The sequence below is a fragment of the Solanum lycopersicum genome, chromosome 7 (genome assembly GCF_036512215.1).
Source record: "Solanum lycopersicum chromosome 7, SLM_r2.1".
NCBI classification, from domain to species: Eukaryota; Viridiplantae; Streptophyta; class Magnoliopsida; order Solanales; family Solanaceae; genus Solanum; species Solanum lycopersicum.
The window spans coordinates 7,661,338-7,733,426 of NC_090806.1; the positions used below are offsets into that span (position 1 = coordinate 7,661,338).

Consider the following 72,089-nt stretch of genomic DNA (forward strand, 5'->3'; position numbering starts at 1 on the left):
AATAGTCATAGAAGGCCTGTTCACCAAATGTGATGTCATATCTGGAAACTCCATACTATCCAAACGAGGAGCTACAGCGGCAACTGGCTGAGTCCTGGGAGTCTGAGAATCTGGAGCAACTATCGGATCTGGAGTTTGACCTCCAACACGGGTCTGTGAGCCATCAGAAATGACAGGCAAAGCTCCTGCCTGGGCCATCCCCTCTAGGATTCCTAACATGCGAGTTAGGGTGTCTTGAAGCACTGGGGGGACAATAGTACTGGTTGGAGCCTGAGCTGGCCCATCCTCCTCGACACGATCTTGCACATCCCCATGAATAACCTCTGCATCAGGAGGTACGGCCCTATCACGACCCTGGGTAGCTACTGGTACTTGAACATCCACAGGTGCTGCAACACGGCCCCTACCCCGACCTCGAGCTCGTCCCCTACCTCTACCTCGGATAGGGTTCCCAGAAGCAGGCGCAGGATTAGGATCCTGACCACCACTTGTCGACGTACGATTCCTCGCCATCTGAGAGAGAATGAGATATCAAGATTAGAATTTCTACAAGGTCAAGTGTGCACGATAAGGAATAAAAGAATAGAATATTTCCTAAATGTCCTATAGCCTCTCGAAGATAGGTATGGACGTCTTCATACCGATCCGCAAGACTCTACTAGACATTGCTCTTGTACTCTTGAGACAGATGAACCTAGAGCTCTGATACCAAATTTGTCACGACTCAATTTTTTTCAAGTCGTGATGGCACCTATGTTCCCAACCAATAGGTAAGCCAACCCAACATACTAACCCAACTAAACCAATCAAATGAGTAAAAAGACCAACGCTTAGCAAGAATCTCCAACATGAGTTCCTTATAAGTACGAAATGCGGAAGATAAAATATACCACCCAAAGAATTGGTGTCTTAAGTACAAGAGCTTCTAAAATTCAAAGAAAGTCTGAAACTAAATGACAAATCTAACATAAGGGATATCCTGTTTGAATACTAATAACAGAATAAATAAAAGATAGAAGGAGGTGTGGGCCACGGAACAGCCAAGTAGCTCACCACAACTCCAAGAACTTCAAGCCGGACTCAATTTGCTCCACGAGATGTGCTCCTACTCGGAATCGAATCTGCACCACAAAGAGTGCAACAAGCATAGTATGAGTACGAAACCACGTGTACCCAGTATGTCTCATTGACCGACAACGAAGAAGTAGTGACGGGAGTTATATAAGAAAATAAATTCTTAGATTGTACAAGTATATATATATATATATATATATATATATATTACACTTACTACTTAAGTTTCATCAATAAAGGAAATCAACATTTAATATTTTCAAAACACCAAACGAAACCTATAGTCATCAAGAATGAATGATGGGATGAAATGCAATGCAATATGATGTCATGTAATGATATGTCTCAGAATATCCAGTACTCACTCAACCGTATATACATGATACTCCTCGGAAATACATCGAGAGTTCATGACCCATGGGGGACTCGCGAGATCCATATACCGACACGGACGATCTCCACGTGTCTGTGCGGACGATCTCAACGCACTATCATAATATCAAACAATTTTCGCACGGACGATCTCCACGTGCCCAAATTACAATCTTAACATCTCACCATCCCCAGCACGGATGATCTCCACGTGTCCAACTTATACTCAGTCTCATGTCTATGCATGTGCACAATATTATTTCAATAAAGGGGATGATGATGCATCTCAATCAATCAATATGAACATAATACATAACCACCTCAATTATCACAACTATACGGGTGAATTAAATAAAACACAATCACACAAGGAATCCAAATCAATAATATATCAGCTAATGCCCATATGCTTTGGCATTCTCAAATTCTAATTCACATTCTATAATAGAAATTTTCCTTTTTATAACACCGGTACTCGTACCAATAACCGTCACACCATTGATACGAGACCACCACTTTTTCCCCCTTACTCCATTGTCTATTTTCATTTTTAATCTTTAATTAGGAAAACGTCCTTCAACAAGTCTAAAAAGTCTTAACATACCTTAGATGCCGAACTTGTGCCACGAATCTTTTAAGATCTTTCCTTTCCTTTTCGCAAGGTTTCAGAACGTTCCCAATCTACCAATTTTGCAATATTCGTAAGTAAGCAATTTTTTGTAGACATTCAAATTATTATATGTCTATCATAGACGCTAAAACTCACTCATATTTTCAACCAAACTCCAAATCTTGATACATATTGGTATGCCAAATTTTTCAAAATTGCTAAATTTCAAGCCAAGAACTTAACTTTAATCCCTCCAACAAGGTTGAATCATATAATATACACCTAATAATTAATTACCCATCTCAATCTATTAAAAACTAGTATCTTAATTTGTAAATGAATATCGTAAGAACAAATGCCCACCCATTGGAATGTGACCATTATTTCTAACTATTCTACAACCTGCCATTCTTTTTCTTTTTCTTTTTCTTTTCTTTTAATTTACCACCATTGCCAATCATTGGCATATGATTGCCCAATGATTGGCATCCACTATAGTCCCTCATCAGCCAACTATTTTTTTTTCTCTCTTCGCTAATGCCCCCTCAATATGACCCCCAAACGTTTTCCAGATTTTCATAATTTACGACAAATACTGCCAATTTTCACAAGGATCAACGGTCCAAATCTCTAACAAAAAGTTCCATAATTCCCACTCATCTATGTCGGTACTGTACCTATGAAATCATTAATCCAACATTCCCCACCTAATAATATAATATCAATACTCATATACGAAGCAATTTCATGTGTACCCACATGAATGAAAAATTCATTAAGATTTTCTTACCTCTAGGAGTCGACTTTTGCTATGACACCGCCACCAAACTTTGCACGCTGATTTCTTGTTTCTTCTTCTTCTTATTTTCTAAACAAGAGTATTTTAACCGTGAAACTCCACTAACCTATTATCTACATTACTTATTTTAAATTCTTCACTAAAGTTTTTTTTTTCCAACTAAATACTCTTAGTCTTCGAATAGTTTAAAAATACCCCTTTTAAATTTTCAAAAGGAGTCAAACTAGTCCTAGTTCTAAAAACGACCTAGCGGGTCGTTAAAGTGAACCCAAGCTAACTCTATGTCTAGCATATATAAAGCATATTGAGGGTAATTGACTAAGGGCCCGTTTGGATGGGATTAATAAAAGTAGTTTTAAAAAAGTACTTTTGAAAGTGCTGAAACTTATTTTTAAAATAAGCAGTTATGTGTTTGGATAAAAGTGCTGAAGTTAAAAAAAGTTGTTGATGTGTTTGGCAAATAAGTGCTGATAAACAGCTTTTTAAATCAAAATGTCTGAAATACCCTTAAAAGCTGTTAACATAATAAAAGTTAATTAATTTATATTTTACATTTATAAATAATTATATTTTGCTATCATTCACATATTTCTTTCTCATCACAAATTATATATAAGAGGAATATAAACTTATTATAGATTTTAAAGATATATAATTTGAATAAATCAAAGAACGATTTAAGATTTTATTTTAGTTTCATCCATAGGTAATAATAATAGTCTATCATTCACATATTTCTTTATTATCACAAATTATTTATAAGAGGAATATAAATTTTTATTTAAGTTATATGTGCAACTTATTTTACATTTTAATAATATATAATTTGAATAGATCACTTGAAAGATTTAATTTTTATTTATTTTCATTCATTAGTAGTAGTAATTGTCTATCATCCATACGTGAAAAGGGAAAAATAGAAGAAAGAGATGTTAGGGTTATGTGGGTAATTTAGAGATTGTATAAAAATATTAAGGGCAAAAATTTAAAAATGTGGTCAACTTAAAACAGCTTATAAGCTAGGCAAAAAAAGCACCCCTACCCCAGCTTTTAACTTTTGGCTTAAAATAAGTTTTTTTTTAACTTAAAATAACTTATTTTGAGTATTGCCAAACAACTAAATAAGTCAAAAATCAGCTTTTAAGTCAGTTTGACCAGCTTTTAAACTGAGCCAAACAGGCTCTAAATAAAAGAAGAAAAATATTTTTTAAGCTAATTATAATGTAGAGTGTCAATAAAAGAAGAAAAAATCCAAAAAAATAAAAATAAAAAAGACATTATTTTAAGTCTTTTCGAGCGCTTCAGGGAAGTGCAATGCACATTTTTCGTCATATCAGCATTTTGTGTCTAATAGGTACATGTTTTGAACAATTTATGTGTTCAATAGGTACAAGTCTTAGTTGAAGTGTCTAAGTGAATTATGCGGACAACTTTGAGGGGCGGTCGATGACTTAAGCCTAAGTAGATTATATTTGTACCACACTCATCCACCATGTATTTAGTTATTATTTTTTAATTTTTTTTAAAAAAATCTTCTTATTTTCTTTGTCATTTATTTAAATTAAGTTAATACACAAAAAAAATTTCAGCAAACAAAAATTGGCTTGTAGAAAACACAAATAATATTTAAAAATAAGTAAAAGTTAAAAAGATCAGAAACTAGTAAAAGAAAAAAAAATATAGAATTTAAAGTGAGAAAAAAATTAAAATAAATATTTTATAAAGAAAGAACTGAATATATATGTGTGTGTGTGTGTTAATGTAAATAATTATGTGTATTTATTGATTATAGATAGACCAAATAAAAAAGGACAGGTGTCCAACTTTTTAGGTCTTTTCTTGCTTTCAAAAAAAATATGTATATGTTTATTTCAAAAAAATTTATTATGAATGAGATACAATTTACGCTAGTTGTATGAGGAGTACTTTATTGTTATTATATTTGAATTCGTGGGACCTACACTTTGTTTTTCTTCTTTGCGTCTTGTTTCTCTTTCTTGTTTTTCTCTTTCCTCTTTTTTCTCAATTTCATTTTTTCTTCTTCATAAATTTATTTTGAAACCAATTTAATAACTCTCTCATTTTGTACATACGAAAATAATTATTTACCTATTTGTTTTAACTATTTTTTTAAAAAAATATTTTATTATCAAAAATAAAAAGGTATGAGCATACAAAAATTCAAGTTAATTTTTCGAACAATCACTTATGTCATGTATATTTACCACTTAAATTATTTCTATTTTTTTCTCATTTTTTATTTATAGTACTTTAAAAAATTTCACCTTCATATTTCGTATCATTTTAATTTCTACTTTTAAAATTTATCTAAAACTTATTTTTTACTTTATTTGAAATTTATGTTTGATCATGAAAATTTGAAATATAACTTTTCAACTTGAAGGTATACTTCAAATTTAAAAAACAAATTAGTATAATATGTTTTTTAAACTCATTTTTCACTTTTGATATTATATTTAAGTACATTCAAACATGAATATTATTCACAATTTTATTTTCAAATTTTGCTCAATACATTTTTGTAGACGAGCGGAGTGAGACAATAAAATTGTTTAGGCGAAAGAAAGATTGAGCAAAAAGCTTTCATTGTATCGGATCTCGCAATATTAATAACAGGTGAAGGGACACGCATAAGTCATATGCAGCGTGTTTCATGCTTGTTCTCCCTAAGAAGCATGTCAAGTACAATAGGGCGGAAACCTTAATGTAAATAACTACATGTATCTATTGATTATACATAGACCAAATAAAAAAGGACAGGTGTCCAACTTTTTAGGGCTTTCCTTGCTTTCAAAAAATCATGTATATGTTTATTCCGAAAAATTTTATTATGAATGAGGTACAACTTACACTAGCTGTATGAGATAGTACTTTATTATTATTATATTTGAATTCGTGGGACCTATTCTTTTTTTTCTCCTATTTCTCTTTCTTGTTTTTCTCTTTTTTGTCATTTTCTTTTTTTTTTCTTCTTAAATTTATTTTGAAATCGATTTAATTACTCTCTCATTTTGTACATATAAAAATAATTATTTACCTATTTGTTTTAACCAATCTTTTTTAAAGAAAAAATTATTTTATCATTAAAAATAAAAAAGGCATGCGCATACAAAAGTTCAAGTTAATTCTTCAAATTCTAACTTATGTCATAAAAATTGTCCACTAAAATTATTTCTATTTCTTTTCTCTGATTTCATTTATAGTACTTTAAAAATTCCCACCTACATATTTCGTATCATTTTATCTTCTACTTTTAAAATTAATCTAAAACTTTTTTTTTTACTTTATTTGAAAATTGATGTTTGATCATGAAAATTTGAAATACAACTTTTTAACTTGAAGGTATATTTCAAATTTAAAAATCATGTTAGTATAATCTGTTTTTACACTCATTTTTCACTTTTGATATTATATTTAAGTACATTAAAACATGAATATTAAACTAAACATTAAAAAAAAGAATAATGAAACACTTGTTATTAAACTAAACATTATCAAATATTTGGCATTTGACCATAGTATTTAATATGTTTTTTTTACTATATTTGAAATATATGGAGCAAAATTTGAAAATAAAATTGTATTTTATTTTTTTAAAAGAATATTTAAATTATATTCATGTTTGAATGTACTTAAATGTAATATCAAAAGTCAAAATTGAGTTTAAAAATAGATTATACTAATTTATTTTTTAAATTTGAAATATATCTTCAAGTTGAAAAGTTACATTTTATATTTTCGTGATCAAACATCAATTTCAAATAAAGTAAAAAATAAGTTTTGGATAAATTTTAAAAGTTGAAATTAAAATGATAAGAAATGTGAAGGCGAATTTTTTTAAAGTACTATAAACAAAAATGAGAAAAAAGAAATAGGAACAATTTTAGTGGTCAATATATATGATATAAGAGACCGTTTAAAAAATTAACTTGAATTTTTGTATGTTCATGCCTTTTTATTTTTAATGATAAATTATTTTTTTAAAAAAAACGATTAAAACAAATAAGAAAATAATTATTTTTATATGTACAAAATGAGAGAGTAATTATGAGTTTCAAAATAAATTTAAGAAAAAAAAGAAAATGAGGAAAACGAGGAAAGAGAAAAACAAGAAAGAGAAATAGAAGACAAAGAAAAAAAAACAAAGTGTAGGTCCCAGGAATTTAAATATAATAATAATAAAATACTCCCTCATACAACTAGTGTGAGATGTGCCTCATTCATAATAAAAATTTTCGTTTATTCCATTTAAAAATAAGAAAAAAGGATTAAAAATACCCTTAAACTATTCGAAATAGCTTATATATACCCTTAAACTTTATTTCGGCTCAAAACTACCCTTCCCGTTATACTATTGGGTCAAAAGTACCCTTCTTATTAACGGAAGTTGTTAAATGCCACGTGGATGCCATATGGATGCCACATTGCATGCCAATAGAATTCCACTGCTACGTAGACTAAATAGAAAGGGTCAAAAATACCCTTAAACTATCCGAAATAGCTCATATTTACTCTTAAACTATATTTCAGCTCAAAATTATCAATCCCGTCAAACTATTGGATCAAAAGTACCCTTCTTATCAATAGTTGTTGTTAAATGCCTTGTGGATACCACATTGCATGTCAATAAGGTTCCACTGCCACATAGATAAATCCTTAAATTCTAATTAATTTCTTTCTCATTTCATTATTTCAGAAATATTATATTCACCCGTTCTTTCTCATTTCACGGCTAGGGTTTCATACTTTTCTTCGTGGCTGGGTTTTAAAGTGGATATTCATGCTTGTAGGTTAGTAAATATTTTTTCTTATTTTATTATGTTTACGATTTCAAAGCATGATAGTTAGGATTTCACAACTTTCCCCTAATTTCGCAACTAAGGCTTCGTAGCTTTCTTGGGGGCTAGTTTCAAAGTAGATATTTATGGTTGTAGGTTAGTAAATATTTTTCTTATTTTATTGCGTTTACAATTTTAAAGTATGATAGTTAGAATTTCACAACTTTTCCGTCATTTCGCGGCCAAGGTTTCATAACTTTATTCGGAGCTGACTTTCAAAGTGAAATTTTGTTGTTGTAAATACAATAAAATAAGAAAAAAGTTTATTAACCTGTAACCACGAATATCCACTTTGAAACCCAGCCACGAAGAAAAGTATGAAACCCTATCCGCGAAATGAGAGAGAAGGGGTGAAATCATTTCTGGACAATAATGAAATGAGGGGAAAATGAGTAATTAAGATTTGGGATTTAGTCAATGTGGCATATGCGAAATTTAACAACTTTCGCTAATAAGAAGGTCACTTTGACCCAATAGTCTGACGGAAAGGGAAGTTTTGAGCCAAAATATAGTTTATGGGTATATTTGAGCTATTGCAGATAGTTTAAGGGTACTTTTGACCCTTTTCCTTTTAGTCTATGTGGCAGTGGAAATCTATTAGGGTGTCATGTGGCATCCACATGGTATTTAACAATTTTCGTTAATTAGAAGGGCACTTTTGACCCAATAGTTTGACGAAAAGGGTAGTTTTGAGCCAAAATAGAGTTAAAGGGTATATATGAGCTATTTCAGATAGTTTAAGAGTGTTTTTGACACTTTTCCGTAAAAATAATTTCAAAAGGGTAATAAGATTCTAGTTAGATTTAGGTATATCACTGAAATTTCAAATCACAGCTTAGAAAAGTATTTACGTATTATAAAAAATAAATTAGATAATACATTATTCAAAAATTATTATCTGCTATATTATTTAATCTAAAACTTCTAGTAACATAATTATACTGTTCACTAGTCAACCAAAAATGATATAAATATCACTAGTCCTAGTATATGATTATAAGAGTCTGTTCGACATTGCTACTAAAACGGTTTATATTTAGATATATTTTTTTAAATAGCTTTTTCTAAGTGCTTTTTTTAAAAAAAGCATACGTGTTGGGTTAATTTTCACTTTAAAAGTATTTTTGATAAATAGATTGTGTTTGAGTAACTTTTTTTTTTTTGATTTTTAAAAGTACTCTTTGATAGTCAAATCATGAGCAATGACAAGTATCAATGCACTATTAATATTAAGATTAATTTAAGTATTTTATAAAATATTAATTAAATTTATTTTTACTAAATTAAAGTATACCTATTCAAATTTTCAATCAATATTGAAATTAGATGAATAAAAAATTGAATACTGATATAATATGACTACATGTTGTACATGATTACAATGCAAATTTCTAGTCCTCCCATGGAACCACAATCATATACTTGGTCCTCTCGGAACCCAAAACCGGCGTGTTACTGAGTCATCCATAGTTAATGTAGCAGTGTGGTAGAAAAACCTCCTCTTTCCATTAATTCAATTTGATTTCTTCAATCTTGATCTCTGTGTTTTCAAAATAGCCATTTTACTCCATTTCAAAATTGTGATAGTGAAGTTGTTTTCACAATATCTATATTCATATACATACCATATATACCAGGTATAATTAACAGAAAAAGCAAATTGAAGACATCAATAACTTAGATACATTAACATAAAGCAGATAAAAACTTAGATACACTAACATAAAAGTTTAAATACATAAAAATATTACATCAAATACATGAAATAAACAAATTAGATACATAGGATATTTAACGTCAAACACAATTCATAGCCGTCGCTGATAGCTCTTGTTATTTGTCAGGGCTTTCTCTTTGGCGTCCGATTTCCACAATTTGAACTTTGCAAATCCAATCTCGTGTTGTTAATGCTATTTGATCGATGTTCAATCTTAGTACCATGTTTGTTACAAATATTTAACTAAGCAGTAGTATCTGCAAGATAGCATCACTATTGAGTGAAAGTCCTTTCTTTTATGTGGTTGCATGAACATGAACAATTAAATTAGGAAGAACATGCAAGAACATATTGTCCTCCACATACTAAAAGTATATAATTTGTAATGAAAGTACAATAAGAATATATGTAATGAAATTCAGAACATGCAAGAACATAATTATCCCTAACTTAGTGAAACATTAGAAAATATAATTTTCTCAAATCTGTCTGCTAGTAATAAAATTAGAATTTTAAGTGAAAATAACAAGTTTAATTTTGTACCATATTGATTTTGTCCTTTGTTGACTACTAAAATCTACAAGAAAAATTGAAAATGGGAAGAGGGAAAACATAAAAAGGGGAAAAAATACCTTAGAAAGGGAGCAATAGTTTTTTTCTTCAAAGGAAAGGATGACAAATTTGTGCTTTATGAGTAATCATGAATAATAATGTGTGTGTGTATATATATAATACAAAGTAGACACGTTATACTATGTAAAAGTACAGGTGTCTTTCTTTAAAATTGATGGATTTGGCAGCCAATGAGATTGTGCCAAAAAAGAGAAAAAATTATTACATTTAATAGTAAAATTTAATGTTGTATGCCAGAAAAAGAAGTTATTACATCTGATAGTAGAATTTGAATAGCCTTTGGTCCAAGTTTATTTTTGAGCTCCATAATTTTATATTATTATTATAAGATATACAAATTTGGAAGTTCTGTCATTTGTGTTTGTGGATGAGAGTGAGATGGTGTTATTTTCTATATTTACTTTTGTTTTTTGTATTATTAAATGAATTGATTGAGGAGGAGCACAGAAGAAATTCTGACTTCAGAAATATGGAGTAGAAAATAAAAATGGCAGAAATCACTTATCTTTGTTCAAGTATATGTATTATGTATTTATCTTGAATGATTGCTATGAAGTTGCCTCTTAGGATTTTTTGAGAATTTGTTTGAGAATTAAGAGTTATTGTGACTATATTATAAAAATAAACTGAAAACCAGTATATTATTTTTGAGGTAACAAAATTGTCGTGTAGCAAGTTTTAACTATTGTCCAAGTTTAATTTTACAGTTGGTATGTGTATATACATAAAGATGTCATGTCTGTAAAAATCAATAAATTACTACTTGATATAATAGATATCTTCTTGCCTAGAAACAAAATTAGTAAGACTTCTTCTTTAAATTAGAAAGGACCAGACAATTTGCTAGTGAACCAGGTCAGATATACTTGGTGATTGACATGTTCCAATTTGTCCAATGTTCTACTGAAGTTGTGACTGCATTCTTCAACAGTATGAGGTCTAAGTGTTGAAGCAAAAGGCAACCAAGAGAAAAGTAAAAACAGTTTTATATTCATTTAAGTACATAGAATGCAAATTCCCTGGAAACTAACTCACTGAAAACTAACTCACAAGGTAACTTACTGTGAATTCTGTAATCTGAATAGAGCATTTGCATATACATGTGAGAAAGAGATGAGCTATTTGTGCAATTAAACAACATTGATCATATTTAAATCTTGCATCATGATAGAACCAAACATTCATTCATGTTTAAGTACTAATAATCTATAGTCTATGTGCAATAGTTGCCTTATAAGGATTTTTTTTATTATTATAATAAGCGCATAAGATCATACCATAAATCAAACATATAAATATATAAAATACATATCAATAAATGTGCTATAAAATTTACTCTCTGACATAGAGCAGTAACAATGAACACAATTCCTGATCGAATATATTCATTCTAGACCCAAATCCCAACCTTAATGAAGAAGTGAAGATCACAACATTTTAAGAAGTTAGATGTTGGAAGTTTGAATTGTGGCACATACACATTTGAAGAGGCCAACGACATCTCAATGAATGTAAAGTGACATGTTTCATTTGGTAAAACATAAATTATCAAATGATGAGCACTATTGCAGCTATGAAGGAACTTACAATTTCAAGACTAAGCTCATCGTTGTTGGGCGTAAATAATGTGAAGTTCTGAGTATGGGCAAACAGATAATGTAACATGTGTAAGTGATATTGAGAAAAGACAGGGTCCTGCAAAAATAAAGTAAAATCATTGACATATAGTAATGAGACTCAAGTTTTCAATAATCAATAGAACAGAGCTCAATGTCACAATTGTGTTATAGTGAGAACAAATGAATAGATTATAGAAATGAAGAAGTAGAGACGGAACACTATTTTTTTCAAACAAATTTTGATGTTACTATTGTCAACAAAGAGAAAAGGAGAAAATTAGAAAGCAAATTGATATCTTAATAAATTAACATAATCATGGTAACATGCAAACGCATATAGAATTGGATAATAAGGAATTAATACATTCAGATACTAAAATTATATTAAGCCAAATAATCCTTTAAAGGAATCTTGACAATTGTCAAAATGAGAGCATATAACATCAACTCGAATAAATTAGGGTTGGCTACAGAATCTCATTGTTCATGTTACTCCATTGAACATCTAATTCCTTCTAATTTTCATAAAGTGTAGGAGAAGGAGGGGGTGGGGGGAGATTGTTATTCATATATTAATTTTTTCATTGATTGATAGTAATATGGGAGGAGAATTCCTCTCTTCACCCAATTTTAAAATTTTAAATAAATATTTCAAACTCGTACACAAAAATATATAAAAGCAGTAAAGCACAAAGAGAAGGAACTTACTCATACTATAAAACTCACAAGACAAATTAATAATGGAAGAAGTTGCATCAACAATGGTGGATTTTCTGGTCTTGTGTTTTTGTGTTGAAGCATAGTACAGGAAGTAAAAAGGAGCTAAAACAACTCTTTAAATATTAGAATCAGGAACTTGATGAATATAATAAACCTTGAAGAGAAAATAGGTCATATTAACTAGATTGAGGAACATGTAAATTTACCTTAAATCATCATGAAGAATACTACAGTAAGGCATCCCAAATGAACAAAAAACTTGAGGAGACGTTCACAGAGAGATTTGATGTCTTAAGCTTCTCTCTTAGCCTATTTTTGGTACCTTTTCGACTTTCAAAAAATGCTTTTAAACGGTTTTATGTTTATGAACACTTTCTAAACTAAAAAATAACTTAAAGTCATGGTAATTTCATGGAAACACCAAAAAATTTGACAACTCAAATTCTTGCTTAACGACTAAATTAGTTGTCCATTGTATTTTTTTGTGTTTCTTTTTCCTGTAATATTGTGTTTAACAGATTTGGTTACATTTAAAAAGACATCTCTTATTCCTATTTAAACAAATAGTTTACATAATGAATAAATGATTAATTGTGAAATATGTTTCAGGTTTTTGCTCACGTGTTGATGTGCTAACAGATATAGTCACATTTAATAAGACATCTCTTATTCCTAGATATATATCCCTCAAATGATTATATTAGTAGCTAATTTTTTTCGAAAAGTTAGTACAATAACAAAAAGATCAACAATGAAAGCTTACTCTGAGTTTTCAGCCTTTGATATAATTGGTAATTTCATGGCAACACCAAAAAATTTGACAACTCAAATTCTTGCTGAACAAATCACCTGAGTGTTGTAAAATTTATCAATTTTATTAGAAAAGTACTAAATGAAAAAATATATCAAGAGGATAAACATCTACTCACCCTTAGTAGATAGTTCAACATCATTAACATCTGCGAAAACAATCAGCTGTTGACACTAATCAATTTTCATAACACATAAGTATTGCCTTCATAAGGGAATTTTGTCAAACACATGACCACATTTATTATCTGCAAAAATATCATATTGGCCAAAAAAATTAGTATTTAAGAAGTTGATAGTTGATACTACAAAATAATGAGAAAAAGACCATGCATGAGCAAAATAATTAATTAAGAGAACTATTGCATATCTATAAAATGAAGGGTTACATCTTTAACTCTGCTCTCCACTCTAATCTGTCTAGAGTGACAGCAACGCTGGCAAAGTTGGACTTAACATTTTTTTGTCCCTGAAAAAAGTCAAACTTCATCTGCAAGTTTAACTATTTCCTCTTCTTCACCTTTTAAATTTTAACCCCAAAATATGTAGAAATACCATAACTATGTGCTTCAAAACTATTGAGAAAAATGAAAGTTCAGGATGCACTATGTGCATCAAGGGTTCCAAATCATTAGAAAAAACAATTAAGAAAATAGACCAAGCTTAGCAAGGAGGATAAATTGTAATCCTAATCAAGCTTAAGCTTTATCCAATTTTGAATCATCTTATGGAAAACGTCAAATGAACGGGCTGCAGAAATATTTAACTTAAACAGTTTTAAATCTTAGTTATAAGTTATTTAAAGGAATCAACTATCAAAATCATAAACCTAAAACGTAAGATGAAATGAGGGGTATGGTGAAGTAAAACGTAAATTTAAAGTGTAAACTATAAAATGCGATCAGCAAATTGCTAAGGAAATAGATCCAGCGACTTACACATAAGTGAAGAAATAATGTATAATACTTCTTTTGCGTTTCTCAGCGTCATAAAAAGATGTTAAAACACTTGACAAAGTAAAAAAATAGAGCATTAAACATACTAAAATGAGGAAAAATCAGTGAAGAAGCAAGAGAAGAAGGAGAAGCTGACAACACAAATTTTTCAAGTTTATATAGTACACTAACAACATCATTAAACAAAAATAATCCAAAAGAGCGAAGAACAAAAGCCCAGAATAAACTCAGAAAAATATTTAGGTTAAATGTCGGAACATTGAAGAAGAAACATATAGCAACCATTGACTGAAATCTGGTGAAAAAAAACAGAACAAACCGCGGCTCAAAATACAACACAAAAAAAGAAGCAGCGAAAGTCCAAAATACAATAGATATTCAACATCAAAATGAGGTGTGAGAAGTTAAATAACAAACAAATAGAGAAGATAAGAAAGAAAAATTCATTGAACAGTGAAAAAAGTTGAGAGCATTAGTTGGTTTAACGTAATGACTGGAAATTTTGATTAACTCATCATCACTTATTTGCACTTGTATAATTTGAAATAAGAAAATTTGAAGCATTAAGAGGTAGGTCTTCTCTGTCGTTTCCTTCAGCTAGAACTATAAAAATAGTTACCCTTATAGGAAAAGTTGTTCCTGCATTGTTAGCATTTAGGTTAGTCAAAATCAACCATTTCAAATTTGACTAATTGGAACGGAACAATCTGAATTGAAAGATGAAATTTAAAACTTCAAATGTTGAATTGATATGATTGCAATGTAACTTCTAGTTAGCTTTAAAAACAAATGAAGTAAAGGAATTCAAAATTTCACAACATCTAGCATAAGGACGCTTACTTGTTACACTTATTACTTTTAAAAGTATCATGAAAATGCTTTTCGAATGATTTCATCATAAACTATATTATATGTAGAATGATCATCCGTGTCCTGTGTAGTTGGTGGACGTATTAATATTTTTACATTGTCTGAACATTTTGCTCAAGATAAAGCAACATAAAGTTGTCCATGTGAAAAAACTGGTTCACGCAAATATATTCCAACAAAATCTAATGTTTGACCTTGAGCTTTGTTATAGTCATAGCAAAGAAATTGTATTCTTTTGAAGGGAACTGAAAGTTTCTGATCTTGTGATGCTAGTAATGGTATCTTTGAAATAAAGACATGTTTATTTTTAAAATCACCACTACAAATAGTAGCACTAATAACATTTGACTTGAAATCATGGCATATCAATGTATACCATTGCATAAACCTTCAATAGGATTTAAGTTTCATAATAATATAACTGGACAATTTTTTTTTCAAAGTTAATCTATAAGGTGGTAAGTTAGCAAGATGTAAAGTATGCAAAAAATCTTCAAATTGGCATTGATCATTTGGTTTTATAGTTTCATCAATAGCTGTATATACTGTAGCATCATCGGAAAATCAATGTATAAGCATGTCATTTATTTCATTAACAAAATCATTTTTTGTTGTCAAAATAATACGAGAAGTCATAAAAGATGGATTAGAATAGAATGTACGCAAATTAGGATAAGTAACATTAAATAAAAGATTTAAAGATTCTATTTCATCTGTAAAGGGAAAGATAAAATTATTGGGCATTTCAATTTTGTTGCAGTTGTTAGTTTTTTCTTGTCCATTTCCAATTCTCATTAGATATGCACAAAATGCTGGATCTTTTTTCGCACGCATGTTTTCAGATATGCACAATTTTTCAAGATGATTCCAAATACGGGAGTATAATAAACTTTGATTTATGAAGTTTTTTTTTTCCACTACGAACAACAAGAAGTGTTATTCTAAAGTCTCCCCCCCCCCCCAAAACTACTACTTTTCCACCAAACAGTGCTTTTATATTCATAAGATTTTTTAGAAGTGTATCAAGAGCTTCAATCATGTTTTTTTTGTCACTGATACTTCATCCCAAACAATTAGTTTTGGATCTCGAATTAGAATCGCTAAAGAACTTTGTTTACTAATATTGCAAGTGAAATTGTCATCGATGTCAACAGGAATTTTGAAATGTGAATGAGTTGTTCGTCCTCCCGGAAGTATTGAAGCTGCCACACCAGAACTTGCAGTTGCCAAAGCTATGAATCCTGCTGCATGGCGTCTGCTTGCTTTTGCGATAAGTGAAATGACTCCAAGTGTTTTCCAGTTGCAATTGCATCTTGATGGACAACAGTTTGTTTCTTTCAAAAATAACCAAACTGTGGATCAAATAATAAACAATCCAATGATCAAAAAATGATGTTAACAGAATTCTTTCTTATGAACAAAATCAATGACGATGCTATAAATCTGAATTTACTGTATAAAGAGTTTCCCCAACACTTTGTATGGTCATCATCATACAAAATGTGATCGTGTCGAAAACAACGACTTACTATCGGGCGTATTGTCACATGTCATCCAACCGAAGGAGAAAGATATTATCTTAGGTTGCTTCTAATGAATGTAAGAGGACCAACATCATACGAAGATCTTCGTACAATGAATAAAAGATGCTACACTACATTTAGGGAAGCTGCAGAAAAAAGAGGTTTATTATGTTTTGATAACAATTATGACTTTAACTATAGATTAGGGTGAGTCTGGACCTAGGCTTGGCCTACAGTTTTATGGGTGTCTACAAATTCGCTTACTCACGAATAGTGCATATTTGATAGATTGGAAACGTTTGAAGCTTTGTGAAAGGAAAATGCAATATCTTGAGGATTGTTGTAACATGTTCAACTTTCGAGGTAATGTTAAGACTTTTTAGACTTGTTGAAGGACGTTTTCCTAATTGAAGATTAAAAAAATGAAAATAGACAAAGGGGTAAAGGCGAAAGATGGGTGTCTCGTATTAATGGTGTGACGGGCATTGATACGAGTACCGGTGTTATAAAAGGGAAAGTTACTACTATAGAATGTAGATTGTAATTTTAGAATTTCCAAAGCATATGAGCATTAGCTGATATATTATTAACTTGAAATCCTTGTGTGATTGTGTTTTCTTCATTACACCCGTATAGTTGTGATAATTGAGGTAGTTATGTATTATGTTGATACTTGAATGATTGAGGTGCATCATCATCCCCTAATTTGGTATTATATCGTGCACATGCATTGACATGAGATTGAGTATGAGTAAATATCTAACATGTGGAGATCGTCCATATTGAGATCGAGTTATGATTATAATTTGGGCACGTGGAGATCGTCCGTGCGAGTGATTGGTTATGATTATAAGTTGGGCACGTGGAGATCGTCCATTCTGGGGATTATTTCATTTTATGTTAGTGCGTTGAGAACGTCCGCACAGACACGTGGAGATCGTCCGTGTCGATATATGGACCTCGCGAGTCCCCCATGGGTCATGAACTCTCGATGTATTTTCGAGAAATATCATGTATATATGGTTGAGACAGTACTTGGAATCTGAGTCATATCATTTCATGGTGTCATTTGCATTGCATCTCATTACATCCTTTATTTTTGTTGATTATGAGTTTTATTGGTGGTTGAAAAGTACGTGATATTTGATTTCCTCTATTTGATGGAGCTTGACTGGTACATATAACATAGACTTGTATACATAAAGAACTGATTTCTTACATAAACTCGTTTCACTACTTCTTCGTTGCCGGTGAATGAGATATATTGGGTACACATGATTTCTTACTCATACTACACTTGATGCACTCTTTTGTGGTCCAGTTGAGATTTCATATTCGGGCTCGTTCTTGGAGCTTGAATATGAGTTGGATTGTCTTGGAGTTGTGGTGCGCTGTTTGGGATATTCTACAGCCTACACCTTCAATGTACCTTTATTTTATTAGGTTATTTTGATATTCTGATAGGATATTTCTTATGTTTACCTTTCATATTAGTTTGGACTTGTATCCTATTGTAGAAGCTCTTTTACTTATGACACTAAATCTTGGGGTGGTAGTTCTATTTTCCGCATTTATTTTGAATACTTAGTATGTTAGAATTTAGTTATACTTACCTTTTCACGTTTAAGTTGAATTGGTGAACTTTTATTGGGTTGGCTTACCTATCGGTTGGGAACATAGGTGCCATCACGACTCGTGATTTTGGATCGTGACAGTTAGTGGAGGAGATTGATGTACATTTAATTAAGAAATTTAAATTTTAAGATAATTATTCAATACCACATTTAAGAATTTGTATATCTAATTTTTTTATTAAAAAATTATAGTATAATTATCAAAAAGTGATATTATGAGTGATATTTTTAAACTATAGATAAAAATATGTATATATGATAGTTAATTATGTCTAATTATGTACTTTTTCCATAATTATTGTCGATGATAACATCGAGCATGTGATGTGGTCCATCTATTACTAGATTTTACTTTACAAGTCATTTTGTTATTGGTTAGCATATGATATTAGTTATATAAGATTTAATTATTAATGTAATTCTTAATTCATTTTGTATTATAAGTTAAATAATATATAATAAATAAACTAATATATAAATTAACTCATAATCTATATTTATCAAATATAATAATATCAATTAAGATAATTTTAGTACATAAATACTTTAGCTACTAAACAACTTCAATTGAATAAAACTCGTTAAAGAAGATATTAAGGACAACAATATCACTAGACACAAGTCATTTCTCAATATATTGGTGAGCATAATACCTTTCTCTATTTCGTAATTTCTTTGATTGTCATAAGACGATAATCATACTCGATGATAACTTCAGGTGTGCTTAAAAGAAATCTTGTTGTCTTTTCCTTATCATCCACTACAACACATACAATATTACAAGCACAACGATTCACATTATCAGACGGTCACCGAAATTTTCATTCAAGGTAGAAGTTTGCAATTTGGCTTAATGTTTACTGGCCCTTCCATTTCTTTCTATAAATAGTCTTTCATTTTCCAGTTTTTTTGATGTTAAGAACTTTCTTGTAGGACCTCAAGTCCCTTATGACTTCTTAGGATGGACAGTTCATCATTCTATTATTACTAGATAATGAAAGGCCCGTTTACAATATTACAATCTTAAAAATTATTATGATATTTTCAAATAAATATGATAGGAAATAATAATAAAACATAATAGGTTTTTAACAAACAAAATAATGAACTACTTGATGAATATTATAGTGAAGAAAAAATTCTAAAGTAATTAATAAACATAATGAATAAATATTTTATCTGAAATAAGGAGGATTTAAAAATATCAGCAAAAGTTGATATAATATAGGGAAAAGACTCAAATATGCCATAGAACTTTTAGAAAAGACTCATTTATGTCATCCGTTAAACGTTTGGTTCATCTATGTCATTTTCGTTTAGGAAAAAACTCGTTCATACCATTATTTTTAATGGTTATTTTGCAAAACCACTTTTTACACGTGGCAAGTTATGATTCGGCCACACCATTTTTTAAAAAGAAAAAATCAAAATTTTGAAAAAAAAAATTAAATAAAAAACCCATCCAAATAAAGACCCACCTAAATAAAAACTAACACAAAATGTCGCGAGGAGAAAACGTATCAAGATGATGGCAAGAAAGGGAAAGGGGAACCAACCCCCGATTCTTCTAAAATATGAAAGTTGTGTTGTTTTTCTTTTGTGATGTCTAGACATTTTCAAGGTTAAACCTTTTTATTTTGTTTGTGCCTGGACATTTTTAAGGTTAAAGCAGTTGACGTAATTTTTGTTGAAATATTAGGTTATGCAGTATGTTGAAATATTAGGTTATGCAGTGTGTTGATATTAAAGTTGTGTTATACGTTTGTTGTTTTCCTGCATAGAAAAATTTCTTGCATTTTTTGGTGTGAGATACTTCGTACTCCCAGCTATTGTTGAAGCTATGTCGATTGGTATAAGAAATTTGGATTCAAACTTGCGGGTATTAGATACTTATTTGGCATATTTCTCCACTAACTAAAATCTCTTTGAATTATAATTAGGGACGGATTGCTTGATTGGGTGTGGCTAAAGATCTGGGTGATAGTGTTGAATTTTTAGCTGGTAGTTTGTGTGAAATTTTGCTTTTATGAGCTACACTTCTTTTTGGTGCTATTCAAAATTTTATTGGATATGGTTTGGTTTGGCTTATTTAATTTTTTTTGTAACTTCAAATTTAGAAAATGATCTTTTTTAGTTGAATCTTGAAATAAGTTTCACAAGTGATTCAATGGACTGCATTCTTGTCAACTAATAACACATCTCATCTTCATCTCAATCGCGCAGTTTTTTCAACTTATACTATCGAAAATAAGATTGAATTTAGAAATCTTCAAGATCTTGCAAATGAACACATTCTGCAAGGATAGATGTTTGAAGTTGCCTTTTCAATCTTTTTACCGATTGATTCGGGAATGAACTTTAGGACCAAGTCTTTCAAATCACACGATTGAGCCTAATTAACCATGATCTCATGCATCTTGCGACAAATCTGAGAAATCTGGCTTGCTTGTGCATACATAGTGGGTTCTTTTTTATTAGTTTGGACGTTTTTCGATAAAGCCAGTGAAGAACATTCTCAAAGTGAAGCTATCAGTTGTCTTAACATCAACATGAACCTCAATCAATGATTGTCATTTTTGTACCATTGACCTCAACTTATTTGTGGTGAAGTCCACACCAAATATTGTTGGAGCCTTACTATTATACCAAAATCCTTTTTAGCATATGTATCAATTGACTTCTTCTTTCCTCCTCCTTGTCAACCGCATTAAATAAATATTTAGTAGTACTATATAAACTAACCTCTTTAATCTTTATAAACGAGCTTTAAAGGAAGAACTGTGCATTTGTCCGAGAAGGAGAATAGTTTGTTGTCCTTAAGTGAAGAAACCTATCTTCTTTGTTATAGTTTTCAGATTAAAAAATTGGAGGAAAGAAATGAGTCACTAATATGGGTTAAAGGGGTTTCTTTAAAATTTGTGTGAGTTTATTAAAATTTAGGTGAGTCTTTATTTGGGTGGGTTTTTTTATTTAATGCTTTTCCAGAATTTTGATTTTTTATATAAAAAATGATGTGGCTGAATCACAATTTGCCACATGTAAAAAGTGGTTTTACAAAATCACCGTTAAAAAATAATGGTATGAATAAACCCTTTTTCTAAACGCTAATGGCATAGATGAGCCAAACTTTTAGTGGATGGCAGAAATGAGTCTTTTCAAAAGTTTGATGGCATATTTGAGTCTTTTCCCTATAATATATACTGCAGTAATTTAACATGAGGTATTAGTATAATAATTTATATAAGTTTCTTAAAATGATTTTAACTATGATAAAATAATAGTTATATATGTTTTTCAATAAGTTATATAATGACATATATGTTATGTGAACATTTTGAGATTATACATATAAAAGAGAAATCAAGTAAATTAGATACGTTGAAAATTATCTCCACGATAAAAAAAAGGCTATGAAATTGAAAAGTCTGAAGAGAACCAAAGGAAAGGACATAACATGTTTCTGAAATTGTTTGAAATTTTGTTCTTGAAGAGCTTGCTCACTGGTTGCATTCCTTTTGAATTAAGCATTTTAAGAAAAACAATTGTGATTGATATTGAATTTAACATGTTAACTGGTTTGAATAGTGTGAAGCCGCTGATTTTTGCTGAAAATTGACTCTATATGGACAAGTATCAGAAGTGATGTTTTTACTAAGAAATAGTAAAATTTACTTTTGCCTTATAATTATTTTACAAAAGTAGGGTCATTATATGGAGAATTGATTGTAATGTAGTTCTTAATGTTGAAAAAAAATTGCATTTTTTATTTTTCTAATAAGAATCTATACCGGAGTGTATATTATTTAGGATGCAAATAAAAAATAAAGGGCGAGAAATTTATTGGTTTAAGACATGAGGAAAGAGAGAATTGAGGAGTGAATAAAATGAAGTCTATTTATTTGTGTCATAGACTTAGTTCTAAAAAAATACTATAATTTATAGTTTTTAGAAAAGTTACGTAACTTGTGGGGGAAATTTACCACTTGAAAAAACTATTTTAATGAAGTTTAAAAAAATAATTTATAATTTTTAAAATGAAATGTATATGAAATGATCATATTACCTAGATCGTCCTCAACTTTTTAAATCAAACTCATCAGTTCACATATTAAGATTAATATGTTTGAAATCAAGTAAAAGTACAAACTTGATTATATATCTTAATGAAGAACTACACTTTTATAATCTAGTAAACATTTTTAGTTTACTTTAAATACAAATATATCATCATGTTTCTTTTATTTGTAAAGTTACTTTTTAACATCTTTCAAAATATATATATTTTTTAAAAAAATATTGAAATTAATTTTATTTATTTTTTAATTTCAATATAATATATATTATTAATTTTATCATACTTACATGTATATTAATTAGAGTCAAAATAAACGTGAAAATAATTAACTATGTTTTAAAGTAATGAATGTTAAAGTAGGCATTTTTAGTTGGATTAATTAATTGAGTGAGTCCTTATTTAAAAATAATTATTTATTTTAAATATGCTTTTTAATTATAACCATTTAGAGCAATATATAACAGTACTATACATTTTATTAGATTTGTCTTTCTCTTTTGTCTCTTTCTCTCTCGTTTTTTTAGTTTTTATATGTTTTTCTCACTCTTTCTTCATTTATATTGTTCTTTTTTCGTTGTTTTCTTTCCCGTTGTTTTTTTTCTCTTGCTTTCTTTCTATTGTCTTTTCTTTCTTTTTTCTTTTGTTGCACATTCTGTCTCTCTTTCTCTTTTTTTTTTTAAAAAAAATCCTTTCTCTCTCTATTTTCTTTCATAGTGTAGTTAATGATTTATAGACTAAATAGATTTGTATCAATAATTAATTAATTAGACAAGTAATTTAATCGTACAAGTAGAGAGACATGATAAATTGCAAAATGAATTAAACTTGAATAAAAAATATATTCTACACACATTAAAATTGATTTAGAAGAGGATTAATATGAATGCAAAATGTAGCGAAAGAAAGAGCATTCTATGATGTCTAAACTGAATAAATTGTATAAACAATGAATTTCACAAGTAAATAAACGTAAAAAATCAACCAATAAATTATAAATTCAATTGTTCTTAAAAGTGTATTACACTAATATTAAACAAGTAAATAAATTAAATTTGCTTTAAAATTGTATTACACAATATTAAAGTTGAATTAGAAAAGAAAATTAAGAATGAATGAAATACGTAACTAACGAAAGACAAGTCAATGATCTATAAAATGAATTAAACTTATATCATTCATGAATAAAACATGTATTATATGTGTCTTAAATTTATTTTGATTTGTATCTCTAAGAACGTGAGTGATGTTTGCAATATGTATTAAAAATGTATTCTGCATGTATTATAAGTGTTTTCCTTAAATTATATCAGGAAAAAAGAGTGAAGTTTGTAATATGTACTACAAATGTATCGTTCATGATTTTAATACAATTTTAGTACAATTTTGAAACATATCTAATACAACTTTAATAGAAACGTGATATAGTTTCGTAAACTTTATTCTTATCGAGCATCAATATAATATTTCTCCTAAAATTAATTCTAAACTTGACCAAACCCTCCTAAAATGAGATATAAACTCCAAATGTCACTTTCAATTATTTGTAGAAACAACCTATCCAAACTAAAGAGCAAACAAGTAATTTAATTGTAACAAATGAAGAAACATAATAAACTGCCAAATGAATTAAAAAGGTATTACACTCATATTAAAGTTGAATTACAAGTGAATTAAACACGTATGCAAATGTATCAAATGAAAGATCATTCTGTAATTTGTAAACTGAATAAAACTTGTATTAATAATGAATTAAACAACTACTTTAATAATAACAAATCAACCAATAAATCGTAAAATGAATTAACTTGAATTAGTTAAAAGTGTATTAGACACATATTAAAGTTGAATTAGAAGAGAGAACTAAGCATGGATAAAAAATGTAACTAATGAAATACTAGACAATGACCTATAGAGTGAATTAAATTTATATCAATAATGAATTAAACAAGTAATCTAATAGCAACAAATAATAAACTACATGATGAATTAAATTTGCATTAAAAGTGTATTACACATTATTAAAATTGAAATAGAAGAGAAAATTAAGAATAAATAAAAAAAACGTAACTAATGAAAGACAAGACCATAATCTATAGATTGAATTAAGTTTCTATTATTCATAAATAAAACATGTATTAAAATATGGGTAAAAACTGATTTGAGAATAATTATTTAAATGAAAATTTTGAAATAAGTAGAATAATAAAAAAAGAGGAAGAGGATGAAGATAAAAAATAATACAAAAAGAGACCAAGAAGAAGAAAAAATAAAAAGAAGCCGAGGAAGAGAAAAAAGACATAGAAAGAAGCGAAGCGGTACAATTTCTTAATCCAAAAAGTCATTATATTTAGTAAGAAAAATTATATGTCATAGATGGTAAATATTTTCTCAATATAGCATATTTATGTGATTTATCCTTTTTAGTAAGCATAATGAATATAAAAATATTAAAAATTAATTAAAGTAATAGTTAAATAAAGTAACGAATAGATATCACAATAACTCATAAAAAAGGTGAAGTGATAACAAAATGAGTTGGTAGAAATATCATTAACCAAAATTGTTTATAGAACTATTTAGTTTCTTGTTATTATTCTAGATAGATTTTTGTTAGTCTAAAATTACATTTTTATCCTTGACCATACAAAGAGATGTTTCTAGAACTATTTGTTTCTCTTGCTCTTCTTTCTTAATGGTAGATTTTTGTTAGTATAAAATTAAATTTCTACCCTTGGTCGTCTTCAACTTGACTCTTCTATATAATCTCTTGCTATCATTCTTAATAGTAGATTTTTGTTAGTATAAATCCTTGATCGTCCTCAATTTGACTCTTCTATATAATAGAAAAATAAAAGACAAACATGAATTGTTTCGACTGAATAACATATCAAAAAACTTGAAATATCGTAAAGGATCATATCTAAAATTTAGAACTGTTTTAGAGAAAATTTGAGTTGGTCGAAATTTGAAAGAAAGTTATCATTGAGGAAGATAAAGTGTTGAAATATGTATAATATTGTATAAACAATGCTTATAAATATATAGACATCACTTATACATAGCTATATATAATATACATATATAATTACATGCATACAATTTATATAATATCCATACATTACCTAACTATTTATATAATATTGAATTTCTTGTCACTTGTGATGCTTAAATGGCCACATTTTGTACTTTGTTGGCCATGCTCATAGCCAGACGTAAATCATAAGCCACACAAATTGATGAGCGCATAATAATATATACAGTGGGCCATTGACAAATTAATAGGCAAATTCTTGGATAACTCCTTAAAATTGTTGCCAAACATTTACTTATGGCGACACCTTGAAGTAAATCTTAGTTCAAGTGGCGTTCTATTGTATCATTTCAATATTTTTTTATTTTTTATTTTTTGCATTAATCAGCAATGGCGAAGTGTTCCTCGTGACGAAATGTTGGTCCTGGATAATATAACATTAGGAAGTAACCATTGTGCCATATTTTCATCGTTGTTATTTACGATTATGATAAGTTATTTATGAAAAATAAACAAATAGAGCACATATGATGACTTTTTTGGCCTCAGATTCAAGAACAACCAAAGCAAATAACTCCCAGAATTTGCAGCACAACAAATCATAAAATCATATATATCATTCACCTTGAATTGTCAATGTATAACAAGTCGTTTACACAACAATTACATCCATGGGCGAAACTAGTAATTTTACAAAACATTTACAGATGAATAACACAACTACAGATGAAGTCAAACTGCACAAGTACAATTCTCTGATGAAGTAGTCTATGCCAAAAAAAAACAAGATCTCTTCCCAGCAAATAGATAACAAACATCATAATAAGCGCGTCTTCAATGATGAATAACCATGATCACATCGTTTATATACATGCATATGGTTATACAAGAAACCATAGCAATATCAAACAGAAGCCATTGTCTCAACATATTGATGTGTATCATACCATTCAAACACCGAAACATCTTCCCATATAACAGGGATCTTTGCTATCTCTATATCCGCAACCTCCTTGATAGTCATACGATGAGCATCATATTCAACGATAACGTCTGGTGTGGTTACCAAAAGCCTCGTTGTATCTTCCTTCTCATTAACAACCACACATACAACATTGCAAGTACCACCATTCACATCTAGTAAATCAACTTCTTCACTCAACATTAATGGATGAGTAGTATGCATGTAACTAAGATCAACACGATACTTCACAAACCACTTAGAATAATCAATCTCCATCTCAAGAACTTCAAAACTCATCGACCTAAATTCATGTATCTCAATTAGATGCAAATGTCCAACGGACTCCCCAAAATACCTTATACTCCTTTTCAACACTCCAATAGGAAGATCAGTACTAGGCATATCTCTAAAACACATCGAATCCAAATCGAACCTTAAGAAAGACGACATTTCACTAACCCAATGCATACAACCATTCAAGAACACACCCTGACCTAAAAAATGTTGATTTGCATCCAATATCTTCATCTCCGTATCCATACAATTTTTCCAAACTTCAGTTTCAGATGAATATACAGAAATTTCATAAACCCCATTTAATTTCATCACACATAAGAGTTTATAACAATCAGATACCATTGGATCAAAAGCCAAATTCATTACAACAATCTCATAAGCTTTTATACCTAAATATGGGAGTGGAATCAATCTATGCTGATTAGTACTAGGGTTATAAACATAATAATCAAAATTTTCAATACCCAAATTGAAACTTATACAGAACAATCCATTACAGGAATGTAATTGTTCAATTTTTGAAGATGTAGATTTAGCAATATTTTTGAGTGTTGAAGGAATCATACCCTTTTGATTTTTGGGTATCCCATTGAGAGGGATAAAGTCGACATAGTTATTACCATAGACCCACCAACAGAAGAATAGTCCGTCAACTTTGCCGGAAGTGAGTTTTCTACGGCAGTGAAGTTGCCGGAATGTACGGCTTGAGATGATCGAAAACCAGTCTTTACAAACGGCTTGGAATCGGAGAAGGGATTTTGGAGGTAGCCATAGGAGAATCTCCGATAAAAGATCTGCGTTGCCGGCGACTCCCTGTAAGGATGCCGGAAAAACTGCTGGCTCGTCACCGGCGACTCCCTGTGAGGGTAAAACTGCTGGCTGGTTGCCGGAAACTCCCTGTAAATATGCCGGAGAATCTGCTGGCTGGTCACCGGGAAGTTCCTGTAAGAATGTTACCGACATTGACGCGAAAGGATAAGAAGGGCAAATTGGTGTATTATTTTTCTGTACGCTTTATAAGTTCTTTTTAAAGTCAATATTTTTCATATATTCAAAATTATAATTTTTAACATAGTTTTTAAACATCTTAATTTTTATTTAAAATATTAAATTAAAATAAAATAATATAAAATAAAAGTAAATCGAAGAAGTAAAATATTAAATCAATAGAAGAAATTATTAAATACATGTTATATTAACAAGAAAAACAAATTAAAATTGAAATTTATCTATCTATTTATATATATATAAAAAATAGGATAGGTGAAAAACAACACATGTTAGCATCACCAAAAAAAAGATTTTAAAATAAATAAATATAAAATAATTAATAAGAAATTATTATTACATTTTTTACAAATAACTTTAAGCATAGTACTGTGAAGTGTTTGTGATTCCCTTTTCTTTTTGGTGGTGGGGGTGGGGGGAAGTTAACGCATTTTTAATTTAAATAATATTAATACTAATAATAAGAAAAAAACTGACAACAGAAAAAAAATTAAAAAGAGAACTACCTACGAAAATTGCATTATATTAACTCTGAACATATTAGTCTCTATTCTGTAACTTTTAAAATATAAAATTGATTAATTATTATTTTAATTATATTAATAATAAATTACTTTTAAAAAATTAGGTAGAAATTTAAACTAATTTCAAAAATTAACTTGACAAGTTTTTAAAACCTAATGAATATAGACCACAAAAAAAGAGAATTTAAGAATTATTAAATTGAATTAAAAATTTAAAAATAAAAAATAAAATTACCTTTTTTTTACAATTCAAAAATTTACAATTACCTTAACTGTTTAACTTTCAAGTGCTTTTCAAAGTACTCTTTAATGTTTTGATTTTAAATAAAAAATAGGAAAAATAAAATAATAATAATAATAATAATAATAATAATAATAATAATAAGGGGAAAACGACATATATCAACACCACAAAAAGAGGCATTTAAAATAATTAAAATTATATAAATGTAAAATGATTAATAATAAATAACTATTATATTTTTTAAAAATAATTTTAAATATTTTAATGTAAAGTGTATGTGATTTCCTTTTTTTTTGGGAAAGTTAACTCATTTTTAATTTAAATAACACTAATATTAATAATAAGAAAACCAAATGACAATAGAAAAAAAATTAAAAAGAGAACTACCCGCGAAAATTGCATATATTTCAAATAATATATATAATTTTTATTTTATTTTAATTATTTTAAATATGAAAATATTAATTGATTAATTATTAATTATTATTTTTAATTATATTAAATAATAAATTTCTTTTTAAAAAGGGAAAAGGGTCAAATAACCCTAAACTATTTGAAAAGGTTTAGATATTCTCTGCTTAAAGTTTGGTCTATTTATACCCTCGCCGTCCAACTTTTGGTCTACATATGCCCTTTGGGCGTTAATTGGCCAACTCGAAATATCCAACTCATTTTACTTTTATTTAAATGCCAAATGGATATTCCACGTCATTTTTATATATTATCACTTGACATTTATGCCTAACTATTTAACATTATAAAAAATTATTACCTCGACTACATAATATTAAAAAATCATTCATCAATCTTTTTTATTTACTTTTACGTTTTGATATCTTAGAAAATTTCACTTAAGAAAATAAGCATATAATTTCCACAGTTCTCTTACGCAACGAAAAAATAGTAGGATTATGCAAATCAGTGGATGAGAGGATAGAAATTTAGTACAATATATTGTTTATTCATTATCATAATTTTTATTATTTTTTTATTATTATTGTCAAGCTTATATTTTATGATTCTTATATTTCGATGATATCATTTTTGCACAAATGACTATTTCTATCTACAATATGATTGAAGGTTTTGCAAATAAAGATTCACAATTATTTTTTTCAATGACAACTTTGGCGTGTCAAAATTCTAGATGAAACAATTTAGCAGCAATTAATATACATTTATCAGCATTTGGTTAATTATCATTGAATTCTCTAAAGACTTTAATGACAAACACAGAATATCGATAAAAATATAAATTATTACCGCTAAAAGGTCTCAACTTTAGGGGCAATAACTATTGCCACTAATGGCACACGTTATTAGCAATAAAATTAACCACAAATTGAAAAATACTAATATTAAGAAATGTTGTGCTTCTTTAAAATCATAATTAACAGAAGAACAACTAGTAATTCATAATCTTAATGTCAACAACAAAAAATAAAAAATTACATCATTTAGACTGTGTTTGGTATGAAGGAAAATATTTTCACCAAAATGTTTTCAATTTTCTCATGTTTGGTTGAGACAAAAGTTTTGAAAAATGTTTCCAAATAAACTAATTTTCCTCAAAATTAAGGAAAATGACTTCCCTTAAAAAAAACATTTTCCAAAACTATCCTCCAATTTTAAATTAATTTTTTTTTGGGAAAAACAACAATTTAAAAAAAATTCAAATAAATTTTTTATTTTTTTACTCGATCCCTGACTCCCACCCACCCACCACCGGCCAGCTCTCCCCCTCTCCCCAAAAACATAATTTTGCTTTTTAAAAATATTTTCAACTTCAATTTTTTATTTTTAAACTCCTACCTCCCCCACCCCCCACCCCGGCAGCCCCCCATCCACCTCCAACCCCCCAAAAAATTAATTTTACTTTTCTAAAAATACTATAAAGTTTAATTTTTTTTTATCTTTCACTCCTATCCCCTCCACCACATGTCCAAATAAAAATTGTTTAAAAAAAATATTTTTCAATTTCATAAATTATTTTCTACTCTAGTAAAAATAAAAGATGACTCTCAAAAACATTTTTCATTCATAAATCAATCACTAAAAATCATTTATGGAAAATATTTTTTACTCACCAACCAAATATGAGAAAATAAATCTAAAATCTATTTGTTTTCCAGGAAAACATTTTCAATGAAAAATATATTTCTTCGTACTAAACACGCCCTTAATTCGAAAAGTTGATCTTATTTTGAGTCTAACAAGATGATTGAGAAACAAGCTATTGTTTAGTCTCTTTTAAGATATATATAGGCACTTGCAAGAAATGCCCCAATATCCATTGTGTGGCTTGTAGAGGAGGTTCATAAGACTCCAAAAATATCAACATGATCTTTAACAAAGAATGAAGGGTGTCACGTAACCAAGGGCAGAGCAACGTTAAGTGAAGGGTGATCCGGTGCACACTCTTAACTGAAATATTTGCACACTCATGAAGAATCTTTCAATAGCCCAATGCATTTACTAATGCTGCAACTTTGACCCTATATATAGGCAACTAAACATATAAATAGAGTTTAACTGCTATCCACCGACGGTGGACAAAAAAATTACACGGACATTTTATTTTTGGAAATATTTAATTTTTTTAATTAATATATTTTAATATTATTAATATTAAAATAAAAATAATAACATAGTGTTATATGGTAACTTGAATTATAAATTAATTGTACAAATTTAATTAGGATTCTTATTTGTCTTACCAAAAATAAAAAATACATAATTTCTTGTGTTTTCTTAGTTGGATTAACGTTCTTCTTTTTCTACAAAAACCATTGAAGCAACCAACTATCCACCATTGAAGCAATTTGAAACAATTATCATGGTAGCGTTTTCCTCGTATATCTTTTTTTACATAACTTATTAAGTCTTTTTCGCAACATGAATAAACGTTTCAAAGAAATATTCTTGTTTTAATGTATGAAGAAATTTATGTTTTGTAGTGATGAAGATATTTAAAGAATACGTTTAAGAACTTTTTAGCAAATTGAAGAAGTTCAATACATTAGCCATGAAAAATATTTAAAATTTTAAAGCTAACTTACCCTATCAGTCTAATATCTAATAATTGTGTATTGCAGGAAACTTTTGAAATCTCTAATTTAGAAGAGCAAAATGCAGAAGGAATTGAAGATTCCTTCGAGGATATAGAAAGCAACATGAATGCAGTTGTATCTTTTGTTCCTCAACTAGGTGAGCAATAATTAAGAGAGCCTTACATCGGTATGGAATTTCAATCACTTGATACTAGATTTAAATTTTATCTTGATTATGCTCATCGTAATGGTTTTAGTGTGCGCAAAAATCGAATTAGTAGATCAAGAAAAGATAAATCCATTATTGGTCAAGAGTTTGTTTGTTCAAAAGAAGGATTTCGTTTAAAAAAATGTAACCAAGCATGCAATTGTGATTAAATCATGGGCCGTATTTAATAGTGTTTGATTTTGTTTGCTTACTCTTATAAGTTTGAATATGTTGATTTTGTTGCACTTTATGTTTCTGGAATAGTTTCATATTAATATTTTGCTAGCATTGCTTCAATGGCAACAAGTACCGGTTCTTACAAAAAAAAATAATATGTTGGCAATGATTTTCTTTGAAGGATTGAAGTGCTTTCCAATAAGAAAACACAAGAAATTATGTATTTTTTATTTTTGGTAAGACAAATAAGAATTCTAATTAAATTTGTACAATTAATTTATAATTCAAGTTACCATATAACACTCTGTTATTATTTTTATTTTAATATTAATAATATTAAAATATATTAATTAAAAAAATTAAATATTTTCAAAAATAATATGCCCGTGTAATTTTTTGTCCACCGTCGGTGGACAGTAGTTAAACTCATATAAATATACATTTAAGTCACTAACTAAGATGTGGTTTAATAGGTATATATATATATACACTTTTAGTGGATGGTATTACTTGTTAAAATATATTACTTTTGAAATATTTAACGATTGCTTGCATTTATTTTTTAAAATTAGTTTTATTAATTTTTTTTTATGATTGTATTTTTAATTAAGCATGATCTGTGATGGAAGGAAACCGTAGTTACCTTAATATGGTTTGAAAGGATGAACAACATTTTCTCTACTTTGTTCGAAGATATATAGATTGCAGTAGAAATTTATTTATTTTTTGTTTCTTATTTCAATAATCTTTTAATATTTTTATTTTTCTTAAGGAAAAATAGATTCCGATTGACAAGAATTTGACATTAAAAGTTGTGAAGTTACAATAGAGAAGAAGTCAAAAGCCTGAAAGAAATTTTTTGATGAAAGACGTTAGTGCCTGAGTCAAATATTCGAAGAAAAATATGCATACATTATGCTTAATAGTTAAAATTTGATTTGTTAAATTAATATATTTGTTTGTGTTTTATAACTTTAAAAAGTCCTTTTTATATAAAACTACACGCAGTGTAAAAATAGTTTTATAACTCCTCAGTTCGAATCATTGTGATCCATTATATTGTATTGTATTGTTACTATACCTACAATGTTTGTTTTGATTGTTACTTAAAATGTATTGTACTATATTGTTAAATTTCGTTGTTACGTAACAATGAAAACCCCTATTTTATGGAACAACCAATTAGGTGTGTTCCTATTGTTACTTAATTTCTTTTTTTATTTATATCTTTACATAATATTTTAAAATACTATTTTACCTTTTACTTTAATTATTTAAATCTAGTCAAACCTCATATCTTAGAATAATTAAGGATATTTAAGTAATTTATAAATTATAATACAGTATGATACAATCAAACCAAACAATTAAAATGTTACGAAGCAACAACAAACTATACAATCAAGCCAAACATTGTATCTACCATACAATACAGTACAATAGAATACAATACAATACATTATGAAACAATGGGTAACAATGATTCAAACAAAATGTTAGTCTTCATTATACAACTATATAAACTATGTTCATAACCTTTTATTTTATCAATTGTTATTATAAACTAAATAAAAAAATCACAAAATAAAAAAATAAATAATTAGAATTTTCTTAAATAATTATGTCACACTAAAATATAATTTTTAACTGTTCACATAATTTTTTCGTCTTTATTTAGTTAATTTATTTAATTTTGCTTATTGATTATTTTGTAAAAATAATACAAAATAAAAACATAACAACTATAATGTTAAACAATAATTATACTCAAATATTTTACGTCTCAGATATCAAATTTCAAAAGATTAAAATATACTAATTTAAATATATATTTTGGTAAAAATGTAACAAAATAATAATAATGAAGAATTTATAAATGCTCCTATTTTCTCTCCACTTTTCTATTTTAGAATTTAATTTCTTCAAAATTATTTAGATAAGGATAATTATCTTCAAAATCTTATCTAATTATAGTATATTGACAAAGACAAAATAGTTCACGAATATTATTTTTGAAAAGTACAGAAACATTATTCTTTTTCAATTAGTATCTATACATAAATTATTTTGATGATTTAATTTTTCTCCATTGTATGTGAATTTTTAATGATTTATGTTTATTTTATTTTGGAGGATGATTGGCATGTGAATTCACTAGATTTGAATTTTTATTTTTATTTTTCAGACATTGTTAAATAAATATTGTTTATACATATTTAAAGTGTATCATCTATTGGATAGTAATGATATTAGATAAAATTATTTTCTGTGTTGTTGATACTGTTGATATAATTAAGAAAAGCTTAGTACTAAAGAAAATTATTAACCAACAATTCATATGTTTTAATTCTATTTTATTCGTGTGATACATCTTATAATATGGTGAAAAGTTCGATGCATATTTTCATCTATTTTATACACTATTATTTTATGCGTATTAAATAATGTTGAAAATATTATTAACAAATTTAAATAATGAAAGAATTTATTCTTTAGAAATAAAGAGCATTAATAAATAAAATTTTATAACAATTATATATATATATATATATATATATATATATATTCAGGCATTACAACTAAGATCAATTAACCTTTTTATCGTAAAAATAAATTATTGTGTTATATAAGTTTTTTTTATTGTATATAGTTTGTTTGGTTTTTTAAAGTGCACAAATAAAACGTAAATTAATAAAAAAAATTACTTATATGTAAAGTCAAGGAATTGCTTCAGTGTGTATATTAATTAATTTCAATAATAAATATGAAATGCATTTAATTAATTATTATTAAATTCTATTTTCATACTTTTATTAAATATTAAAATAATAATTAATAATTAAAGTTTAATAAGTTTTTCCATTAATAATTTTACTTGTACTAAAATCAGTAAATAATAATTTTGAAATTTGTGGCTTTGAATTATACATATATAAAACATTTAATTTTTTTAACTTTGTAATAAATATTTCACGTGGATAGTTGAAGTTTTATTTTTTATAAGAAAAAATACCTTTATAATAACTTATCATAAATATATTATAACATAAAAAATGTAGTTGATCATAACTATTAGAATAATATTATAACAAAAAAGTTATATATGTTAAAAAAATTTCATACATTACTTTTATGATATTTAAAAATATCCGTGCAAAGCGCGGGTACGAATACTAGTATGTTATAAAGAAAACTCAGAATAATATAATGTAAAAAGAAGAAGACAAGAAGTATAAGATGGAGGAGAGAACTTTTCTTATTCAAGTGTGTGTAACAAATGGTGAGTGATATCTCTATTTATAGTGTTGAGATATCTTTCCCAAAAGTTATCTAACTAATATATATATATATAGTTATCTTGAAAGTTCTTATCATATTTGAAGCACCAATACATGAATCCAATTTGTTTGGATAAATCTAATGGATAATGCATATGTATAATGCAATGGATTTATAACACTCCGTCTTAAAATATTCATAATTAATGTGCCTCGTTAAAGTCTTACTAGAAAAACCCGGTGGGAAAAGCCTAGTGAAGGACAAAGAGTACTGATATCTCATAATACACTTTGAATGTTGCCTCATTAAAATCCTTACCAAGAAAACTCAACTTGGGAAAAAACTATAGTGAAGAAAAAGAGCACAACGTGTATTTCACTCGCCTTGATGAAAGTTTCACTTGATATCTCGGAGACGACACAGATTTCAATCTTGTATCTCAACTTTTCAAACCTTGATGTTGGCAATGCCTAAGTGAATAAATCAACAAGATTATCACTTGAACGGATTTGTTGAACTTCTATCTCACCATTTTGTTCAATATCATGCGTGAAAAAGAATTTGGTGAAATATGTTTTGTCCGATTTTCTTTGATGTATCCTCCTTTCAATTGGGCTATACATGCGACATTATCTTCGTATATTGTGGTTGGTATATTATTTTTTCAAAGAAAAATCACACATTTCCTGAATATGGTGGTCATTGTTCTCAACCAAACGCACTCTCGACTTGCTTCATTGATGACTATTATTTTTGCATGATTTTAAAGAAGTGGACTCCCATTGTTTGCTTCATTGTATTGTCGTGTCTCCACATGTAGACAAATAGTCTGTTTGTGACCAAGCCTTATGTGGATCAGATAAATACCCTTCATCTGTAACCAGTAAGTTCTGACTTGAATTAATCGAAATATAATAAACTCATGTCCATGGTACCCCTAAGATATCGAAGTATGTGTATAACACCATTCCAATGTCTTTTTGTTGAGAAGGAACTGAATCTTGCCAATGGACTTACTGTAAAACAAATATCTTGTTGAGTGTTGTTAGCAAGGTACATTAGTTTCCTACTACACTAAGGTTAGGAGTTTCATCACCAAGAAACTCTTCATCCTTCTCTTGAGGTCAAAATGATCTGTATTGGTGTCAAGCGACACTACCACCATCAGGGTACTCAATGGATGTGAGTTATCCATGGACAAGTATTTCATTTGACAAATTCTCAAACCGTAGGCCAAGATATATTTGTCTTACCGAGATCTTTCATTTCAAATTCCTTTTTCAGATACTCAATAGCTTCTAAAGGCTCTTTACGAGTGCCAACGGTGTTCAAATTATCAACATACACGACTATTACAACAAACTATGATTTCGACCGTTTAATGAAAATGAAGGGACAAATCAGGTACTTTTGTACACTTTCTTTAATAAATATTCACTCAAACGATTGTACCACATCCTCCCTGACTGTTTCAATTCATACAAAGATTTCTGAAGCTTTGTTGAACAATTCTTTCTTGAATCTTTGTATGCTTCAGACGCTTTAAATGCTTTAGGAATTTTCATGAAAATGTCGAGGTGCGATGAGCCATATAGATAGATTGTGACAAAGTTCATTAGAAGCATTTAAAATTTTTCATGAACTGTCAGATTTATGAGATATCTAAAGGTGATTGCATCTACCACAAGAGAATATGCCTCGATCTTTGAGAAAAATCTTGAGCAACAAGTCATGCTTTATATCTCAAGATTTCACCTTTCTCATTTCTTTTTTGCACAAAAATCCAGTTATACCCCAGTGTCTTGATACCTTCAGGTGTTCGAATTATTGGTTCAAAAATTCATATTTTTCTAGTGAAGCCAATTTCGCTTAAATTGTGTCCTTCCATTTTGGCCAATCACTTCTCTGTCTATATTCGTAAACATATTTTGGCCTAAAATCTTCGTCTTATTGCATAGTTTCAATAACAACATTATAGGCAAATATGTTGTCAATCACAATATTAGTTCGATCCCACCTCTTTCCCGTCGAGACATAATTCATTGAAATTTCATTATTTTCATAAGTTTGAACCTCCTAGGAGGTTTCATCATGTGTTATGACTTGGGTCTCAACTTGAGAATTTTCTATTATCTTGATCATTTATTCCTTTTCTCTTTTGAGGATTTTTATCCTTGGAACCCATTGGTCTACCACACTTCAAATGTGATCTAGACTCATTTGCCTTAACAATTTGTTCCGTTGGGACATCAACTCGAACTAGAGCATTAACAATTGAAATATGCGATTTAGTAATCCTTGGAAGATTAGTAAAGGCATCTGGAAGCTGAGTTGCAATATTCTGTGAATAAATTATTTTTTGAACTTATTGATCACATTGATTTGTTCGAGGATCTAGATGAGATAAAGATGATAAATTTCAATCTATCTTTTTTCTCAACTACTTATGCTCTCCCCCTAATGTTGGGTATACTAATTCATCAAAATGATAATCAACAAATCTTGCCTTAAATAAATCTCCAATCATAGGCTCCAAATATTTTATAATTGAAGGAGATTCATACCCAACATATATCTCCAACGTTCTTTGAAGCCCCATATTTGTACGTTGTAGTGGAGCAATCGAAACATACACCACACATCCAAAAATTCTAAGAAGGGAAATGTTTGGATCTTGATCAAAAGCCAATTGTAAAGGTAATAGTTCATGATAATTGGTCAGCCTTATACGCACAAATGTTGTTCCATGCATAATAACATGCCCCCACATAGAGATAAACAACCTTGTTCTCATTAGCAATGACCTAGATATTTATTGCAGACGTTTAATGAATGATTCTGCTATACTGTTATGAGTATGAACATGCGAAATTGAATGTTCAAGTGTTATACCAGTAGACACACAATAATCATTCAATTCCTGAGATATAAACTCACCAGCATTATCTAGATGAATTGTCTTTATTGTATAGTCTAGAGATTGTGCTTTTAATCTTTACATTTGAGCCAACAATCTCGCAAAAGCTATAGTGCGAGTTGATAATAAGCACACATGTGATCATCTTTTAGAAGCATCTATCAATACCATATAATATTTAAAGGGTCCACATGCAAGTTGAATTGGTCCATATATATTACCGTGTACACGTTCCAAAAACGCAGGGGATTCAATTTCAAACCTTAAATGTTGATAGTTTAATGATCAACTTTTCTTGAGAACAAACAACACAAGAGAATTCCTTTGACTGAAGAATATTTGAGCTTTTTGAGGTGTGCTCCTGTGAATTGTCAATTGTTTAGCGCATCATGTTAAATCTGGTATAACCCAAGTCGTCATGCCAAATGATAAAATCATTAAATTTAGCAAACCGTTTGTTTTCTATGAGATGTGGTTCAACTGTACTTATACTTTTATATTACAATCCAAAAGAAAGTGTAGGTAATTTTTCATGCACAATTTTCTTCTCTACATTAATTGTAGTGATGTAAAGGTACTCAAACTTTCTTTCATTTGTCATCTCAAAATAATAGCCATTTTGGCGAATAACTTTGAAACTGAATAAATTTCTTTGTGACTTACTTCAATATAATGCATTATCAATAGTCAATATTGTCCCTTTAGGTTGATATATGCCATTTTCATAACCACATTAGAAAATTATTTATTTTCTTTTAATATAGTATGCGTTGTAGCACTATTAAGAAGACACACATCTCCATTACTCATCTTGAATCCAATTGACAATTGAAATTTCTATTAATTTTCTTTAAAATAAAAATACATCAAAAGAAGTACATAACAAAACTAAAATAAAAAATTTATATACTTCAACATGAAGGGTGTGATAATTAGAAACACATAAGTAAAATATTAAAAAATTGCATTACCAGCTAAAAGATCAAACATTAGTTTCGATCTCCAAAGAAGTCATCAACTTCTATATGAGTAATATCACCAAGGTCATCAAAAACATCATCCTTTAAAGTCAATTTTTTTTCAACATCCTTATCGTATTTTAGAGATGTTCTCGACTTATCATCATCTTTAAGAGTCATATGTAACCTAGCTTGAATATTGAAAGAAGAAACACCACCTTTGTTTCCTTTTCTTTTAAGAAAATTATGGTAGAGCCCAATAAAATGCTCAGGTATGTGACATTCATTCTTCCAATGACCTTTCATGCGACAACGATGACAATCACTTTATGAGGGGTTATGTTGAGAACTCATGTTGTTCTCCCTTTTATTATGACCACCACCTTGACAATTGATGTATCACTTCTTATCTTTTCCACGTCCCCATGCGTTATTATAACACCGATGATCATCTCTTTTTACTTCAGATTGATCACGTGCTTCCGGTAATGAAGTAGCTCCAGTGGGATGAGCTTCATGAATTTTCATTAACAAAATATTATGTTGCTCAACCACCATAAGATATGAGATTAGTTCAGAGTATTTCTGAAAATTCTTTTCACGATACTGATGTTGCAATATAACATTTAAGGCATGGAAAGTAGTAAGTGTCTTTTCCAACATGTCCTCATCTTTTATAGTCTCCCCACATAATTTCAATTGGGAGGTTATCCTGAATGCAATAGAGTTGTATTCAATTATGATCTTAAAATCTTGAAACCTTAAGTGCATCCACTCATAACGAGCTCTTGGCAACATTATTGCCTTATGTGGTCATATCTCCCCTTTAAATTGGTCCACAATTCAAGTGAATCTTTTAGCGTAAGATATTCAATCTTCAGGCTCTCATCAAAATGTTAACGAAGAAAAATCATAGCCTTTGCCTTATCTTGACTTGATGCTTCATTTCTTGAGTAATGGTGACATCAAGACCTTCGCAGCTAAGTGAATCTCAGCATTGACTACTCATGAAATGTAATTCTTTCGAGAAATGTCTAATGCCACAAACTTAAGTATAGATAAATTCAACATAATGAGATTATGAGAAAATATGTGAATTAAATAAGAATATTTATAAAATACCTTTGCAAGTAACAACTTCGTGCTGATAACATATTATAAAAGAAAGCTCTGAATAATATAATGTAATAATAAGAAGAAGATAAGAAGTATAAGATGAAGGAGAGAAGTTTTCTTATTCAAGCGTGTCTAATAAATGGTGAGTGATATCTCTATTTATAGTGTTGAGATATCACTCCCAAAAGTTATCTAATTAATACATACATAGTTATCTTGAAAATTCTTATCATATTGAAAGCACCAATACATGAATCCAATTTGTTTGGATAAATCTAATGAATAATCACATGTATAATGCAATGGATTTATAACAAAATAAAGTTATATATAGAATTGTACTTTGTTTAATGTTGAGAATTTAGAGGCTAAATTTAGAAATTCTTTAGTAGCACTGCTTGTGTTTGGGAAAGTCTGTTACAAATTAAAATTCTAGTAATAAAAGTATCTTTACTTCCTTCTTAAAATTTCTTTGGTTAAAATTTATTGGGAAAAAACTCAAATATGTTATTAAACTTTCAGATAAGACTTATTAATGCCATTAGTTAAAAGGTTTTGCTCATTTATGCCAATTCCTTTTAACAAAAGGCTCGTTCATACCATTATTTTTTAACAATGATTTTGCAAAATCATTTTTGACACGTGACCAATTATAATTTGATCATGTTATCAATTTATTATAATAATAAAAAATTAATTTAATTTTTATTCAAAATTTTGATTTTTTTATTTAAAAAATTGATGGAAATATAGAGATAAATCAATAATACCAAGGCCTCCATTTCACAACACACCTTCAATCAACGATACTCGAAAAAATTTGTTCACGCCAAGATTAATTTTGGGAGTTTTGCTCACTTGATTTTTATTCTGTATAGTTTTACGGGTTCCTTAATGTATTATCTATTCATTCATGTGGTCAAATTCACAATTAAATGTCTCATTTAGTACGAGATTTCCCTAGACTTCACTTACTCTTATTTCATGCAAACCTGGACTAGGTTGGGAAATTTAAAGGTACTACCAATAAGTTTTTTGACACTAATTCTTTTCCCATTGACTTTTCCCTAGAAACGAAATCAGGTTGTTAAAATAAATACCAATTTATCATCACTCGTCCCCGAATGATCAACTAGGAAAGACTGGCTAAAGTAGGAGTAGATTAGTTACTGAAGCGCTGAACAACTGGGGATACTTGTCCCCCCATGCCCTTAACTTTCGGACATCGTGATCAAGAATTTCAATTTGTTCTTCCTCATTCAAAAGGTACCCAAACCAAACCAACCAATTGAATACCTACACATCCTTCCATACAATGCCTCAACGAAGTCATGACAATACTCGAGTGAAATCATTGTTGAACGCACACATGTCTGCAACATGTTATCAACCTGTTGGGACAACCTGGCCTAACACATGATTTAATATGGTTGGGCTACAATTTTTGGAGCACATTTAAGAAAAGAGATTTTTAGCCCGACCTAAATAAGCTTGTTGATTTATGGGACATAAGAAATATGAATAGGGATGACCCCTGGGCCAAATAAAAATTAATTACAAAATAAATATAAAATAGAGTATTAAAAATAACAACAGTCTAAATGCAAAATCAGTTTAAAGTTGAAATATTACAATTTAAATACAAATTATGTTTATAAAATATGTACTTCATGAAATAAAAATTTCCTAAAAATTCTAGGAATCACTACATAGGCTATAAAATGTTGTCATAGTTTCTATGTTTTATTAAAATCATTGGAAAACAATTAGGATAAGATTTTACTTGGCTATATATTTAAGTTTTTAATTGCAATAAAATGTAGTAAATATTATAATGATAATTTTATTTGTAGATTTTTATTTACAAAAAATCTATTTTTAAGAAAAAATGGTTGGCCCAGAAAGCCCGTTGCCCACGTACTTGGGGGTCGGGCCAACCATTTTGTAGCCCACACAAAAATGGGCTAGCTTGGCCTGAACCCTCGAATTTCAAAGGTTGTATGATTTAGCTTGGATGGGGTGGACCAACCCATATTTAAATCTCTACTTATACTCTGACGGGGTATAAAATCTTTCAAGTAAGTGGATATGTCAAGCTCTATTCAAAGGCACTAAGGATTTATCTAAAATGTATGATGTTGTACCCATGTTAGCAAGACATGTTTAATAGGGGTTGTGGGTTGTTTGAACTCTCCCCCATATCGATGCTCAATACTACTCTCAATTATATATATACATCTGTTCAATTGTACTAAACATACTCTTTCTATGGTTTTAGAAAATTGCTCAAACTATCATCTTAAAAGATGTATCTGCTTTGAAATATCTATGATTTGCTCATTAAAGAAACAGTGTTTCTGATTGCTCAAAGTAAATATTGTTTCTTTGAGTTGAGATAATTACTCAAAAAGGCCCCTTTAAGAGGTAACTGCTCTATACTCAATCTTTCTGAAAATTCATTTACTTTTCTTAAAATAATGCTTCTTTCTGCACGTAAAAATGAAAATATTTGGGGAATACTTAATTCCTTTATACTCTTGCTCAATTCTTGGTTAAAACTCATTGTCAAAATCTTAGTTTAAAACCAAAATGTTGAGTTTAAAATATTCTCAAAATTCATAACTCAAAATAAGGGTTCATGCTTAAATATAGACATAAACAACTCAACTCAAGAATCTTAATAACAATATAGAAAAAATCAATACAAGAAACTCAACGATACTACTCATCTCAAGATGACTCAACTTATAGGGCTCATGCTGAAATATAGACATGAGCGAATCAACTCAAGAATCTCAATGTGTAACATAGAACACTTCAATAATTGGGAATAAAATTTTAAAAATTATCAAGAAATCATAACTCAACATCAACTCATCTCAAGAATATTAAAATCTATTGATAGAACGGTAAAATACAATTTTATTGATTTGGAAGTAGATGTAGGGTGTGAGGATGAAATATTCCAATACTATGATATAGACTTACATACCTAGAAGCATAAAGTTCTTACCAAAATCGACGAAATTCGAAGAACACTTGAAACCCTAACTTTTCTCCTCTAGGTACCCTTCTCTAATAACATGAAGTGTTAATGAACATAAAGAACTGATTAACACTTTCTAAGTCCTTAACTTGGTGAAAACGTCTTGGCTGAAACTTAGAATAAGGGTTAAAAAAACATATGGAGAATACCAAAATGACCCCAACATAAAAACTGTTGGAGTGCCTTAAAAGGAAGGCTTCACGGACTGTTTAGAGTAGGGCTGACAAGGGGACGGGGAAGGGGACTGGGGGACGGGACGGGACGGGGGACGGGGAGAGGGGATTTGACACGGGATCGGTATTGGAGGGACAAAAATAGGTCCCATCCCGTCCCACTATATATACGGGATGGGATGAGATTTGGGGGGACGGGACGACATTGGACGGGGGATTCTTTTTTTTTAAAAAAATATTTATATATTTTTATTGAAATTATACGTCTTTAGCTAATAAATTTTAAATTTAATTTTTGATTTTCAAATATCAAAATAAATTTTCAAATTTAAAGTTTCAATTTTTAAATTTTAAGATTCATGTTTCAAATTTCAAGTTTTAACTTTAAAGTTTTAAATTTCAAATTCGTAATTTAAATATTTTAAAGTAATGTAAATTGTAAACTTTAAATTAAGTATTTTAAAATTAGTTTAGTAGTTTAGTATATATTTAATTGTATATATTAAAATTAAAATGCAAAACAATAATGTATAAAAAAAACTTGAACAAAAGTTAAAACCTTCAAATTTATTCAATAGAACTTAGAAGTTACAACTTACAATTAACAAATATTAGTGGAGTAACTAATCTACGCAACCACCTTCTAGGAAGGGTTCGGTTTTAATAAATTCTCATACGTAAAACTAATAATTGTTACAGATATTAGATGAGTAACTAATTGTACGCATCCACCTACTAGGAAGAGTTCTGTTTCAATTAGTTCTCGAATGTAATCTAAAAATATCTGTTTTCTCCTTTAAAATTTAATTCTAGTTGTCGCATCATATCGATGGTAATATCCTTCGGTGTTGGCAAACTTGTTAGAAATTCTTGTGCCTCTAATTCATCATCACTGCATTCAATTTGTGTTTTGATCCAACTTGCTTGTTTTTTACTTAACTTTGGCAAATTGTTGTTCTTCCTTTCGGCATTGGACCAGTCTCTACATAAAACTATTGTTTCCAAACTATCTTCTGCCAATGAATGTCTATGATCACCAATTTGAAACCTTTCCGCACTGAAAGCGGCCTCCGATGCAACTGATGAAGCTTGAATAGCTAGAACATCACGAACCATTTTGCTTAAAGTTGGAAATGCATCGCTTCGCCTACTCTACCATCCTAATAAATCTTCATTGCCATATTTGATTTCCAATTCTTCTAAAGATTGATTAAGATATTCTTTAAAATCATCACGGTTAGTAGAATTAATACCAAGAAAACCTCGCATATAACATGAAATTGGAAGTGACGAATCAATTTCAACATTAGAAGTTTGACCAATTTCTCCTTGAAAATTTTCAGTAGTTCTATATTTTTCATACAAAACTTTTGCTTCTACTTTTATGCTAGACTTACATGCTTGACAATTTGGAATTTCTTCCGGTAAAATTTCTAAAGTTTCATAAAAAGTGTCAACAAGGCCTTGCACACCTTGTAATTTATAAGCACGATGAAGTAAAGTAGGCGTTAAAAAAACTCGAGGAATAGGAAAAAAATATTTTTAAAAATTTTCAATCATACCTTCAATTGCAACTCTAAATTTATCTATTTTTTTTATATTTACAAAATTGAATTGAAAGAGCACAAATATTTATTAATACGGATGAAATAGTAGGATAATAAATTCCCAAAAACATGGTAGTAGCATCATAAAAAAGTCTTAAAAATTGTAATAGTTCTTTAGTTTCTTCCCAATCTTTATCACAAATTCTATCTAATGGGTCAGCATTAAAAACCATTTGTATGGGTCTTCTATATTTATAAGCAACTGAAAGCATTTTGTAAAGAGAATTCCTCCTTATTTTAATATGTTTTGAAATTTTTCTAGGTGACAATTCACATAGTGAACAACACTCATTAAATTCCCTAATTCTAGCAGCATTGTTTGTATGAAAAATCCAGGTAACAACATGTTCAACTTTTACGCTACCACAATCAAATAATGAAATACCATCTTGTACAACTAAATCTAATATATGTGCAACACATCTAACATGAAAAACATTATTGTCAATTGGACATAATCTAACTTTTAACATGTTAGCAGCGTTTGTATTATTAGATGCATTATCTAATGCGACAAACATTATTTTATCTATAATCATGTAATAATCTAAAACACTTAAAATATTTGAAGCTAAATATGCACCAGTTTTTTTTGTCTATACATAGTTTATAACTTATAATTCTTTTTTGCAATTCCAATTATGATCAATCCAATGTGCAGTAATAATTAAATAATAATTTCCATTAACACTACGACCCATGTCCGAAGTTATAGACACTCTACTATCTAATATGCTAAATAGACAACGAAGAAATTGACAATGTTTACCTTGATATTCAAAAACATCAGATTTAACAGTATTTCTTGAAAAGCCTCTATAATCCAGATTATAAGTCTGTTGAATATATTGAACAAAATCGGGATTTGAAGGAAAACTATAAGACAAACTACAAACAGAAACCCTTTTAGCTAAATTTTCCCGATCTAATTTCTTATTATATTTATGTTGTGTTATTGGACCAGCGGGGTTAAAATGATCTAATGTTCCTTGAACCTTGTTAGAAGCCCCTATCGATGCATTACCAGTAATATCTAATTCATTAATTGAAATTTCCTTTTTTCTATTGGCTAATGCTTTAACTTCTTTATATTGAATCGACATACAAGATAACAAATGTCTATTTAATCCCCCCATTCCACCTTGACCCCTACCTTGTTTATGTTTAAAAGATTGCTTACACTTATTATAAATAACAACACTATTTTCTTTATCAAAAGTCATAAATTGCCACAAAATAGAAGTTTTAGGTCGTTGATACTTCATCTTCTCCCTTGTGGGAGGTATAAGGGGTGTATGTCCAAAATTTTGCTATGGTAAATTGATACTCTCATTTGGAACTTCTGTCACCGGACTAGTATGTGTTTCTTCTAACTCCTCTTCTCCCAAATCAGCTTCTACTTCTTTACCTGAATTTTCATCAACATTAGGATTAATATTACCATAACGTCGTTCTAATCTTTCGTGATCGAGTTGAATATTTGAATCAATATTATCAGGAGTATCATCAACATAAGTAGAACCATTTATGTTAAATCTAACTCTACTCGTTGATTTAGATGAAGTACCACCACTTTTACTACTTTTTTTTCTTTACTATTTTTTTTACCAAAATTAAATAATTTGAAAAAGTCTACTTTCTTTGTTATCTTGTGCTTTCTCTTTTCCTTTACCTCTATTTTTTTGCTAGAACTCATACTTAATTTTAATATATATATATATATATATATATATATATATATATATATATATATATATAAAGTGTAATATAAAAATAATAATAACACAAAAGTAAAGACGAATAATAAAATATAAATATTATGAAACGAATGTACCAAACGTCTGCGTTAATAGCAGGCATTAAACCGATTGTTGAAGCTTGTGATTTGTTGTAACTTGTAATTTGTAACTCCAAGTCTCCAACCAATACTTGATAACAAATATGATATAATATAATTATATTTATTGATATAATATGAAAATTTTGAATTGAAAATTGAAATATATGGATTCTAATAATATGAGAATTAAAATTGAATAGAAATTAAGATTGACACTTAAGAGTTGAGAGGATATAGAAAATAGATGAAAGAAATGAGAATAGATGATTTTGTAAGAAATAATAGGGGATAAGTGTATTTATAGTATTAAAAATGGGTTAAAGTGTAATTATTATAACTTGAGGATTTAAAATAAAGTTTTAAAAGTAGGGGGGTGGTAGGGGGTTTTTGGGAACACAAAAAGGGGCATAAATCCGTTGCGGGAGGGGGGGGGGGGGGGGAGGCACTAGCCGTTTCCCCAACGGATCTAAACGGTCAATTTTTTTAATTTTTTTTTTAAAAAAGGGTGGGGGGGGGGGGGATCTCGCGAACCGGCCGGTTCAACCGGGCCGGGTCGACCGGGACGCAGGGGTGAACCGGCCCCCTCATCCCCCACCCCTTAAACCCCTTTAACCTTGGGGGATGGGCCGGGTTCGGGATGGGGAGGGCCATCCTGGTCCCTCTGCCACCCCTAGTTTAGGGATCCACAATCCGTGAAACACTTCAATGACCATATAGCTATCTATGAAACTTCGACTGTCTAACAGAGCCTTACTAAAACAAGCATAACTTTTTACTTCAAACTCGAAATGAAGCAAACTTGGGAAAGTTGATAACAAGTAAAATCTCATATTGAAATTATATCGGTAGAAAGTTTTCAACTCAACTTTGAGTTAGGGATTCTAGTGACCTTAATTTGTATCCAAAATCATTCCCACATTTAAAGAATTGACCTTAACTTTAAATCTAACGGGTTACATATAAGGAACCCTAAACAGTCCATATAAGTCACAACCGTCTTGGGTCCCATCCGGGTGACTCAAATCCTGGCAGTTGTGGACGGTTGGGCTACCTCCCCTAAAAGGATGTGGATCCCTAAATAGATTGTTTAGGTTTCCGTGAAGGGTCCATGGTCCATTTTGAGTTTGCGGACTTGCATGCTAGCCCTCTGTAGCCTTTCTCGAAGTTCAAGGTGTTACACTAACAATTTAAATTTACAGAGTAGAGTTGCGAGGTCTTATTAAAATGATTTGTCTCATAGCTTTGAAACTTTCAGGGTTTTACATTATAAAATATTTTCAAAGTATCACTATAATAAAAATATTATATAGGCTGAAAGTACTAATTTTGATAAATTTTCCTTTTTTTTAAAAAAAAATTATTATATAAAAGAGGAAAAATATTATTTTAAATGTAGCAGGAGTCATGCTTTGATTATTACATGTGTACTTATTTGAGGAGATACAAATGACGTTGTTGCACAATGCCATATCTTTTTAATAATTGTCTATTATACTTAAGTATTTTTTTCTAAGTTATGCATTTAATAATAAGGGTTAACCAAAAATATATATATATATTTAGTTAGCCTCTAACCTTATACATACTTTATGGAATATAATTTTGGAGCTTCTGGAACTATATTCTACCTCTTTAGGTGTATTCCAAACCAATGAAAATAAGTGGGTCACTTATTCTCTTTTCAATAGGTATGTGAAAAATATTATCCTAATGTATTTGTATATACAGTAAAAAAGTACTAAAGGAAGTGAGATTCGGTCCTTGTAGGGGTGCGGATGGGGGATACAAGGATGAGGCGAGGATGAGGTTTGTTGGAGGTGAGGATGACATATTCAATGTGGAACGCCACTTGTTTTACGTGCATATAATTAGAAGAGTTTTTCTCTTCTTTTCTATTTTTCATCTTTAAGGACCTTCTTTCTAAATCATTCTTACAAATCCCTTTTGTAGGTTTTTCACTCGGTGTTCGGAGCCTACATTGGGTGCAGGACCCATTCAGGAGTGACATTCCCATCAAGATTTTCTGCATACCCAGTGCTTAAACTCAAGATCTATATCTAATGATAGAACAGTCTTACCATTGCACTTTAATCCATCTCGGTGACATTCTTTCCTACCGATTATGAAAAAGTTGAAAAAATAGTTTTTGAAAAATGTTTTTCTCCATATGAAAATTTTATCTTTTTTTTGAGTTTCATATCTAAACTATCATATATTATTTAGAGAAATACATCTTAAAGGTGTGTGTAATGCTCTAATCTCTTTTTGATTTAAAAATAAACCTTGCAACACGAGGTTTCACATGAATAAAAAATTTCATCTTGATGAAAAATAAATAAACTATTAATATTAGTTGAAAGTCGAAGATTAAAGTATCACTATTCTAAATAAGATTTGATTCTTTTAAAATATAAAATATAATAATATTTCTTTAATTGATGAATATCTTTATATAAATTAGATTTTGACTAAATTAATTAGGTTTGACTGAACCATAGAAAACTTTTCTAACTCCTTGAGTCATATCGTCATGTATTCATATTCATATCATCTCCATTTAATTTATAATATAAATGCAACTGTTAGAATATTTAAAATGAAAAAAATGATAATTGTTCTACACATAAAAAAGGCAAAATGAATTAATTGCGTGGTAAAAAGTCTATTTTGAGTTGATTATTTATTTGACCTTTGATGAAAATTTACGAGAAAACCTATGATCTATATTTACTTTATAAACTACATTATTATTGTTATTATTATTTTATAAGAGACCTTGATGCTTTTCATTTTCAAAAATTTTCTATAGAAGATTAAGAAAACTTAAAGATGGAAACACTTGCTTATAGTTTTCTTTCTCCTTGTGTTATTTTTCATTGGCAATTCAGGTAACAATTCTTCAATATCCAACTAGACTTCTAGACATTTTATTTAGTGTTTTAAATCTGTGTTTTAAAAAAATGAAAAAGGACCATCTCATAATAATTAAGTCTTTTCAACTACTGCAAACATCTTATAATAATGAATCTCATCTATTTCTCCTAACATCTCAAAATAAATTATTTTTTCTACTACTCTTAAAATCACATTATAAATAAGTCTTTTTACTATTTCATTTGGTTAAAATATTCACAGTTTCTTGAGTCTTTTTCTCCACCATCTTCAGCTTCATGTACTTATCAACCCCATCCCTTACACCCACCCCACCTTCTTTTTTCTTTTTTTTGCTTACTTTCTGAATTTCCATATATTTGAATCAATACAAGGTTCTATGACTTTTAACCACATTTGGATTGGTTGTGATGCGATTCAATATGTGCATCAATTTAGTTTTTATTGTTCATGGATAATCGTTAGTTTCACAAGATAAATAATTTTTCATTACAATATGTATTTATATTTAAATTAGAGTACTATATATATATATATATATATATATATATATATATATATATATATATATATCAGGAAAGTACTATCGTATTTGCAAGAATTTCTAATCTCAACTTATGGGCTTGTTATTTTTGTTTATTGTATTTGATTTTTTTGTAGCACCATAAGAAGTCTATAGTAATATATATATGTCATTTAAATTTTATCATTTGTCATAGAAGAATTGTTTTAAGTATTTTGGGATAAACGTGTGATGCACGTTTCCAGAGACTAGTGTGTATATATATATATATATATATATATATATATATAGAAAGAGAGAGAGAGAGAGAGATATTTCCCAACAAACACCAAATTCTTTAGTAAAATTAAAAAGAAAGTGAGCTTTCAAACTTCAACATTCTATTTTTTTTCTTGTTTCTTCTCTTATGTTGCGTTGTTACCTGATGTTTTTTCCCCTAAAGTTTCTTCATGTTTTGATAAAGCATAGATTTTTTTCTTGATTTTTTTGGAGTTTTTTAGCATTCTATTAGCCAATTTTTTTTTCCTAAATTGATTATTTCTTCATTTAATTCAGGTTGAGAAGAGAGATACGTTATATTTAGTCTCATTTACCGTCACAATGAAAGACAATGATTATGTTATGGTGAGTTTGATACTTTCAAAATTGAATTTTTTTTCTTTATTACTTCCGCCTTTTTATTCACTTTTTCTTCTACACTTTTACCTAACAAGTGTTACTACTTTAGAAAAATAATTATTTATTTTTCCTATCATGAATTTGAAATCATTTTTCATTTGTTTCTTCATGTTTTGATAAAGCATAGATTTTTCCTATATGATATGCTCAAACTGACTATTTAAATCCTTTCTATGCTTAATAAAATTATTGAGTATTTCAATCAATTATTTTTGCTGCCCATTTTTTATTAACACCAACAATTCTTCGCTTGATGAAGTACATATCAAACAACTTCTAATCCCTTCTCTCAAAACATGAAGAATCCCAGGACTTAAAATTTGAATAGTGATATTTGTGTGAAACAATCCTGTTGTTTTTGAAAAAATTCTGCTTCTTCAATTCCTAGAGCCGGAGGATTCATAATTACAGCATATTAGTTAAATAAAGTGTTAAAAATATTTTTTCAACAGATATTAAAATTCAATGAACAAGTTTTCAATTGATGAGTGTACTAAATCAAAATTCCTAAAAGGTAGTATAACCTTTTACTTAAAGTTTTGAATTATATCTACAATATTAAAAGAGGTTGTAGTGATACTAACAACTTCATCATTATATATTCACAAAGGAAAATTCATCGTATAACAATTCTCATATTTTCATAAAAAAGAATTTGGTTGTTCATGCTAACATCACCGTACTTGCTGGTGGTGAGATAAAATTCAACACCAACTTCACCAAATCCATTCTATTTATCAGTTATTTTCCAAATTCTTCACAAAATTGAAGAAACAAGCTGGCTAGTTCCATGAACAAGAAGAGAAACAGTGAAGAAAATGATTCATTAAATTTTATTTGGGTTTTGGTACAACTTGGGGAGGATGTAGGATAACTCACTTTTTTTCGTAGAATATGCATAACTGAAAATGACATAACAACAGATCTTTGAAAAAAGTTTGTTTTGACTATGGCTGTTAGTTTCTTGAACAAATGGAGGGACGAATATTCTAATTTTTTGAATAGTAAAAAGGTGATGTTTGTTCATTAATATATCACATGGATTTAACCTACCTAAGTTTAGCCTATAGGTTAGAGATGTTTTCAGCTCAAAACTCCTCACAAATACACATGCCCTGCTTTCATAGTGGAATTATTTTTTTGTTACATTCACTAGATTTTGAATTAATGACGTGATAACTAGGTTTAATGATTTATGAGATATTTTCATATTTATATGACTAAATTTTCAATCTATGTTTAGCATAGGCAAAACAACTATAATTGAAAAAAGGTTATTTTTTTCACTAATTTGTACTTATTTTGGGAAATATAATTGTTATCCTATTGCTATTTTTCTAAAAATAAAAACAAGTCTATTATTCATTTTCCATGTTTTCTTGAATTGGTAAAGGAATTTCATACGTACTATGTTCTAACTTTTTATTATTTTTATAAGGAGAAAGCTTCATATAGTAAAATTGTTTCTAATTAATTGAATTGTTTGTTCATATTTTAAGACTTTTATTTTCAACTTTAAATCCATTAGTACTATAGAGGAAATGTTTTACTTTTAGGTAAGCATGAATTCTTAAATTTAAATATTGACCTCGATTAATCTTGTTTTTTGTTTGATTCCACAGATCTTTGGAGTGAAGGTTGAAAAGTCAAGGAAATCTCCCATGAAGATTGTGCAAAACCAAAAGTCCGGTGAATACACTAACACAAAAAAGAAAAAGGATCTATACGACTTTGTTGAGAAGACGACGCTTGAAAAAGAGCAACAAAAAGACCTCGATGGTAATTAATTAAATATTATTCTTATAGAGTTACGTTAATTTCTATTTTTATCTTTTTGGATGGTGTATGTTAGTAAAAGGGTGGGGGGGGGGGTATAGATGTAGAACAGGCGTATCTTAAATTAAATATCAACAAGTATTGTGTCCCATTTTTGTACACGATTTATTTTTCCTTTTTTGTCAAAACAATTTTGCTTATACATTAGAATGATTTTTTAGTTAGTTTTCAAAACATTGCTTTTTAAAGTGTCATTCACTTTTTCTCTAAATGCCTAAGTAACATAAATCTAATTCCCATATGTTAAAATTCATATAGAAGAAGCTCCCAAACCTGGAGAAACTATAGATAACGTGGATGACAAACTTGGGATTGGTGCCACTTCTAGACATAAACGTGTTCATGAATCAACTTTGAAAGTAAGTGTATTTTTTGTCAGATTTTGCTCTATTTATACTTAAGTAACCTGCATAGACTTAAGATAATCTGTCTGCAGCCTCCTAAGGAAGTTGTACGGACCTCCCTTCAACAAAATGATATTGTGCAAAGCCTATCTCAAGCAAAACGTCAAAAAGTATTACAATAAACCGTAAGGTTAAACTTTCTCCACCTACTTTGGATGGTTAAGAAAACTAATTATGTACAAGGATTCATTTCTTTTCATTACAATTAAGTCGTCTGAATATGAAAACACATAAATATTATGATGTGGGTTGGAATCATGACCTCCATAATTCTTCTAAAGATCGTTTATGGGTTATCTGATCCTTAGAATGTTTAGTTGTTCAAATTAAGTACGTTTGTAGTTTCCCAATAATTTCACTTTCAAGCTTTTATCAACTCAATAAAACTTCAACCTACAAACGGTTACAAGTCAATGTAACCTAAAGAATTGTAAACTTTAATACCTAGATTCAAAACCCAGGTTTATGTCTTAGATCTTCAAGTTGCCCCCAACTCAAACATCCAACTACACTAAATTTCTCAGAAGATACATCATGAAAACTTCAACAAAATATTCAAACTAAAAAAATTATAATTGTTCAATTTATGTTCTTCGCAGAACTTCAACAAAACTTCAATTTGAACTCTCTCAGAGTAAAACTATGTTTTACCTGTATATCTCTATGTAAGTGCACAACTTTCTTTGGAGAAAACCTTGCTCTATTTATAGAACAAAGAGTCCCTTTCTACTTGAACTCTACTTCAACAAACTTGCAGTGGTTCCTTTTCACTGTGAGACTTTGAATACTTGTAGTGTCCTTTTCCTCATGGGACTGAATTACTGTATTATTTCTAGGGCCTCAACAATTTATTTCTCTTTATGACCAGTTCGAATTTGGTCTTTCTATTGTCAAATTTGTGGACTCATTTCTTTGCACCTGTCTCTTTTCAAAACCTATCTCTGTCTAAAAAATATCCCCTTTTTGAAGATGACAAACCAATGAATTCGTGTGTGCATTTCAACCTGCTGAAAGTTGTTACACGAACATAGAACTCGAATTAACATGTTATAAGACTAGGAAATAATCATAAATTACACCATACTCCTTCTGATATCATAAGAATATATTAATAAAACATAGAAGTAATTAGTACTCAGGGTTTCAAAGAAATCACCAACACTATGAAGGGTAAAACATGTGGAACTAAAATCAAGTACGTTAACAGGCAACCTCTTCCTCCAAACCAGAATGTTGAAGTCCATAAGAGATATGCAAGTGATTTATTGCTGTCAAATGAGACACCCTTAGCAGCAAATGATGCCCAAAGGCTTTGAAGTGGTGCATTAATCTCCCATGGAGGAGCGGGCACTGATACTTCCATGCCTTAACTGGAGCCCCAAAGTAACCAAAACTCATTTCCAACCAGAATTCATACCTCAAAACATGATGAGTTTTGTCCTAAACACAAATGTGATACATATGCACAAGATAAGACTAGGCAAATTGATGAACCCTACAAATAAACATCTCCATAAGTGTTAGATATGTGAAATTGGCATCAGTACATTTTTGGTGTCACGATAAGATAATCTTATGAATAAAATCAAATGGTAGGTTATAGAGTGGTAACATTGCACCCTTGTCTACTTTGGTATGAAATTCTAAGGTGGGATTATTACAAAGGCGAGATATCTCTAGGGAAGATGGTAACTCATATAGTATGGAATAATCCCTCTTTAAATAGTGACACCAACCTATAGGAACCCTCAATATTTGTGCCATATATTCAAGAATGGGAATAAATGAGACACCATGAACTGTAAAAGTATTAGAGATAGACAAGCCAGATGCATTGATTTGAAATAACCAATTTTTTTCTCTTCCCATATGTCGACACATATTTCCATGAAGGGACAAGTTAGTACAAACATGTGCCTTTAGAAGAACTAGAAGGGTACACATCTTAGGACCACCAAATCTTGTAATAACCCTACCACGGAGAATAGTGTGTTGCATAAAGTGTATGAACCAAGAAGTCCTAAAGTCTAGGGTACCCTCAATATCATCACCTAAATCAACACCAAATTCATCCCTCTTCATTTCCGCTATGATTCATCCCCAAGAGATTTAGAAGTAGAAAAAAACACTCTCATGACTACTAGAGTTAGTAGACTCATTGACTAAACTAGTACGGGTAGTACCTTTGGAAAGAGTAAGTCGAGAAGCCCATTTTACAGTACGACTAGAGGAAGAAAAACCTTTACCCTTCTTATCCCATGTTAACTCATCAGTTCATCAGGTATTTCTATAGGGTCGATGGCAGGGATAAATTAGGTTCTTGAGGACCTGGATTTGTTAGTTTAAATGGTGAGGATACCTTCATTAAGATATCTTTTGACTGAGTGGTAATACGACCAATGATAACCATAAAAAACGTAGTAGGAAGAGTCTTTGAGGTTCATCTGTTGGCACGAGCACAAGCTTGCTAGTAGCCTTCCGTAATCTTGACCTTAGTCGTTTAGGTACCAAATGGGCAATGGGCATGGTATCATTAGAACTTATATTGAATTCCTCAAATTATGCTAATACAAAGCAGAATTCTCCTTTACTAGATGCATCAAAGATAAACCTAGCAGGTGAACCAGGTTCAGCCGTAGGATCCTAGTGTGTTCCTCCTAAATTTCCCCAATTTCCAAAAGAACCCTAGACCCCTCTAAGATGAAGTTGTAAAGTATGGAAAAAAATTGAGATGATATATTCTAGTGGAATTCAAACACAATTTCGAGCAGAATAGATGTGCATACCTGTTCCTCGAAAATTACAATTATTAATTCTTAGTGAGAGTAAAGTGAGTGCGAGGATATTGGAGTATTGATGGGTTTGGGGGAGGGGGCGGGGGGGGGGGGGGGGTGAGGGATCTGTGATTGGATGAGTTTCAATTGTAAGAGGAGTTTGATAGTGTAGTGGAATCTAGATTGGTTGGTTATACGAGAAGTCCAATAATGTAAAGAGTTTCACTTGTAATAAAGTTGTAGTACGCTTCCATAATGATGTGATGGTTTTCAGATTTTTGAAAATGACGGTCCGATATTTGAATATGGTGGTTACAATTTTTATAGTGACACGTGGAAGGGACATGTTATTGCTTATAATTTTTGAATTTATGCATCGTGAATCAAGAAATATATACATAGTTGTATTTTAGGACCAGACGAACCCCATATTTTGATTTTATGTGTTCTTTCACATGAAAATAAATTACTTTGTTATAGTTTCTCAAATTTTTTAAAATTAATGTAGGGATTATACAATTCAATCCTATCTTTTGTGCCTTATACATAGTATTATTTACTAGTCATGGAGGGTGGCTTAGGCAATTTTAATTATCCTTAGTTCAAATATGTTCCTTCCAAAGTGTTCTCTTGCTAACGCCTTGGTGAAGATATCTATGATCTGTTTTTCAGTAGTGAAAAATTCATGAAGACCAACTATTTTCTACATTGTCCCTTAAAATGTGATATCAAATATCAATGTGTTTTGTTCTTTTATGTTGAACTGGGTTTTGGCTATATTTATTGCACTAGTATTGTCACAAAAAAATGGAGTACACCCAGTGTTCAACCCGAAGTCTTTGAGTTGTTAATCCATAGAAGTTTAGCACAACATAACGCAACAACATATTCAAATTCGACAATAGATAGAGCTAAAAAAGAATTTCTTCGTTTCCCAAGAGGTATGACGTGACCTTAGTTCAAAATATCCTACTAGTTCAAAATTGCTTCATTTTTAAAGTAGAGTCCCAAGTTTATGGTTTATTTTAGGTAGCGTAGATGCTTTTAACAACTTGTTAATGAGGTTCGTTAGGATTAGCTTGAAATCAAGCACATGACTCTACACAATGTGTTTCTAGATAGCTATAAGATACATAAGTGACCCAATCATCCCTTTATAGAACTTTTAATCACCGATTGAACCTATTCCTTCAAGATCTAACTTGGTAGCTGTGGCATTTAGGGTATGGATTGTTTTTGAATCCTCCGTTTCGCACCTTATGAGTAGCTCTTTGACATACTTATGTTGGTGAATTAGGGTACCTGAGGATGTTTGCTTGATTTAAAGTCTTAGGAAATAGTTTAGCTCTCCTGTCATGCTCATTATACACTCATTGCTCATTAGAAATGCAAGTTCATATGTGAGTGATTTATTTTTTACTCCCAAGATGATGTCGTCCACGTATACTTGTATTATTAGCAAGTCTTTTCCTATTTTCTTGAGAAAAATTGTGTTGTCAGTTTTTCCGCTTGTGTGCCCATGACTTAAGATAAATTTTTACAATCTGTTTACCATGCCTTAGGTGCATGGTTTGAACCATAGAGAGCTTTTTCAAGCTTATAGACAAGTTTAGGATAGTCATTATTTTCAAATATAGGTGGTTATTTAACAAACACTTCCTCTTTTAGTAAACAATTTAAGAATGCACTTTACACTGGAGTAATTTTTTTTTATCATAATTTATTCCCTCTTCTTGATTGTAACCTTAGACCACCAATTTTTCTTTGTTTCTTGTTATAGCGCCATATTCATCCAACTTGTTTCTGAACAACCACTTGGTTCCAATAATATTTCTGTTTGGGAGTGTTGGCACTAGGTGCTAGACTTTACTTCTTTTAAATTGATTCAATTCCTCCTCCAATGATATAAATCATTCAGCATTTTGCAAGGCCTCAGTAATTTCCTTTGGTTCCATCATAGAAATGAATACATCGAAAGCACAATGATTTTTAATCCTGATCTGCTGGGTAAGCCGGATTTGATATGAGTGAGTATGTTATCTATTAGATGTGATCCTTGGTACTGGTAATCCTTTACAACCAACTCTTGTTATTTTAAGTCATGATTATCAAATGACTATCTTGATTTTTCTCAGATCTTTCTTCTAAGTTTTCTTAATTTTTCTCATGAGACAGAGCAATGTTTACATCATGTGCAGGTGAAGAACCTTGTTTGCTAACTTGTTCTTGTTCATTCTGGCATACAATCTTAATGGTTCATCTTGAATAGACTTGATTTGCTATTACATTTGTTTCATCAAATACTACATGTACTCTCTCTTCTACACACATTAATAATTTATTTTGTACCTTATAACATTTTCTATATGAAGAATATCCTAGAAGAATTCCCTCATCATTTCTAGCATCAAACTTTCCTAACATATTCTTTCCATTATTATGACTGAGCAATCTACACATGAAGTTTCTTAGGTGAGATATGTTAAGTTTTATGCGTTTTAGTAATTCATAGGGAGCTTTTATCTAGCATTGATCTAGACATACACCTATTTATAGTATATCATGCATCATTCATGGGTTGCACCCAAAATTGATTAGTTATATTGCTAGCAATCATCATAGTTCTATCCATTTCTTGAAGGGTTCTATTTTTCCTTTTTATGATCCATTTTGTAGAGGAGTCCTACGAGCAAAGAAATTGCTGTCAACCCCATGAGATCTATAATATTGAACAAAGTTAGAGTTCTCAAATTTAGTTCCATGATTAGATCTGATAGCTACCAGTTGTTTGTCAAGTTTCTTTTAAAGTTCTCTTATTAATGTACAAAAGGCTTCAAATGCATAAAAAATGTACCTTGTAAACTCATCTACTATACATACACATATTTTTTACCTATATTTCTAACACTTATAGGTCCACATAGATCCACGTGTACCAATTGTAAGGATATGATTTATCTTATAACCTGTATATTTTTTTAAAGAATGATTTTAACTATTTCCCTTTAGTACATGCTTCACAAAACCTTTCTTTTTTAAACTAAGCTTTACAAAGTCGTATTACTAAATCTTTAGAAATAAGTTTGTTCAATTAATTGTACGTGACTAGCATGACCTAGACATTGATGCCATAGTAAAGGATCTCTATCCATTAAACTTAGACATACAAGATTTTTAGTCGATACCTTTGTAGTATCTACAATGTATACAGGCTTATATCTTTTCCAGTTATGAAAATTTCCTTTCTTTCGAGATTTATTACTTAAACTCCTATGGAAGATAAAATTACCTTGTTTCCTTTATCACATAGTTTTGATATGCTGAGAAAGTTGTGATTCAAGACTCCAACATGTTAGGCATTTTCGATTGAGTGATCACTAGTCTTACGTATTTTTCCAATGCCTTTAGGTTGACCATTTTTTCCACCTCCAAATACTACTATTCCATGTTTTTTTTCTTCAAGTGAGAGGAATTTTGATTTATCTACAGTCATGAGCCTTGAGGAAGTGTTGTCTACATACCAGTATTGCTTACTTCCCTCACCTCTTCCTGAAAAATTGAAGGGTTAGATGATTAACTTGGGTCTTTTATTTTGATAAAAAATGGTGAATAAGCTCCTTTTTTTAACCAGTTAGGTAGTTTTGTTTTCAATACATCCAGTTCCTTTGATGTGTGTGAGTTTTAATATTTTTGGTATTATTGATTTTTGTTGTAGGACATGTGTTTCTAGAGTGACCCATGTTAACATAAAGTGTGTATAATGCAGGATGCCCATTCATAGATTGGTTATCAAAACCTATTCTAGCGTTTATCTTACGGGTGTTAGTTCATAAATGGGTTATAATCATGGAAAATTTAGTCCATTTATTTGCTTGTTCAAGCTACTATTTGATTCTAGCTAATTCAAGATTCAATCTCCTAGAGTTTTCCTTTTATGAGAATAATTCGCCTTTAAGTCTTTTGACATCTTGTTCACGTAGGGGTTGATCTCTCTCTATATCTTTTTCCTTACCAATGACACTTAATTTTAAGATTTCTGTTTTGAGGGAAAGGTTGCAAGAATCAAGTTGATAGTGTTTTCAAGAAGATCTTTGTTCTTTTCTTTTAGCTCAATATTGAGTTTTACAAGATCAATGTACTCAAACTTTACACTAATCATAAGCTACCAACTGATTCTCGTCATTATTCTGTTTTTGTATAATATTTATGTGAGTGACCATTAAAGAGGACAATTTCTTCTTTGGGTTATCTTTGAGATCAGAAATGTGTACCTTCTTTTCCTTAGTGTCGGCATCATTTTCAGGTTGTGAATCTTCTATCGCCATAAGTGCAATGTCATCATACTCCTCAGAGTTATTTGTGCCTGTTTCCTAACTAGCATATATAGCTTGATTATTTTCCCTTTTCATTATTTTTACTTTTGTTTTCCTGTTCTCTTTTCTCCTTTTCTACCCTTTATTTTCTCCACTTAACTTTTCACGTAAGACAATTCTAAAGTTGACGGTCGGTTTCAACACATTTATAACATCCTTCATTTTGGCCCTTTTCTATGCTATTATCCCTGGTAGGTGAAGGTTCTTTCTATATTTCATGTCGTTCTTGAAGAGTTTCTTGAAATTTCTGCTTATAAGGGCTATATCATCATCGTTTAGATCAAATTAATCATTCTCATTAGGTTCCTTGAGAGGAAGACTCTTATCTTTATTTCCTTCACTTCTTTTGGCACTTTTGACATTCATCTCATGTTTTTATATTTACTACAAGCTCATCAAAGATCATATTTGTTAAGTCTTTGGCCTCAGTAGCTTCGATTTCCCAGGATCTAGGTATAGTTCGAAGAACCTTATATTTATGTTCCTCTATATTGTATTATTCGTAAGCAAATTAATTCATTGACCACTCTGGTGAATCTAGTGATCACATCCTTAAGTGACTCTCCATTTTTCATCTCGAAGGACTCATATTCGGTGCATAATATAGCGATTTTGAACTTTGAGCTTGGGTAGTACCTTCATGTGCGTTTAGAAGTGTATCACATTTATGTTTAGCAGTGGTACATCAGAGATGTGGTTGAACTCGTATTGTTTGAGTCCACATACGATAATGCATTAAGTTTTGTCAATCTTTCCTAGAACCTTGTAGTCAGCTTCTCCATATTGAGCCTTAAGATTAGGAATGTCCTTTCCTTCGTTGTTCTTGATTGAAGACATTAAAGGTCCACCAGTAATTCTCATCCATTGTTCACAATCTTCAACTTGAATGACTTCTTCCATTCTTGCCTTCCACTATTAGTAATATTTATTGCCCATTAATTAAGGGTGGCATGTTTATGTGTTTTCCTTGACCATGTCCAAGAGGAGGTGAAGAATTCATATTGATCTTTCCTTGACTTATTAGACTCTTGATAACGATATTTAGCTGTGAGACTAATTTTTGGAATTATGACCTCCATAATTCTTCTAGGGATTTCACATTGAAACTTTTATTAACACAATAAAACTTCAAACTACAAATAATTACAAACCAATGTAGCCTAAAGAATTATAAACTCCAATTTCTAGACTTAGAACACAATCACCCATGTTCATGTTCTCCCAAATCTTCAAGTTGCCCCCAACTCAAAGATCCCGAAACACCAAATTTCATAGCAAATAAATTACGACTACTTTAACAAAAGACTCAAACTAAACATAATAGAATTTTTTAATTATGTTCTTTGCAACACTCTAACAACACTTCAATTTGAACTCTCTCACAATAAGAATATATTTTACTCGTATCTCTCGATGTAAATGCACAACCTTCTTTGGAGAAAACCTTGCTCTATTTATAGAACAAGAGTCACTTCCTACTTCAGCTCTACTTTAAAAAACTTGTACTGATTCCTTTTCCTCGCGAGACTTGGAATACTTGAAGTGGTTCCTTTTCCTCATGGGACTTGGAGTACTTTATTATTTCCACGGTCTCAACATTATTCTTTCTGTTTATTTCCAGTTGGGATTTGGTCTTCTGCGATCATGTATGTGGAACTCGTTCCTCGCACCTATCACTTGTCAAAACATCTCTTTGTCTAACAACGTGAATCAAGATCTAGATGTACGAATTTCGATGTTCATTTGAATATTAAGATAGTCTACGGATCTGAACACCAAATGATTAAGTTAGTTTGTCTTCAACATCTAAATATGCATATGAAATTATACTCTATAAATAATAATTATAAAATCTCATTTTATCATCTCTTGATTCTTCATCATTGCGAAATATTTGTTGTATTAATCTCTTATCAGTGCTCTATTTGCTAAAGTTAACAGGACTTCGACATCGATTCATTGGATTAATCTGCTATTTTTTCTTATTCTTATTTTTTAGATGCCTCTTGGAGGTAATAGTCGTCCACCAACTACACAAACTCCTACAAAAACTTTTCCACAGTGGAAAGATCCTCTATATGTTGGGAAGTATGATGAACTCCAGAGACTGATTATTATTCCTGATGGAATGAGGTAAGTATTCATGTAATATTTTTAATAGTTTTGTTAATAAGTGGAGCTAGCCTTGTTTAAAATAACAAGTGCACTATAAAATACTTTAGTTGCATTACTATGTTTTGATGTTTGATCATATTTAGAAGTAAGATCAGTTAAACTATTATTCTATTAGGTTATACAACCAATAATTCTATTCAATTGTTTTCATTTTGTAGTAGCTTCTGTATCATCACAATTTTAAATATAATGGCAGGTTTTATCCTTCTATTCAGCCCGTGAAGGCTATGGTTGAATCAATGTGTTCGTGTTATCGCGAGCCATGGAGGTACTGGAAAGATGTTCCATTGAACATTAGAGAGAGAATGTTTGATGGCTTCAAGGTAAAAATAAATCAATTATCTACTTGAAGTGTTTAATAACTCCCTGGTCTCAAACAAGTTAATCGATTTAGATGCATGACACATAGATATTTGTGATTTATATATTGTTTAAAGAGAAAAATTCTTATATTGGACATTTATTCAATCTAAAAATTCAATTATATGCAGATGAAGTGTACATGGTCTCTCGAGCACGAACCAAAGATACGAGAAACTTTTTTTAGAAAATGTTCTCACAGGTTGAATTTGCTTTGGTATGCCCGAAAACAAGATACCAGGCCATCGTGGATTCATGAAGATATATGGAAAACATTGAATGAGTATTGGCCCTCTTCAAAGTTAAAAAAAACAGTGAAAAAGGAACCCCAAACATCTGTTCTACCTCGTTCTCCTCATCCTTCTTATAAGGAGGAGTAAGGTAAATTTAAATTAGAAAATTGAGATTTAAAATTAGGATCTTTCATCATTCTATGGTTTATCGTTTAATGGGCCAAATGTTTAAGGGTTTCTGGAATTCTGAAAATTCCTTATTTTCCTTAAAACTAATTACTTACTATAAATAAAATAGAACATGTAAAAAGTGGAGCAGATACATATGATTCATATACTTTACCCCTTGTTAAGGTATATTCGGCTAAAAGATTAACATGATAATAAATATTTACTATAATAAGTCATATCTATCTATCTATCTATCTATCTATCTATCTATATATATATATATACATACATATTATATTTTCATTCTCTGTATTGTAATGTTAGTGATTTTATTATAAATGCATATGACCTAGTGTTTTGAGATTCTTTCTATCATTAAGCTGCATTTCATCACATCTTCAAGCTCTGTGTTGATTCCATTGCTCAACGTTCATGCACTATCTCATTCTACTGTTTGTCTTTCATGTCAAACTACATTTGTTCCTTTTGAGGGGATTATACATCAAACTCCATGTAGTACCTCACATGGTTATATGTCGACTTTAATATCTCCTACAACTAGTCTCTTAGTTATTGCATGATCGTGTATTTAAGTATTTCAATTCAATACATCTAAGTTCTCTGTTATTTTACTTGGTTATTGCATCAACATGTCTTATAGATTCATCATGCTAAGTTATTACACTTATCATGTGTTATCTTACATACTCAGTATATTCAAAGTACTAATATATAATTTCTGCCAATATTGTTTAATAATATAGGTTCCAACACTCGGTATCCAGCTTGCAGTTAATTATTAGTCCTATCTCGATTGAGCAACATCTGAGTTGGTAAGTCCTCATCTTTTTAATGTCAACAGTTATATCTCCTTTCAGTCATTTACTTTTATTTTCAAATAGTTGGAGTTAGCTAGGGGTTTGTCCTAGTAACTCAACTTAGTAGAGGTTTTAGGACAAGTTAGTTCAAATTCAACTATTTGTACTTAGATATTCGTCTATTGATATTTCTAGACTCCTTTAGTTTCACATTCAATTTTATCTATCTGTATTTCTTTCTTATGTTAGTTTCATGGAAGTCCATGAGCTTTCCTTGGGGTCATATGTGTCTCCAAGCACCGTGTTACGACTAGGGTCAATCTCGAGCCGTGACATGATTCTCAAAAATTAGTTGTTGTCCTTAGTACATCCAAAAATACTAATGACATCAGTTGCTTGATTCGACATCGAAAACTTTTGGCAGACTTATTAAAATTATATAATATGATATTTAACATTTTTTTTAAAAAAAATATGATATTTAATGTCTTTGATTCATCATTCTCGTCTTCCAATCTAAAGGGGATAAAGATTACCATTGTACACAATTTATGTCTATATTCCGTCTGTAGTCACTTAAAAGCTTACTAAATATAAGTTTATAAAGTTGTTCGGATTATATTAAATTAATGAATATATTAGTCCAAATAAATATTATGGACTAATATAATTGATTTAATTATTTAAATTCAATAAATATGAATTTAATTAAAGTCTGCTCCATCAAGCCCATATGACATGTCACTTAAATCTAATTGGGTGAAGGGAGTATTGTTCCAATCGCAGCTCCTCTATTCTAAAACTATAAATAGGGGTCTCATAATTGCGAAAAGAGGACCATGAATTTAAACAAGAATCTAGAGAAAGCTCGTGGATCAAAAGTCATAAATTTCTCTATAAATTTAAGAATTCAAAAATTCAAGGATTCAAGAAAGTGTTCAAGTTCAAGATTTAAAGAAGTAAACATCAAATTCAAGAACGATTGAGATTAAGACCACCAGATTAAAGATCAAGCTCCAAGCCGTTGAATTCAACTAGAAGGTCAAGATCAAGATAAAATTCAAGTCAAGATCAAGATCAAGTTTAAGTTCAAGAACGATCAAGATCAAGACCACTGGATTCAAAATCAGGCTCCAAGCCTTTGAATTCAACTAGAAAGTCAAGATCAAGGTAAAGCTCAAGTCAATATCAAGATCAAGTCTAAGTCCAAGTTCAAGTCCAAGATCAAGTTCAAGAACGGTCAGGATAAAGACCACCGGATTCAAGATCAAGCTCCAAGTCCTTCGATTAAACTCAAAAGTCAAGATCAAGATAACGTTCAAGTAAAGATCAAGATGAAGTCCAAGTCTAAGTTCAAGTCCAAGATCAAGATCAAGATAGAGATCAAGATCAAGTCCAAGTCCAAGTCCAAGTTCAAGTCCAAGATAAAGATCAAAATAATCCCAAGTTCAAGATCAAGATTTAAATCCCTTGAATTTATATATGAAAAGGCGAATTCAGAGGAATCATGAAGATTGTAACACTCACACTTGAAATAATAAATGGATTGTTGCTATAATTTTCCATTCTTGATTATTTTCTCGAAGCGAATTTCATTGTCTACACCATCATAAGAGAATTATTGACCAATTTTATTACCCATATACTCCTCCAACAATAAATGGTCATTCTGAGCACAAACATAACCACCTCAATAATTTCATTTGATGCTTACTTTCCAAGAACTAGTCCTTGCATCATTTTGGCCTAAATCTCTAGTTTATGCTACTTATTACTAAAGGATACCATGTCAAAAATTGAAATTCTCCTTACCATTTAATTGTTTATTCCAAAAAAAAAGTCTGATTTATGCCTTACTTATTTTGCTCTAATAGTTTCCATGCACTATATTATATTTCGCGTATTTTTCTCCAACTATATGAATGTAGTAAGCAAAGTTTTAAAAATATCTTATCCTAACAGAAAGTTGCACAAATTCAGTATTTGATTGTAACTATATATGATGACCGAGGCTGCCCCAAGCTAATTCCATGTCTAGCATATATCAATCATATAGAGAATAATTGAATAGGATATGTACTCTGTGGAAGCTAAAACAATTAATAACTGAAAGTGGGGATACCCAAACGGTATGAAGGTATAAAACATATGAAGAGTTTATTAACAATTGAAAGATTTAACTTCATAACAATTCAAGTTGATTTCCCTACTATGTCTGAAAAGCTTATAACAGAGATGAGTTGTTGGGACATTTACCCCATCTAACTCTAACAAAACTGAAAACTAAACAAAAAGACTAAACTTAAAAGTATGTCTTGTCCTCGAAGTATGATGAATCACCATTGAAGTTGCTGAAATGCAGACCGAGAATCCATCTAAGCGCAATCTACATCTTGAGTACTTGAACTATCACGTCCTGAGCTTACACGCTAGACGTGGCCGGCATCCAATGACCATTGTTGCCCTTGAGCGAATCCTTGGCCCAGCTTATATAACTTATCGTAAGACTTAAACATAAGATATAACTCAAGAAATAACTTTAAAAATAATAATTAGACAAAGTGGAAAACCACATCTTAGTCGATTACAAGTGAAAGGAAAAGACTAAAAAAACTCATACAATCTGTCTATGAAGCCTCTAAAATAATGAGGAATGTTGGGACAAGACCCCCAATCATCTTAACAACTGAAACTAAAATAATTAACTGATTCTAAAAAATGTCCTTCGAAATGAAGGGAGGCTCACCAACTGATTCTGAGGTGCTCACTGGATTAACGATACATCGAGTGTTGATCCTAGTAACTTTCATATGCATCATGCTACAGTATAGGCCAATTGGAATCATTACATTGAATATACGAGTATGCGAGTTGGAATGCTAAACAACAACTTAAGCTTGAAATGGAGAAAGAAGGAACACTTACCCCGGCTCTGCTAACCTCATGAATAATTAACTCATTTTAATATAACGCAATTTAAAATCAAGTGCAATTTAAAGAAAGCTATTTGAAATATGTTGTAAACTCTGAAGGTACAAAGATACAATTAACTCTGGTATGTATGTAAAATACAAGTAAATGATGTATATAAGAATCCAATAATTTTTGTGGGAGTTTCTCTAACTGACAACCATCACTTAAGATCTACAATGATGATACAACGATCTACTTCACGCTGCCAGCGCATCATATACCCGGAAAAATGTATAAGACTTGAACTGCCTAATGGATCTACTATTCTACTGCAAAAAAGGTTCATCTAAAAAGGTATGACCCCTTTTATACCCATGGTGGCTACATGGTTTATGAGGGTTGTGAGTTGTCTGAACTCTCCCCTATATCAGTGCTAAATACTACTCCCAAAAATATACTGGCTCTTATGTTTTTAATAAAACATACTCATTTTGTGGTTTGATATTAGTTCTTAAAAAATACTTTGTTCAATGACTATCTTGGAAATCTTAGTTTCCCTAAATGCTTTTTTTAGAAAGATATAGTTCTTTTCTGAAAACTCTCCCTAAGGCTCTTTCGAAATCAAAGTTTCCTTACTTGTTTAAATGTGGAAAACATTTAAAGTATCTTTTTGGGAATACTTGGTCCCATATATCCTTAAAATAAAGAACTTCAACTTAACTCTTTACTTAGCTTGAAACGTTTAAAAACTTTACTTACTTCCTTGACTTTTTGATCTTAACTTTCCTTGAATTGAATTATGGATTCAAGGTTATGATTTGAGTTCTTTAATGATTTATAGGTATTTAGAAATCATTAGAAGTAATTAGAATCATTGGAAGCTGTTAGTGTACCTTTAAGGACTTAAAAGGACTAAACTACAAAAATTGGAAGAAAAACATCGGGTTGAGAGTATTTGCGGTACGCCGCGCCAGACCTGTTGGTCAGAGGCCCTATCCTGGCGCACTGTAGGCGCGCTGCCCCAAGCCCCCGACGCAGATGGGGAGTACTACGCCTGGTGCTGCCCAGGTATGGCTGACAAACTTCTCTATTCGTTTTCTGATCCTAATTTACCTAAACCTCCATAGTTATATTCTAAACCCTTAGGATCATCAATACTATCAACAACCAACAGATCTAACTAAAAAACATAGGAAACTACTAATCATCATCAATGTTTAATCAATCAACTCAACCAAAAGGGTTTCAACAAGATCTATCAAGATCTCATTTCTAATCAAGTAAACAACTCCAAAACTACAGAACTGAAGAAATATTGGTGTGCAGATGAATTAGTTCAACACGAAAGATCTCACATACTTTAATAGGGATTACACCAGACGAATTCCACTAGAATCCCTTGGCGTTCTTGACTTATTCTTGATCTTTCTCCCTTCTTCTTCTCTTCTATTTTTTCCAAAGCCCTAAGCGTGAAATAACTTTTCTAATCTGAACTAAAACTTATTTTTACCCAATTAAACCCTTAAAATGAATTAGGAAATAAATGATTTCAAAGACTAGTTTGTCCTTCCTTAAATACGGATTGGACTTACCTTAATGCAACATCCTAAATTCCGAAAGGCGTACTCCCTCATACAATATCGAAATTTCACAAACTTGGCGCTGTTGGAAATATCTTAAGGAATTTCCAACCATAACAAGAACTACCTCTAACTCATCCTTAGCTAGAAGTTATGGACATTTAAAAATGACCAAAACTCACTTTTTAAACTTAGGAAATTTTCCAGATTCCTAAGTGAATTTTTTTTAGTTTTTTAGCTTATTATTGTATATTGCAAGTTACCAGATGTTACAGTATCTCCCCCTTGCGAACATTCATCCTTGAATGAGATTTCTTTCACTAATATAAGAATGGTAACCTTAAGTTTAACCCTCAACAATCAAAACAAGTACAACAGACTTACTCATAGTTTATAAAATAATAATAAGAGAATTTAGTACCTAGATCTGTATACTCTCCGGATTCAAAGAGATGTGGATATATCTTCTTCCTATCCTTTTTATGTTCCCAAGTTGCTTCCTCAACAAATTGGTTCCTCCAAAAGACTATGACTAACGTAACTTCCTTTGTTCTCAACTTGCGAACTTCACGCTCTAAAATCTTAACCAGAATCTCTTCATAGTATAAGCTATCCTTAATCGCAACACTTTCAATTAGTACAATCAATGAAGGATCACCTATGCCCTTTTTCAACATAGAATTGTGAAACATTGGATGAACTACTAACTCTTGGGGTAGCTCTAACTTATAAGATACACTGCGAATTCTCTTGGAGATTCTGTAAGGACCAATATACCGGGGACTAAGTTTCCCCTTCTTACCAAACCTCATAACACCCTTCAGGGGTGAAATTTTTAAATATACCCAATCATCCACCTCAAACTCCAACTGTCTTCTCCTAAAATTTGTGTAGGATTTTTGACAAATATGTGTCATTTTCAATCTCTCTTGGATCATCTTCACCTTCTCCATGGCTTGGTGAACTAGATTTGTACTTATTAAACTCTCTTCACCAACTTCGAACCACCCAATGGGAGATCTGCATCTTCTCCCATAAAGAGTTTCATATGGAGCCATTTGGATACTCGAATGATAACTATTGTTGTAAGCGAACTCAATGAGAGATAGGTGATCATCTCAATTACCACCGAAATTGATCAAGCACTGCTTAAACACATCTTCTAAAGTCTGGATTGTACGCTTTGCTTGCCCATCCGTCTGAAAATGAAAAGCAGTGCTTAAGTTCACCTTTGAACCCAAACCTTTCTGGAAAGACTTCCACGAATGTGTAGTGAATTGTGTACCTTTATATAAAATGATTGAAAATGGGACTCCATGAAGTCTCATCACCTCCTGAATGTATAAATTTGCATAATTCTTTGCCGAATGAGTGGTCTTTAACGGCAAAAAGTGAGCTTATTTTCTCATTCTATCGACAATCACCCAAATCGAATCATGATGCCTGTGAGACCTTGTTAGCCCTATGATGAAGTCCATGTTAATCATCTCTACTTCCGTTTCGGAAGTTCTATATTTTGGTCCAAACCTTCAGGCTTTTGGTGATCTACTTTAACTTGTTAAAAATTCGGGCACTTGGCGACAAATCCGGCAATGACCTCCTTCATACCTTCCCACCAATATACTTCTCTCAAATCATGATACATATTTGTGGAACCCGGATGCTAATACTCTTTGCTTATGAACATTTGCTTTTAATTCAAGAAAAATGGGATCTTGGTCTTGCTTCTCTTTTAATTTTTACACTAATGATGATTCATCCCCATTGGTCACTACTCCTCCTCCTTACGTGGAATCCATAATTCGGACCCCTAAGCGTGCAAGTCTATACATATCTTTTGCTAGTTCTTTCTTCTATTTTTCTAGATGGGAGGTACTACCATAGACAACCTGCTCAAGGCATCAACAACCACATTAGACTTACCTGGGTAGTAATGAATGCTCATGTCATAATCCTTGAGCAATTCTAACCATCTGCTTTGTCTGAGATTTATCTCTTTCTAGGTGAACACATATTGTAAGCTCTTGTGATCAGTAAATATATCAACATGAACATCATACAAGTAGTGACACCATATATTCAAGGTGAAAACTACAACAACTAACTCTAAGTGATGAGTTGGATAATTCTTCTCATGAACCTTCAACTGTCTGGAGGCATAAGCTAGAACTTCGCCATTCTTTATTACAACACAACCCAAAGCTAATATTTATGCATCATAATACACCACAAAACCTTGAGTACTTTCCTGTAAGGTCAACCGTAGGGCAGTAGTCAACCTCTTTTTTAATTCCTGAAAACTTTTCTCACAAGATTCAAACCATTGAGATTTAAGTGTCTTCTGAGTCAACTTTGTCAAAAAAAATGAAATAGATGAAAACCCCTAAACAAACCTTCGATAGTAGATATCCAAACCAAGAAACTTCGTATATGAGTTGGAGACATGGCTCTAGGCCAAATCTGAACTGCTTTCATCTTTTGTGTTTCAACTCTAATCCCATCACAAAAAAAAATATAGCCCAAGAATGCCACAGACTTAAGCCAAAACTCACACTTGGAGAATATGACATATAACTCCTTATCTTTTAAATCTGAAGAACTATCCTGAGGTGACTAGCATGATCTTCTTCATTCCTTGAATAAATTAGTATGTCATCAATGAAGACGATAACAAACAGATCTAAATAAGGTTTGAATACTTTGTTCATAAGATCTATGAATGATACATGAGCATTGGTCAAGACATGACCAAAAATTCATAATGCCCATATCTGGTTCTAAAAGCTATTTTTGGAATTTCACATTCCCTAACTTTCAACTGGGTAGCCTGATCTAACATCAATTTTCAAGAAGCAAGAAAAACCCTGAAGCTGGTCTAAAAGATCATCTATCCTTGGAAGAGGATACTTATTCTTGATGGTAACCTTAATCAATTGACTGTAGTGTATACACATCCTAAGGGAACCGTACTTCTTCCATACAAACAAGACCAGAGCGCCCCAAGGTGACACACTTGGTTGAATGAAACCTTTATGTAATAGATCTTTCAGTTGTTCTTTCAACTCCTTTAACTCTGATGGTGCTATTTTGTATAGCGGAATAGAGATAGGATGAGTATCTGGAAGAAGATCTATACCAAAATCTATCTCTCTCTTAGGAGGGACTCTAGGAAGATCATCTGGCAATACTTCTGGAAACTCTTTCATTACTGGACTGCCTGAATGGGAGGTATATCAATAATACAGTCATTAACTCGAACTACGTGTGTAACACCCCGTATAAAAAAATAGACCAGACTTCAATTTTTCAGAAATTAGAGGTGCAATCTACGGTCACCATCAATGGATCAACGGACCATAGTCTAATCTACAGCCCGCACTGTGGGTCCGTGGTTCACCATTGTAGCCCCTCCCAAACATAGCATAGAAATTAATCGGCTAAGTCTTGACCCACGGACATACCTATGGTCCATGGATCAAGACCCCATTACCCAACCTCTAACAGGAACCATGACTGACCAGTACAATCTGCAGATGGACGTACAGACCGTAGGTAAAGGTTAATTGTTAGTTAAGGGGGAATTTCTGATTGGATCAACTTCAAAATGGTCATAACTGTTAGCAAAAAATGAATTAGGTGTGTTATTAA

The 72,089-nt window shown here is 30.4% G+C and overlaps 1 protein-coding gene and 1 long non-coding RNA gene across 2 annotated transcripts; both read right to left on the reverse strand.

The window, feature by feature from the left end:
• Positions 1–9,387: 9,387 nt before the first annotated feature.
• LOC138337586 (uncharacterized) lies at positions 9,388–10,114 on the reverse strand. The gene is made up of 2 exons (XR_011210880.1): positions 10,064–10,114; positions 9,388–9,688 (listed from the first exon to the last, which is right to left on the reverse strand). It is a non-coding gene; the product is annotated as an uncharacterized lncRNA (long non-coding RNA).
• A 15,771-nt stretch (positions 10,115–25,885) lies between these two features.
• Positions 25,886–27,607, reverse strand: LOC101253098 (F-box protein At5g07610). The gene has a single exon (XM_004242832.5). The coding sequence runs from the start codon at positions 27,524–27,526 to the stop codon at positions 26,207–26,209; it is 1,320 nt and encodes a 439-aa protein (XP_004242880.1). The 5' UTR covers positions 27,527–27,607; the 3' UTR covers positions 25,886–26,206.
• Positions 27,608–72,089: the final 44,482 nt, after the last annotated feature.

Coding starts and splice junctions, on each gene's coding strand:
- LOC101253098 (XM_004242832.5), bottom strand. CDS start 27,526: ATGTCGGTAACATTCTTACAGGAACTTCCCGGTGACCAGCCAGCAGAT.